The sequence below is a fragment of the Triturus cristatus genome, chromosome 11 (genome assembly GCF_964204655.1).
Source record: "Triturus cristatus chromosome 11, aTriCri1.1, whole genome shotgun sequence".
Classification (NCBI taxonomy): domain Eukaryota; kingdom Metazoa; phylum Chordata; class Amphibia; order Caudata; family Salamandridae; genus Triturus; species Triturus cristatus.
The window spans coordinates 288755964-288828052 of NC_140594.1; the positions used below are offsets into that span (position 1 = coordinate 288755964).

Below are 72089 nucleotides of genomic sequence, written 5' to 3' on the forward strand. Positions count from 1 at the left end.
TAGGGCCCCCGAGAGCATTGCTGGAGCTGCGTCGCGCTTGCGACGCAACTCCAGCAATGCGCCACTTTTACGGCACAGATGTGTCACGCATCTGTGCCGTTTTTGCCCCATGGTGCCCCGCATTGTAAATGCGGCGCATCAATGGTGGCGGAACTGTGGCGCACAATAACTGGCGCATCCCTGCTGATATGCAGGGATGCGCCAGTTTTTGTAAATATGCCCCTTAGTTTGCTTCAATTGAACCAAATGAAATTGCGGACCTAAACCGAAAATATATATAGGGAGCGTTGCCCTGGTCACCAAGGTGCCCCTTCACCGGGTGTGCCAGGCACAGGCCAGGTCAGTAAGCCCTATCACCAGGGCACAAGTCCTAGCAAGCATTGGCATAGCCAATAGGTCTCGCCTTTGGGACCTTATAAGTGTTTAGCCACGCAACAGTTGCATAACTAAATACTTATATGGTTCCAAAAGCGAGACCTATTGGCTATGCAAAGCGGCCTTGTGGCCGCGAAAGTGATCGCGATCAAACGTCAAAAAGGCCATGCGGCCGCGAAAGTGAAAGCAATCGCGGTAAAGTGCGGCGCGCACGCCCGCTCACATGCACTGTAGCTCTAGGCTGGCCTGGTAGCACTTTTTGGAGCCCTCTCAATAAGTCTCGCCAGTCCAGCGCATGCGCTGGGTCAGGCGAGACCTAAAAAACAGAAGTGGGGGGACTAACCAAGTTAGGCAGTATACAAATGACATCTTGGCACGTAACATCACAGCATGTGACTTCACAACCTATGACCTCACAGGATTGACATCGCAACAAGTGACTTCAGATCTTAACACCTCACACACATGTTTAGCAGGTCTATCATCAGTACATTTGAGTGCATTACGAAATTTAACAAATGAGATTATCCATCAAGGTTTTACCTTGTCCCCTCAGGATGGCACATCAAGTGCTGTAGGCCCTGGGGCACACTCTAACGTACAAGCCCTGGGTACCCCTGGAAACATATATTAAGGACTCACAAGTAAGTTAGACTATGTCTATTGGAAACAACCAATTAAACATACACCATTATAAGGGTCAGAGCACTTCCACTGAGTCCAGTACAGTTCAGTATACAGAGCCACTGGAATTAAGCAGCCAGAGAGGGCCATATTATGCGGCAGGGTTGATCAAATCATGCTGCAAGAAAAGGCAAATTATGTGGCATAATGTGCCACATTTTTAAATAGTATTACTTCATTATTTTGCAATTTTTAAACTTGGCAACACTCTCTGACCATTGGATGCACTTCATAAATGTCAGTTTACTACCCAAATATAGCAATAAACAACAGAAAGGTGGCCATTCCAGCTTAGCAAAGGGCCTTCCACTGCAGAGAAACAGGTCTCGCTGCATTTTTAGTAACGTTTGAACGGTTTAAGCTAGAAACACATTTTTGGGTTAAAATATGCATATTATGTGGCAGATGAAGGATTATGTGGCAATGGATAATTATGTGAAGATCGCTGTGGCCGCACACTTGCATAATTCCAGTGGCCCTGAGTATACTTTATTCAGCACAGCAGTGGCCATAAAAGACCCATCAAATTAAACATACACAAAGTAAAAGGGCATCCAACTTAGCAGCATAGTAAATAAGCTATATTACAAAGAGCAAAAAACAGTAAAGTGCAGTCAGTGAAGCATCATAATGATAGGACAATCCCATAATAATCGAGCGCTCCTTACATTCACTTAGGTACTGTTAAACCTGGCATCTTTCACGTGGATTCCCCAACATTTTTGCCTTTGCCTCATGTGTTTTTACTGTGTGTTGGACTTCGTTTTTGAGGGTCTAGATGCTTTGGGCACTTTGCCACTGCTGTTCAGTGCCAAAGTGCAAGTGCTTCCGCTGTAAATTGATGTTATGGATTGGTGATTCCATGATTGGCAGATCTGATTTACTGGTAAGTCCCTAGTACAGTGCACTGTGTGTGCCCAGGGCCTGTAAATTGCTGCTTGTGGGCCTGCAGCACTGATCGTGCCACCCACATGAGCAGCCTGTAAATGTAACTCAGACCTGCCACTGCAATGCCTGTGCTCAGTCTGGTACTGCCATGTCTACCTGGCAAGTGCACCCACTTGCCAGCACTAAACCTTCCTTTTTTGTACATGTAAGTTACCCCTAAGGTAGATCCAAGGTACCCCTGTGTGCAGGGTGCAGTGTATGTGAAAGGTAGGGCATGTCCTGGTTTGTGGCAGCATGTCCTGATGGTGAAATACTGCCAATTTTGTTTTTCACTATTGAAAGGCTATCTGTCCTTTAGGCTAGAATGGGAGTTCATTTATAACATCTTATAAATATAACTCCACACTGGGACAAGATGGGAAAGCAACGTTTATTTAGTATGCCTGAACTCAGAATCTAAAAATGCATCTTTTAGTAAGGACATTTTTATACCACTTTTAGAAAGTAGGCATTTTCTTGCTTAACCATCCAGTGTGCCTCTGCTAGGATTGTGTATTGACTGTCTGTCTTTGAAGTGACTGGAGCAGGGGATGTGCATTCTGTTCAGACAGCCACTTAGGGGGGCGAGGTGTGTCCTGCCTTTCAAGGGTGGGTCAGACCTGGTCTGCATTCAGAGTAGGGGGAGGAGATTTCTTTCACACCTGAATGGGCCTGGTCTGCTTGCACAATGCTGTCTCCACCTCCTGCCGGGCAGCTGCACCAGAAAGGACAGAACTGATTTTGGCTATGCAAAGACCTTCTCTGCCAACAGATAACATAGGAATGTGTGGGTGGCCCAGACCCCTAAACTTTGCGTTACTTCTGGAATTCAGGAGGAACCTCTGCCATGGAGAAGAACTGGGAAAAGCTGAAGAAGTACTGCCCATTTGCTGTGTGCTGTCTGGGGTTGGCCTGCAGTGGCTGTTTTCTGCCAAGGAGAGGGCTGTGTGTTTATCCTGCTTGTAAAGTGTCTCCAAGGGCTTAAAATGAAGCAAGAGGTCTTAGAAACAGCAAAGACCTAACCATCCTTCTGGGCACCATCTCTGGAACCGCTGGTTTCAGTCGCTGCAGAAGAAAGGAACAGCTGTCTCGGTCATCGAGTCCGTTGCAGATTCCGTATTGTGAAGGCACCGCAGAAGGCCCCACCGCACTTCAAACAGAATCCTAGGTCTCACCGATGCCGTCTGGACGATCGTCACAGAGCCTTTGCTTGCACCGCGGCCTGTGGGCACCGCACTCTGCACCGCCTCGCCACACCCTGCCTGGATGTCACCGACACCGCCGCTGCACTACCCGAACATCAACCGGCTCCATCGCCTGCACCGCAACCTACCAGCACCACATCAAGCACTGCCTCACCCCGCACCGCAAGCCTGGGTCTCACCGACGCCGTGTGGACGAACGTCATTGAGCCACTGCCTGCACCTCATCGTGAGGGCACCGCACCCTGCACCGCTTCCATTTTACAACACAGCCGTAATGGTTGCCCCGACTGACTTGCTCCAACGAGTCGGCCGCAACGAGAAAGGTACTGTTCACAAGTCTGTCAACGCTTTTGCTGGCCCCTACCAATGCGGTCAGCTGGAACTGTTAGACTCTGCTGTTTTCAGCATTGCGGTAGCCCTGGACAGAGCTGGGTTTTGTGGATATTTCTACAAGTTTAAGGTTTTCTTGCCAACTGCATATTTTTCAGAACTGTATTGTGGATTTTTGTTGTTTTTAGTCTTGTTTGGTTTAGATAAAGATTTACTTATTTTTCTAAAATGGTGTGGTGTCCATCTGTAGTGTTTTCACTGCATTATTGTATGCATGGACAAATGCTTTACACACTGCCTCTGAGATAAGCCTGTCTGCTCAGGCCGAGCTACCAAGTGGGTGAGCAGGGGTTATTTTAGAAGTGTATCCCCCTTACCCTGACTAGGAAGACAGGCCCCTACTTGGGTGAAAACCAATGGCAACTAGAGACCCCCATTTTTTACAGGTACCTTATGCGTCCCTGACCATTAGTCATATAAAAACCACATGTGGTCTAACGACTACTGCGATCGACCTCAAAGCAGGGGAACCACATTCGAATCTCGGCAGTGATGCTCAACATCCTCTCATTCTGGGCAGATCACATAATCTCCCTGTGCCTAACAAAAATGAATGTGTCTGTAACATAACTGGTGCTCGTGTAAAGCGCTCTGATACCTTTGGGTCGAGTTTGTGCTATATAAAACTCCCCATCCCCTTAAAAAATCCTTCAAAACATTTGCTGAGGCAAGGTATACTCTACTGTTCCCACGGGTAAAATATCTAAGAAGATCCAACTTGTCTTGCGATCTGAAAGCTTCTATGGGTACAGATAGACATGTACTTGGGGCTAGGAACATAACTTTCACCTGGGCTTAACCCTCCATCGATTTCTTGCACCTCACTGCCGCTTTAAGAAAGGAGCAAACTCTATAGCAGATATCACCACTGCCTAAAAGCTGAAGATAACATAGTGCAACCCTACACTTATGGAACCCTAAAAACCTTAAGACAGACATTAGAAAGGACTGGCAAAAAAAGTCTGCAGAATTAACAAAAGAACAAAAAATGCAACAGTGATTGAACTGACAGCCCATCATAAGGGCAGACCACTTCGTAGCTTCCCAAGGAACCATAGGTCTTCGAGAAACACAAAAGATGCCACACCATACCAGCACTGAAATGAAAACGAGATCTCTCCCAGTGTGTGAATTCCAAAGTTAAATACATAACTGGATCAACAGGAGCCAGGTACGTAAAGTAGTCTCTAATAGAGCTTCTGGCGAGTTCAATGCGCAGTCTTTCAGATTGACAAAACTTGAAGAAACTGGATTTAACTTTCTGTTTGACATTCTTGATTAAAGTGGTAGGCGCATTAAACATGTCAGACATTAGAGCTTAGAGTTAGACATTGCATATTGATGCTTCGATTAAGGACCCTGCCGCTAAAAGTCTTCACTAAAAACTGGGGGAGACACAATTAATAAATCAGGTTCTTGTTATCTGTGTAGAGGGGGTGATCGAGACATTGCACAGGTTTTATATGTCTGCCCAAATAAACTCCTGGTTGAAGCTCGCTGCCATTTTATAAAACCTGAATGTTTTAGATTCAATATCTCTAGAATTAATGATCTGACTGACCTAAAAATAATTCCACCAAATGAATTTATATGCTATAATCTGTTTACATTTGTTGAAACTTGTTTACCACTGTTTTAAAGACCTCAAATTTATGAATAATTTTATCAGTTGCATATACTGTTATTGTTACATTGTTGATCTCTGAGGAGGCCTAAAGCAATAACATATATTTGATTTGATTTGTTGTCAGACAAGCTCAAATCAGTAAAAGTTTTGTTAAATGTAGCCCAGCAAGGGGATTGAAGAGCCCTTCTCTAATTTGAGACAATCTGAAATGATTTCCCTGTTTAAGCTAGCCTCCCAGTTGGCCCAGACCCTGACCTAAGCAAAAGTAGGGCCAGCCTAGCTTTGTTATGTTATTTTATTTATAGAGCGCACGATTACCCTGAGCTGTGCTGGCGCTAGCTCAACTCTACTGAGAGACGTGGTGGCACGGAGAGAAAGTGTGGCTGTAGGGAGTTATTAGTTAAAAAGCCAGGTTTTGGGTTGCTTCCTGAAAGCTAGAAGGTTTGTAGAGTTCCTCAGACACCAAGGGAGGGCATTTCAAGCCTTGGCCGCACCTGTAATAAAACTTCTCCCTCCCCACGAAGCTTTCTTCGTGGGCGGTATGCTCACAAATTTGGCTCCTAATGAGCGAAGGGTTCTTTTGGGGGTGTACCATCGAAATTGGTGGGTCAAAAACTCAGGACCCTGACCATGAAGTGCTTTAAAGACAGTGCACAGTGATTTGAATTTCACCCTTTTCCTGATGGGCAGCCAATGTAGTCTTTTAATTTCTTTGGCTACCGATACAAATTTGGGGGTGCCTGTCACCAGCCTTGCTGCTGCATTTGCAAGGTCTGTAGTTTATTCAGATGTCGCTCTAGGGTGTTTAAATAAAGCCCATTGCAGTAGTCCAGTCGGGATAAGATAATGGATAAGACGACTGTTCGTAAGCTTTCTTCTGGCAATAATGGTTTGACCTTTTTTAGCAGTTTGAGGGAGTGAACGGTAGCAGAGGTAGTCGCCTTTATCTGGTGCTCAAAATTCAGTTTGTCGTCCACTAGGATACCTAGATTGTTTGCCATCTCTGTGGGTTTGGGGAGGATGCCCAGATCTGCTGGCCACCAGTTTGGGGTCCAGAAGTTGGCATTTTTTCCAAACGTTATTACCTCGGTTTTGACTGAGTAAAGTTTTAGGCAATTTTGAGACATCCACAAATTAACTGCTCCCATACAGTCATGGAAGTTCTTGCTAATGCCTGCTTCAAGACCTGGTAAGAGAGATACAACAATGTGCGTGTCGTCTGCATAGGACGTAAGGCTAAAACCATAAGATCTTATTAAGGGAGCCAGGGATGCCACGTACACATTTAAAAGGGTCGGGCTATGGGACGATCCTTGTGGAACCCCACACGGTAGCGAGAAAGGTTTAGATTCGAAATTCCCTAAGGAGACTGTTTGTTTCCTGTCCGTTAGAAATGCTTTTAGCAGCCTCCATGCCCTACCTTTGACTCCAATGTCAGACAAACGGTCCATCAAAAGATCGTGACGGACCGTATCAAAGGCCGCGGACAAATCCAGCATGATGAGGGCTGCCTTACCACCTTGGTCTAGGGCTTTCCTGATTTCTTCAGTTGATTTTATCAGGGCGGTCTCCATACTATGCCCTGCTCTGAAGCCATATTGCGTGGGATCCAGTAACCTGTTCTCATATAGAAATGCACTCAACTGAGCATTTGTTTCCTTTTCCTCTATTTTAGCTGGTAGTGGGAGGCGGGAGATAGGTCTATAGTTGTTTGGATCTTTTGGGTCCGAATTTGTTTTTTCAACAGTGGGAGGATGGAGGCCCGCTTCCAGCAACTAGAGAAGTCTCCTGTTTCGAACATGGCATTGAATACTGATGTCAGGGTTGTGACAATTTGTTCCAGGGCTAGTTTGGCCACTGTCACTGGACAGGGGTCATAGGGGGATCCAGACTTAACTGAGGCCAAAAGCAGCTTAGTGTCCTCAATACTGAGTGGGGTGAATTTTTCGAGTGACGGGCAAGCTCCTACGACTTGCTTTGGGCCCGTAAACCTATTTTCCGTAGCTCCCTGCGGGAGTTGGTTAAAGGCTGAAAAAATAGTTTCTACCTTTTTTTGAAAGAACTTCGCGATTTCCTCGCTCATTTCATGACTTGATTCGACCTTAGGTGGACTTGGGGACGCTAGCCTGGCTATGGTTTTGTACAATTCCTTGGTGGAATTTTTTGCTAAGTTGATATGGTTTATAAAGAAGAGCTTTTTTGCATTGAACACTGCTTGTTTATAAACAGAGAGACCTTGTTTATAAACATCCTTATCTGCTATGTTATATTTTTTTGCCAAGTAAGTTCTAGTCGTTTACAAGTTAGTTTCTGACTTTTGAGCTCTTCCGAGAACCATGGAGAGGTTGGGGTAGTGCGTTTAGGGTAAAGGAGTCTTTCCGGGGCCAGTTTTTTGCAGGCTGTGTCGACCCATGTAGTGTATGATCTGGCAGCGTCTTCCACAGTTGTTGGCTGTGGCCACAGGGTGGTGGTAAGTAATTCTTGTAAAACGGGTCCCAAAATGTTTGTCCAAGCCCTTGTTTTGATCCGATTTAAGCCACCCCACGTTTTATGACTGTGAGCTTGGGTAGTTAATTCAAATAAGATTTCTGCTTGATCTGTCCATACCAATGGTAGTATACCTGTGTAGGTTAGATGTGGATGGTTGGAGAAGACCCCATCCAGCGTATGTCCTGCCTTATGGGTAGGCGCGCTTACCAATTGGTTCAGATCAGCGCTGCTCATCAGATCTAGGAGCGTTTTAGTATCTGGATCCATAGGGGTTTCCAGGTGGAAATTAAAATCTCCCAGAATGGTATATGAGTTGGAACAGAGCCCTTCTTCAAGTAGGGTCCCAAGCGAAGCTAAGAAGGGTGTTCTTGACCCTGGTGGTCTGTATATGAGGATACCCTTTATGGAGTGGTGGGGTGATAAGCAAACGTTGAATGATAGTGCTTCATAGACTGTGCTGTTTATGGGCTGAGACACTATTTTTAGAGTTTATGATAGATTATTGCTAGCCTTCCTCCTCTCCCCATAGGTCTGTTTAAGGTAGAGCATAGGAAGCCGGGTGGAGTGGCCGTCGCTAGGTCTAGCCCAGAGGCCTCCTCCTTCCAGGTTTCAGTAATAAATGCCAATTTTATACCTTGCTCTTCCGGCAATCTGGAGCACTCAAAGCTATGTTTTACTAAGGATCTTGCATTCACCAGTAGACATTGTGTCGCACCGTCCTTGGGTTTGGATTTGGCCTTCCCAGGTGAGATCTCACTAGGGCTACTGGGATTAATTCCCTGATAGAGGCTCCTGGGGAGTGTTATATGGCAGTTGGGGCATGTGTCTAAAATGGAGGAACCTTTAGGTTGCAAAGGAATACTCTTGCAGTTTGGTTTGTCTCTACCCCCATTCAGACACAACAATTGATCTCTAGAGTATCTTAAGATTGTTCCGCGTACCTGCAGGAAACTGGCAGCGTGGCTGGCGCTGTGCGCGGTTCGTGCGCGGACGGGCGCAGACGGGCTTGCCTGAGGCGCGCCCCTGGCGCACCGGCAGCGCGCCCGCTGCGCGCGTCCGCTGCGCGTCCGCGCGCACATTAAGTAGAGTTTCAGGTGTAGAGACTAGACTGCTAACCTGAAAATTGCGGTCCCCCGGAGTCTCGCAGGAACCGCTGGCTCTGAAGATATGCCTCGCCCTCCCACAGAGTGCACCAAGCCTAAAACAAAAATGATAACACCGAAACACGGGTGATAACAGAGAAGTCGGTCCGGCAGGGGACCGTTCGAGGAAGTGGCACAGTAGCAGCAAGGTAATAAAAAGCATGAACTGTAACAATAGCAGCAAACGTTTTAAAAGCACGATTTAAAACTGCATGTAAAGAATTTGGTACAGAAAGGTTCAATTCAATTCATCAGCAAGGCTAGCTTGAATCCAGTGGCAAAGTGAGCAAGGGACCCACGTCTGGGCATACCCTGCCAACTTAGGGTGAACAAAGCAAACACAAAGATATCATGAACAGAACGCTGAAACTTTTCAGACACTCACCCCCAGCCACAGATCTGGGTTGAATCCATCATCGTTCTTTAGATCACTTCTTGGGACCGGTGTCAGGGTAACACCCCTCATTAGCAAGGCTAGCTTGAATCCAGTGGCAAAGTGAGCAAGGGACCGGGGACGACACAGCTGAGCATGGAGACAGTGGCCGGGATGGACAGGGCTGATAACTCAAAGCCGGCCTGACTTGATTTGACCATATTTGTAGATTGGAATAGAGTGCAGTAACTGTGGAGGGTTGCGGGAGGACGAGGGGTGCTCTTTTCCTCCCTTGGGGTACTTTTTGTAGATTTTTGTTTTTGTAGGGCGACAGGCACACTGCAAGTTGGGGGGGCTTTTTAAGCTGCAGCAGGGGTGCAGGGTGGGGGGAGTTATGGGGAGTTTGAGTTTGTTGTTGGGGGGTTTATATCTGCAAGGCATGATGATTATCCTCAGGGCTGTTCCATGGTGGCGCCTCGGGTGTGGGGTGGGCCTCTTTCCGTTTGAGGATGGGGGGTAGAGGCCTAAGTGTTATAAGCTGGAATGTTAATGGTTTGGGGGATCGCATTAAGAGGGGGATTGTTTTGCAATTTCTGAAACGCTCAATGTCAGACGTTGTACTGCTGCAGGAGACGCACCTCATAGGCAATACGTGCTATGCCCTGAATAGGAAGGGGTATAAATTCATTGCACACTCGGGATTCTCTTCTGGGTCCAGGGGGGTGGGCATCCTCGTTAGAGCATCGCTGCCTTTTGAGGTGGACTCCACCATTGTTGACGATAGGGGGAGGTTTGTGGCGGTGGCGGGGCGGTGGGAAGGAAGGACTTTGGTTTTGGTTTCGGTTTATGTCCCGCCGGCCCTGCAGGCCGCCACATTTGCTGAGTTGGGCAGGGCTTTGCTGACTCTCCCGGGGGGCATGCTGGTAGTGGGAGGGGATTTCAACGCTGTGGGTTCCGGCCTGCTGGATAGATACCCGCCCAGGGACACAGGGGGGGCTCAGAAATGGCTTCCAGACCTCCTAGACACGTTTGGCCTGATAGACTGCTGGAGGCTCCGGCACCCCACACAGAGTCAATACACGTTTCACTCCGGGGCGCATGGTAGCCTCTCCAGGATTGACTACCTGCTCACTTTGGCCGCACATGCCTCGTTGATATCCGAGGCGAGGCACATGGCACGTGGTATCTCTGATCACTCGCCAGTGTGGATCCGGCTGGATCTCGGTCGGGAGGGAGGAGGGAGGGTGGCCCCCATTAACCCTTGGTATTTCCGAGACCCCAAGATGCGCAGTGCCCTGGTAAAGAAGGTAGATAATTACTTTAAGGACAATCTGGGATCCGTGGACTCGGCGATCTCGCTGTGGGAAGCTTTTAAGACCGTGCTTCGGGGGGAGGCCCTCTCCCTGGTGGTGACTGCCAAGAATCGGAGGGATTGCGAAGTGCGGCAAGTAGAGGAGGAGATTGCGGCCCTTGAAGGGGATATGGAGGAGGAGGTCACGGAGTCCTCATTGCATGGGCTTTGCTTGAAGCAGGCGGAGTATAGGGACCTGGTGACGGACGCCGCCAAGACCCTCAGCAGGGAGCAACAGGGCCGTCTGTATGATGTTGGAGATAAGGCAGGGAAACTCCTGGCGTGGCTGGACAGGAAGGAACGGGTCAATAGAGTGGTGCCAGAGTTGATTGGAGAGGGGGGAGAGGTGATTGTGGAACCTGAAGGGATTGTGGAGTGTTTCGCGGAGTATTTTCATGGGGTTTATTCCTCTGTGTCGGACAGGCCGCCCGAGGACTCGTCTGATCTCCTTCGTGATATCGAGTTGCCCTGCCTCTCTGACATAGATAGGGACGATTTGGATGGCGACATCACGGTTGACGAGGTGGCGGGGGCGATTCGCGCGTTGAATTCGGGTAAGGCCTCTGGACCGAACGGACTGCCGATCGATCTGTACAAACTGTTCCCGGATAGGGTCGCCCCTCACCTGCGCGCCATGTTCTTGGAGGCGCGGGGAGATGGGATCCTTCCGTTGGATCAGCGGCTGGCGTCGATCGTGGTCATACACAAAGAGGGTAAGCCCCGAGATAGATGCGCCTCCTATCGGCCCATTTCACTCCTCAACGCTGAGCCGAAAATTCTGGCCAAACTCCTGGCAACCCGTCTGATTAGAGTACTTGGCGATCTGGTCCACCCGGATCAATCTGGCTTTATCCCGCACCGAAACACAGCATTGAACCTTAGGCGTCTTCATGGCATCATCGCCAGGGCGGGCACGCTGCGTGAACCGGCTGTTGTGGCATCTCTCGATGCCACGATGGCCTTTGACACGGTGGAGTGGGCATACTTATGGGCCGTGCTGGCCAAGTTTGGTTTCGGTCGCGGGTTTGTGAGTTGGGTCCGGTTGCTGTACGAGGGGCCACTTGCGAAGGTCGTGGTGAATGGTCGGGCATCTGCTCCGTTTCAGCTTGGAAGGGGTACTCGGCAGGGCTGCCCCCTGTCGCCTCTGTTGTTCGCCCTCGCCCTTGAACCGTTGGCTGCGTGGATACGTTGGCACCCGGATATACGGGGCCTTCGGTGGTCGCCTGATCACGAGGACCGTATTTCACTTTATGCCGATGATATCCTGCTGTATCTTGCCTCACCTAAGAAGTCACTTATAGTGGTCTGTGACGTACTCGCATCGTTCGGTAGGAACTCGGGGCTTGTGATTAATTGGGGCAAATCGTACTTGTACGTTCTTAGTGGCGAGGTCCCACCGATCCCCAGAACATGTTCGATACAGGTTGCCCAGCAAGGTTTTGTGTATTTGGGGATTTTTATATCCATGGATCCTGCTGTGCGCTATGAGAGGAACCTGCTCCCCCCCTTGGCACGCTTGAGGCGAGATGTTGAGGGTTGGCGGAGGCTGCCGCTTTCCCTTGTTGGGCGTGCGGCCCTGTTCAAAATGATGTCTCTTCCCCGCTTCCTCTACGCCCTCCAGAACACCTTGGACTGGGTACCGGCTAAATACTTTCGGGAGGTCGAAGGCCTCCAAAGGACGTTGCTGTGGGATGGGCGGCCGCGAATAGCTATTTCAAAGTTGACGCTCCCATGGTACGATGGGGGCATTGCGCTCCCAGACATCCGACGGTACTACTGGGCCACGCAGTTGAGCGCGATCAACCATGGGTTTTACGGCCCTGCCCTCAGCCCTGGGTATGCCATGGATAGGTGGCTGCTGCGCGGCGGCAACTACTACAGGGCGTTGTATTCGCGGTCCCTAGACTCGTCCCTCACGGGGCCCACAGGTGTGGCGGTGCGCGTATGGAAGATGGCGACCGACTCGCTGGGCTGGAAGGACAGGCTAACCCTCGCTACCCCATTGTTTGAATCGGAACGGTTGGGAAGACTCTGGCATACGAAGGGCTTTGATAAGTGGGATCTGATAGGGATATCCAAGGTGGGGGATGTGCTGCATAAGGGGAGGGTGAAGTCTTTCGAGGAGTTGCAGACTGAGTTTGAGCTAGGGCCTTCAGAGTATTTTAGGTATATCCAGCTGCGTCACGCCCTCCGATCAGTCCTAGTGGAGGGTGAGAAGGTGCCGGAGTCCTCTCCCCTTGAGGACCGAGTCCTTGATGGTCATATGCCCGAGAGCACGATTTCGCTCATATATAAGAAGTTGATAAACGTCCGGGCAGACTTGCTATTGGGGTTGAGAGAACAGTGGACCAGGGATGGCCTCGAGTTGGATAATGAGGACTGGCAGTCAGCGGTTTCTTCGCCTAAGGAGGTTGCGATCCCGTCGCGTTTGAGGCTGGTGCAGCTCAAAATACTGCACCGGGTGTATGTTACGGGGCCACGGCTGGTCCACATGGGATTCTCGGAGGATGGCCTGTGCAGAAGGGGATGTGGTATGGTGGGTACTTTCCTGCACATCATTTGGGAATGTGGGGTCATTGTGGAGTTCTGGAGGAGAGTCCATGCAGTTATGGGGGAGGTGACGGGCATTGTGGTACAGCCGGAGGCGCGGTGTTGCCTCCTGAACGTTTGGGGGCCCACTGATCTCGATGAGGCACAGACCCAATGGGTGACTCTGGGTAACATGGTGGCTAAGAGGGATATCGCGCGATTATGGGGCTCCTCGGGTCCCCCTACACTGACCCCGTGGAAGGAGAACATGGATTGGAGCATGTTTAGGGAGAAGACGGTCTACTGCTCTAGAGGTCGCCCCCGGAAGTGGCACGCCATCTGGGGGCGGTGGAACCAATATAGGGGGGGAATATGTCTTGCCCCGGATCTGGAACCTCCCGAGGAACAGCTTTCCCCCTGACCTACCTTCCAGCACAGTTTGGTTTAGGTACCCGTTCTGGGCCTCTGCTGTTCCCCTTCTTCCTCCGCACACAGTCTTATAATTAGTAGATGAGTGGGGTCCTGCCTCCCCTGGGGGCTTTCGCCATGGGATTTCAATGTTCTGCCTTGCTGGGGTTTGTTGTGTGTTTTTTCTGTGTTTATTTAAAATTGGACCTTTGCATTACACTTCGTACTGTATCCGGGACGCATTACTGTATCTAACTTGCAATGCTGCCGAACCTTCGGGCTGTCGGCTGAATAGCTGTGTCCTGAATTTCGAAATAAAGGTTTTCAAAAAAAAAAAAAAAAAAAATAAAATAAAATCAGATCGGAATGTTAAATATTTGTTCAATGCCTGTGTCTGCACTTATATGTTCTCTTCCTCTGTGAGACTCAATGAAACCTAGCCTGTCAGCACTGCCAATTTGGGCCTCGATATAGCTTTGTTCGGTTTTAAGCTGATATTTAAGTGAATCTTGTGGCATTGGGAGAGACTTTTTAGGTTTCGCCTGCACAGCGCTTGTGAAATCTCTTGTATTTAATATATCTTAAACGGGGGCTTTTATCAGTTCCTTTTTGTTTTGATGTGTTCTTTTTGCTGAGCAGCCAATTGTTTCCTTTACTAAAATGAAAATAGTTGGGTGTAAATAGAGCAGTGTCTAAGCATGGCTTAAAAACCTCCATAATTCAGTGTACAAAATCGAAAACCTATATTGCATTCCCACAGCAAACACAGAAATTAAAATAAAACCCAGATGTTAACATTTATCTTAAGTAAGTAAGTAATGATAGCTTTATTCGATTTATCTAAAAATCATAAAAGCATACAGATACAATTTATGCAGACAGTTAAAAAACATTTTCCATATAAACAAATTACCAAAATGGATAAAAAACATTTCTCGCAAGAGTTAAAAAAAGTACAACAGTCATTTGAATTAATCAATCAAGGTTGACATGTGTTAGTTAACTCATAGAGTTTCTAAATTTCATCACAGACATTAAAAAGCGAGAAACAACCCAAATAACATCCACATCTTCTAAAAGCAAAATTTTTAGGTATGCCGATTTACATGTTCTTATCCCCCAGCGTTTGAGAAGGGGTAAGAGGAATAATTTCCTCGGACTGGTATACAAATTACAAAAGAACATGATGTGAATGTTACTTTGTGTGGAATGGTCATCGCATGGACATATTAATTTCAATGAGGCCCAGTCATTCTGTTTCGGGAAAGCAACCAAGCGGAAGAAATTCCCTAGGCGCAGCCTAGTTAGGAGCATGCGAGCATAGGGTGCCTTTTCAGTTCCAAGATAAAATTGTAGGCCTTCAGTAGGGGTGATTTGCTGATAGTTCAGGGTTGTGCCTTTGAGTTTCTCGGTATCCCATCTAGCGCTCTCTAGGTGTGTAGATAATAGCTTTTTGAGGGCCGGTCTAGTCAAGGTTTGTAGGGTCTCTGGCTCGTTGTAAAATTCAGGGTGTCCAATGTTAGTAAACATCGCTTGTACGTGTCGCAGCCACTTAAGTTTTGCAACACCGTCCAAACCCATGCAGTCTTCTATGAGATTTCTATTCAAATAGCACTCCTCTGTGGTCCAGATCTTATACCAAAGCAGACAAGGTGATATTTTTATGATGTCGCTGAGGTATTTGACGCCGGTCTCAATGTGAGTCATAAAAGTCGACGTGGTTTTGGGCACACCTAGTAAGTAACAAATGAAGATGTTCTCACAGGTTTGTAATGCGGACACATTCTCAAAACCCCAGAGACCTGCGCCATATGTGGCCGTTGCTATACACTTTGCGCGGTAGACCTGTAGCATTTCTTGAATGGGTTTACCCCCAATTTTAGCTGCAAAGGTTCTTAAAGCACCTATGGCACGGCTAAAGGCGAGTTTCCTAGCTGACACTGCGTGTTTCCACCTTCCCCACCTGTCAAACACAATGCCCAAATAGCAAAAGGTGTCTGTAATAGCAATCTTTTGCTGATCTAAGTATATTGAGCATGATGGTCTATTGTTCTTTTGAGAGCAGGGCATGGAGAAAGTTTTGGAAATATTCACCTTTAAATTTCTTTTATGCATGTAGGATGAAAATTCATTTACTGCTCTCTGCAAACCTATTTTTGTCCTAGACATGATTGCCGCGTCGTCAGCATATAAAAGAATAGGTACAGGGCTACCCTTAACAGCCGGATAATCGCTTGCCAATGTTATTAAGCTTTCAGCGATAGAATTTATGTAAAATGAGAAGAGCAAGGGTGCAAGTATGCATCCTTGCCTCACCCCTCTGTTTATAGCAAATTTTTGTGAGCATTGCCCCTGGGTCCCAAATCTTACTCTGGCCCCCGCTTCTCTATATAATTCTTTAATAAATATAAGGATAGCTGTGTCCACCCCGATATCTTCCAGTGTCGACCAGAGCATCGCATGATCCACACAATCAAATGCGGAGCTGAGGTCGACAAAGGTGACAAATAGATCCCCTTTTTTGGCCTGTGTATATTTGGAGACTAATAGGGACAAATTTAAAGATTGTTCCAATGTCCCTAGTCTCTTTCGAAACCCATATTGGAACTCCGAGATAACCTTCTTCTCTTTTTCCCAGTATTGTATCCTCTTGAGGACGATCCTGCCAGCGACTTTCATGAGACCGTCCAATAACGATATAGGACGGTAACAAGCAGGGTCGTCCCTATTTCCTTTTTTAAAAATGGGGACTACAATTGCATCCGACCAGGTGGTGATAAAACCGCATTTATTTCCCATGTTAAGTACGTTGGTTAACAAGGGAACCCAGAAGTCCGGTTCTGATTTATAGAGATCCACTGGGGTGTGGTCAGGGCCGGGAGCTTTGCCTAAGGGACTTTCTCTAAGGGCATCTTCCACTTCTAGTGTGGTGAATACCAGTTCAATAGGGTAGGGAGGTGCTGGGGAAACAGTAAGATTGCTATCCTGAGTAATGCCATCTGGTGGTAAATTCACATTGCCTGGGTTCGAGGCATTACCCTGTATGTTGCTGGAATAGAGGTTACCAAAATGTTCTGCCCAGAGCTCAGCCGTTATGGCCACTTCTACAGAGTTATCTCTGTCTTTTAAGTTATAAACAGACCTTATAACTTTCCAAAAGGCATTACTGTCCTTATTCCCAGCAGCTTCCCCCAGGGCTTCCCAGGCCTCTTGCTTCAATTTCGCCCTCCGCTGTTTAATCGCCAGCTTATAATCATATCTCGCTCGACGAATTTGAACTCTATCTTTGGGGTCGGCAGACAAAGCTTTCTTTAAAGTTTTCAATGTTGATGTACATCTAGAGTCAAACCAGCCCCGAGTATGCCTCCCCTGGTCTTTGGAATTCCTAGTCAGTGCATTTTTTATGTGGCACTGAATATTGGAAAAAGCTACCATGATGCTCTTTGGATCAGTATCTTCCTCTAAGCAGGCAAGTATATCCGTGGAGCAGGAGGATAAAAAGTTTTGAAAAAAAGATGTTGAATTTATTTTCTCCCATTTAATTACATACCCGTTGGTCTTAGATAGGGTAACCTCAAATGGATATAAAGCCCTACTAGGTTCCTTTACTTTGCCCTCCATGAGATTTACCCCGAAGGTAATAGGATAATGATCGCTCGTGGGGTCATCACCCGTTTCCCAGAATGTTATAAAATCAGGATAGGTGGGTGATATCAAGGCGAAATCAATTGTAGATTTACAACCTCTTCCATGGTACGTTGGGGCAAAGGGAACCGGGGGCGAGCATACCTGGTTAATAAAGGTGAGGTCAAAGGTAAATATAACATTGTTAAGGAGAGACCCCATATTGGTGTGGGAAAAGTGCAGGGGCCCGTCCTCCCCGGGATCTGCAAGGCCGCACAAACCTAACTCAGAAGACGGACAGACGGGGCAATTGAAGTCACCCACCCACAGCACTATGAGATCCCCCGAGGCTTGATCTCTCAACTTGTGAATGTGATGGATCATAACGTTCAAAGTTGGTTCCACCTCACCAATTAGTAAATTATTATAAAAATTCACAAGAATCACCTTTTGCGAGGTGCCCCATTTAAATGATATAATTTGGAAGTACTGATTAGATTGAAAGTCGTAAACTTTTACGTCCCCTACATTGGATATATATGTACACAAACCCCCCTTGTTGCGACCCTTGGCTGATGGCGCCGCTGGGGTATGCAAAGTTCGATAGCCCAACATATGCACTTCCTCTATAAGCCAAGTTTCTTGTAGGCATAGGATGCCATACTTCTGCACAATCTCCAACCAAGGCTTGTGGGTGATCTTACTATCGAGGCCTGCGACATTCCAAGAAAGGAGAGAATGCATTGAGTTACTGATTTCCTGTGGATAACGGCCCGCGTTCCCAGTAATGCCTATCCGAGCTTGCAGATGTACAGAGTCTGCCGGTAGTTTGCCCTGTGGTACAAGAGGGCGCTGTACAGGGGGGTTTAGATCTATCCCAATATGAGTTGGGACTAGGGGTATGGGCATTGATTTTTCTCTCGGAACGGTTTCCGTTAGGGGATTTTTAGGGTTGGTAGGGATCATAGCAGCACTAATTCCCAGTCAATCCACCTGATCCAGACATTCGAACCTGTTCATGGTGGATGCTCCTTCCCACCAGTTATTAAAAGGTTGCCAACCATCCCCATGTCCTTTCCGTCTGCGATTATGGACTATTGACCAGGCCCCAGGTAACTCAACCGTCTGTTTTGGGGGATAGAAAAAGGTAAGGGGTCTGGTGACAATAGATTGGTCAGTGTCCTGTAAATCCCAGGTAGTGATATACTGGGCTGTATGAGGGTCTGCAAATGAGACCACTATGCAGTCACCTGGGATAGATTTATGGGTACGACCCACCCAAGGCACTCTCCTGACCATTAGAACCCTCGTCCTAACGGTATTGGGGAGCTGCCTATTGGTATTAAGCCAGTGGATCACCTTGTTCTTTAGGGACCACTGGGTCTCCCTAGAAGGTGGGTCAAGTGGTGGTACACCAGCCAGTATAACGACGTAAGGCCCGGCATCAGGAGGAAGATCAATGTAACCCCCACGAAAATTCTGGCGGCCATGGTACTGGTTAGTTATGCACGCAGTAGGGGGAACATTAGTCTTGTTGGACTTATATACGGCCTTAGGGATAGGGTTGGATAAGGGCTGGTTCTCGGAGCCTGTTACCACTGATATTGGGGTTTTTGGTAATGGGGGAAAGGGAACAGTTGTCTTAAAACAGGGTTTGGATGTTGTGATTGGCTTTGGTAGGGGTGGGGACAAGGCCGAAGCTGGAATTTCAGGAGCAAGGGAACTAGCATTAGCATTAGTTTCTGGTACCGGGTGAATGGCATCGTCATTCTCCTGAGAAGTACTCTCAGCAATATGAGGATAAATTGCTTCCAGTTGTTTTAGGCTAAGAGTGGCCAGGGAGACTAAGGTCTTGTCCATCTCGAGGAGATTGTTCTCTATACGAGAAAGCCTAAGTTCCAGAGGTGACAGTAGTTGTTTTAATGTACCCCAGACTATCTTAAGAAAGTCTTCGTCGTCACCCCCCTTGTCTCTGTCCCTCCCTAACTCACTTTGCCCTCCCTGAATAGGATTCTCACCATATGTGGGGAAAGGCCCTTGGATAGGGTCAAGGACTGCGTTAAGGTTGCTATGGTCGCTATCCACCCCTGTTAATTGATTAACCAAATTTGGGGCTTGTGTGATCCCCCCAGTGGTGGGTAGTGTACGCCTATTATTAAAAAACTGTGACCTTGCAATTTTTTGTTTTTTGCGGGCATAGGCAGATCTTGCATTATTTTTCTTTTTAAGAGTTGAACCAACTTTGTTTTTGTTTTGTGCTGCTGGGGGAGAGGGGTCAGGGTGGTCAGGACTATCCGCCAAAACGATGACGGTTCCAGGTCCAGTGGAAGTGACTCCCTCGAGAGTTTTTGGGAGGCCAGTTGTTGATGTTGTAGATATTGCGTCCAATGGAAGGGAAGATGGTGGGGAAGCATGATGAACATCTGCCAAAATTATCAATGGGGAAGGACAAGAAGCATGTTGTGGAGATGCAGCAAACGCTATTTTCCCTAGGGAAGATTTTTTAGAGTTAGCAAAAGTCTGGGAAAGCCTACGTGCCGCATCAAGCTCGTCTGACACCCTCTTTTGCATTTTGGTGATTTCAGCATCAATTGCTAAGTTAGTCTTAACAAGGAAATCATCTAGTGTCCCGGTGGGCTTGCTCAGCCCCATTGCAGTTTTACTGCGACTGCCCCGTGTGCTCATAATATATCAATTACAGTGCCCACAATGTACTTACTGATGGAGAAGGGACGAAACAAATAACAGGAACCAAAAGGGGGGTTGGCCAGGCCAGTCCTCTAAGGCCTCAAACGGCCCGCTCTTTGTCCGGTCTTCGTCCCGGACTGCGCCCCGCACGCGTCCCGCGATACGCGTTACAGGGATTGCCTTTATGCTGTGGTTTGTAAATAGGGGCGTGGCACTGGGAGGGGGCGCGGCTCGCACGGGAAGAGGACCAGCTGGAGCTGTTGTGTGCTGGTCCTCGCAGTCCCGGGGCCAGCGCCTCTCCCTCCTCTGCGGCTGCGGGATGTGCTGGGGCTTCCTAGCCGGGCAGCGGTGCTAATTAGCCTTGAGAGGCTGCTCCTGTAATTGAAGACTGCTCCGTGTGCTCGGAATGAGCTGAGGCTGAGGCTCTTGGCGAGTGGCCTATGTACAGAGGGCAGGGTCTGATAGGAGCCTGTTTTTCGATAATCCGGGACAGGAATGAAGAAAGATATAAATGCACAAAGCGAGCACCACAGTCATGTGCACATCATCCAGAAAGGAACAAACTTACTGTCTCTCTTGCGTTGAAGATCACAGAACTTAAAAGTGTGGTCTTACTTTAGATGTATCACACTCCAGGAGGCAAAGAAGAAAGTCGGAGCGAAGTGGTAGATGTCAGCAACCGCAGTGATTCGTGGAGCCGCTCTTGCCAGTGTCGTAGTGAAGCTTGTTCGTGATCTTCCAAAATAATAAAAAATTTAAAAAAAAAAAAAAAAAAAAAAAAAAAAATTTTTTTTTCTTCCGGCACGTCTTTCGTGCTCTTAAAGGTACAGCGCACCTTTGCGTAGTTAGCGCTCTCCCAGCGCCGATACCCGCAAATACTAAGGAAGCTGTGCCACCGTTTTGCGGGGGGGGGGAGTTGTTGAAGAGATGGTGTGACGGGTCTTTTAGCAACGCTATGCTGCGTTGCTGTAGGCAGATATGTCCAGGGTAATCTGCAGCGCGACCTCGCGCGTATACAATAGGAAGGTGATGGGGAGAAGTACGAACCAGCGTGTCCTCACGCGTTGACCTCCGGAGATGGAAATAAATTCAGGAAAGCCCAAATAGTCCTTAATTTATCTTAATTCTTAGAGGTCAGGAGTTTATCGTGTCTAGGAAAAAATTACTATGTTTAATTTTCTCATGGTTAAAACAAAAATACGTTATTCCTGTGTTGTCGGTAGATATATTATATTTAGTAGAAAAATGTGATCCATCAGGGTTTGGAGATGGGGGGATTATTATGACCAATCAAATCCGAACTCATCAGTTAAACGATATTTGATGAGAACACTTGAATGCTACCATGGGTTGACTAGGTATCGCTATGCAAGCATACTGTTGTATAATAGGGTCGAGTTTACATAATCTTACATTACAAATTAGCAACGCTCGAGTCTGTGCTCTTGGATTCCATGTTCAGGTTCCCGACTCTCAATGGAGGATCTGCAAACTGTGCGCGCCTGCGATAGAAGTTATGAACTGGGAGCTGCAGCACTTTAACTATTCAGCTTCAGTGCCGGCTCTGTGGCGTGGGTCGAGACATTCCGAGTTTGTACCTTTTATATATCACTTACTACACTTATATGGGGCGCTGAAGCGCCTGTTTACTTGGGTACAATGCTACACCGTGCGGGGTGGGTGGTTAGTTAGTGTATTTTGTTTCTTTTACAACCTATGTGGGAAACATTTTTGTCGAGTGCCTGAGAGGTCCTATTAACATGTCCTGCACGTGATGGTGGGAAAAAGTGTGAGAGATAAAGCATGCACAGTATACAATGACTACCGGATGTGCGTAGGGCTTGTGCAAGTCCACCTGTGAGTTTAGGTTCCTGCATAAAGGTGAGCGGGAAGCAGAGAGTGAACATTTGGAAAATGAAACAATTAGGCCATTTGTAAAAATTAAAAGCAATGTATACGGAGGTTATGCCAAAGATGGGCACACTCTACCAACAAAGGTTTCCAGTCTGTTGAACCCTGAAACTCCACATGCATGGATATCTAGGTTCTCCTCCATATCTTGCTGTAAGGACTCCTTTCTGATCTGGGGACGCACCGTCAGTAACAGGCGTCACTGGCAGGTCCTCTTGCACCCGAGGTCACTTGTTGTGTTTAGTTCTAGTTCTTAAACTCGTGATGTCACTCTTTGGAGGGATGGGATCATTGTCATACTGAGACGGTGGGGGAGAGGCAGAATATTACATACGGATGAGGGGGGGATGAATGGGACGTCACCTCGCTGCACACATTTTATAACCTCCACAAAGAGGAAGTAGCACGGACAGGCATGATGTCGATAAGCTAGCTTAGTGGACTTAGCTTTAGCTGTGGGGATCTGTTTGTAAAGTGCCGGTCAGAGGTGCAGATCCCAACAAAGCAAACTCCGACTTTTTGTTCTGCCGAAGATGAACAAACAGTACCACTTACTTACCTGCATGATAATTTACATTTTTTAACATTTCTTTCGTTGGCAGTCACAGTTTATTAGGTCTCGCCTGAGACAGCGCTTTAGCGCTGCACTGGCGAGACTTATAGTAAGCACTTTTGGAAGTGCAAACGAGTGCTTTCAGGCCGCCAACTACTGTGCATGTGTGCCGGGCGCGCGCACCATTTGGCAGCCTGAAAGCACTCGTCTTTCACTTTCGCCTGTCACACAGCCGATCACTTACATTTCGAGGGCGCTTTGATGTTTTCAGTGAGCCGCGCGGCCACTGAGGACATCAAAGCGCCCGTGAACACCATTTGCCACCCCCACCTCTTCAGCCAACTTACTCGCCATGTCTGCTCTGGATTCTTGTGCCTCTTTTTGTAACTCAGGAGCAGTAACATTGTCGTGGTGTCACTAGGGCTTCAAGTGGATGCTTTTTCAATATTATATACAAGCCACAGTTACTGCTAATTTATCTTATGCAACTAACAACGATTGACAAAGCCAATAGTCCTAACTTGTTGTAGGTATCATGTTACTTGTTGTGTGTAGCTGTAAACACGTAGCTACAGCCGCCCACCTAGTGCTTAATTTGTAACAAATAAGTGCTGGTGTTTTAATGAGGCAGAAGCTTTACACTTTATACTTTTTTTTTATTTTGCGTAACACAGAGGACATCAACTGAAATTTAATAGTGGCTTGGCTACAGCCACTTTCCCAGTGCTTAATTTGTAACAGAAGAGGTGCCGGGGCTCTGATTAGGTGGCAACTTTACACAGCATGTTGTTTTGTTTAGCCTGCCTAACACAGAGCACACAAACCGGAAAAATGGGGAGGGGATGTTCTTTAAAGGCCACTACTGCTAACTTACGAGTTTTGAAACCAGGTTTTAATGTCTGAATATGCTTAATAGCCTGTGATTGTGGACAAATTAGTTGATATTTCTATAGACACAAACATAAATATGACCTAAAGTGGAGCTACGTTATTATTTTATTTGTGTGTAGCTGCAAACACGTAGCTACAGCCACCCTCCTAGTGCTTAATTTGTAACAAAGGAAGTGCCGGTGTTTTGATGAGGCAGCAGCTTTACACTGTATATGTCTTTATTTAGTTTGCGTAACACAGAGCATATAAACTAAAATTCAATAGTGTCTTGGCTACAGCCACTTTCCTAGTGCTTAATTTGTAACCAAAGAGGTGCCGGGGCTTTTATCATGTTGAAGCTTTACAGAGCATGTTTGAATGGTTAGCCTGCCTAACACAGAGCACAGAAACCCTACAAATGGGGAGGACATGTTGTTTAAAGGCCAAAACTGCTACATGCCACACACTGATGCACGCCACACACTGCTGCACGCCACACACTGTTGCATGCCGCTGCACACCACACACTGCTGCACGCCACACACTGCTGCACGCGTAACACTGCTACACGCCACACACTGCTGCACGACACACACTGCTGCACGCCACACACTACTGCATGCCACACACTGCTGCACGCCACACACTGCTGCACGCCACACACTGCTGCACGCCACACACTGCTGCACGCCACACACTGCTGCATGCCGCCACACACTGCTGCACGCCACACACTGCTGCACGCCACACACTGCTGCACACCGCACACTGCTGCAACCGTGACACTGCTGCACGCCACACACTGCTGCACGCCACACACTGCTGCACGCCACACACTGCTGCACGCCACACACTACTGCATGCCACACACTGCTGCACGCCACACACTGCTGCACGCCACACACTGCTGCACGCCACACACTGCTGCATGCCTCCACACACTGCTGCACGCCACACACTGCTGCACGCCACACACTGCTGCACACCGCACACTGCTGCAACCGTGACACTGCTACATGCCACACACTGATGCACGCCACACACTGCTGCACGCCATACTTTTTTTTTATTGTGCGTAACACAGAGGACATAAACTGTAATTTAATAGTGGCTTGGCTACAGCCACTTTCCCAGTGCTTAATTTGTAACAGAGGAGGTGCCGGGGCTCTGATTAGGTGGCAACTTTACACAGCATGTTGTTTTGTTTAGCCTGCCTTACACAGAGCACACAAACCGGAAAAATGGGGAGGGGATGTTCTTTAAAGTCCACTACTGCTAACCTACGAGTTTTGAAACCAGGTTTTAATGTCTGAATATGCTTAATAGCCTGTGATTGTGGACAAATTCGTTGATATTTCTATAGACACAAACATAAATATGACCTAAAGTGGAGCTACGTTATTATTTTTATTTGTGTGTAGCTGCAAACACGTAGCTACAGCCACCCTCCTAGTGCTTAATTTGTAACAAAGGAAGTGCCGGTGTTTTGATGAGGCAGCAGCTTTACACTGTATATGTCTTTATTTAGTTTGCGTAACACAGAGCATATAAAACTAAAATTCAATAGTGTCTTGGCTACAGCCACTTTCCTAGTGCTTAATTTGTAACCAAAGAGGTGCCGGGGCTTTTATCATGTTGAAGCTTTACAGAGCAGGTTTAATAATAATAATAATAATAATGGGTCTTGTAGAGCGCAATGGTGACGCACAACGGCGTGTCCCCGCGCTGAGAGTGTGAGCGTGTTCAGAGGGAGTCCTGCGGGGAGGGCCACTATCTGGTGTACAGATATGTTTTCAGCTTGGCTCTGAAGATAAGCTCTGATGGTTCCAGACGCAGTGCTACTGGAAGTTTATTCCAGCATGATGCGGCGAGGTACCTGAAGGACCTGCCACCCATCCTTGCTCTGGACACCTTTGGGATAGTTAGGCGCCCTGAACCAGAGGATCTCAGCGCGCGGGATGGCTCGTATTGTGTCAGGAGACCCTGAAGAGGAGGGGGTGCCCTGCCATTAATGATCCGGTGACAGGTGCAGAGGGCCTTGAATTCTACCCTGCTCCTGACCGGAAGCCAGTGCAAGGCTTGGAGCGCGGCTTTGGAGGCTGATCTTCTAGGAAGTTTGAGAACTAGCCGAGCAGCGGCATTTTGCAGGACCTGTAGGCGGCTCAGATTCTTCTCGGGGATACCTAGATAGAGAAGGTTGCCATAGTCCATCTTGGACGTGACTAAAGCATGCACTAATGTTCGGCGGGCTCTAACGGGAAGGAGCTCCAAAACCTTCCTGAGAGTCTTAAGGATCCCGAAACAGGTGCCGACCACCCGGTTGACCTGGGGGCCAAAGGTAAGATCGGAGTCGAACCAGACACCTAAATTCCTCGCCTCCAGGCAGGGGGTAGGTGTTGGTCCCAAGCAAGGAGGCCACCACGCCGACGTCCACGCCGCCCGGTCTCCCCCTACCACCAGCACCTCAGTCTTGTTGCCGTTAAGTTTAAGGCAGTTGGCAGACATCCAGGCAGCAAGATCTTGCATGCATGCTCTGAAGATGTCCGCCGCAAGGCCGGGAGTACGCGATAGGGAGATGACCAGCTGCGTGTCGTCGGCGTATGACACCATGCGCAGACCGTAGCTCTCCACTATGGAGGCGACCGGGGCCACATATAGATTAAAAAGCGTTGGGCTTAGGGACGAGCCCTGTGGAACCCCCTGATCCAGTGCCATTCGCCTGGAGTAGCAGTCACCCTGCCTGACTTGGAAACCACGGCCCGAGAGGAACGACTGAATCCATTTTAGCGCTGCGTCACCCATCCCTGCTTTGTTCAGACACTGTAGCAAGGTGGAATGTGCTACAGTGTCGAACGCAGCGCTGAGGTCCAGCAGGATCAGGGCCATAGTGTGGCCCTCGTCGGCCCCCTGTCTGATGGATTCGGAAGCCATAAGGAGTGCTGACTCAGTCGAGTGTCGAGGTCTGAATCCAAACTGGGTGGCGTGAAGGAGATTAGACTCTTCCACAAACTGCATTAACTGCTGGTTCACCAACTTCTCCGCCACTTTCGAGAAGTAGGGAAGGAGGGAGATGGGACGCAGATTCTCCAGTTTTTCGAAGCTGATATTAGGCTTCTTGCGGAGGGGGAGCACCACTGCTTGTTTCCATTCCCAAGGCACAGTGCTGGACCTGAAGGAGATATCCAACAGGTGCCTAATGTATGGCTCTAGTGTTGTCAGGCTGTCGGCCAGCCGTTTAGGAGATGCTGGGTCCCGTGGGGAACCTGATTTCACTGATCTACATATGTTGATCAGGTCTTCAGCTTGCGGGGTAGAGAAATTGAGCAGCAACTTGTGACCATCTTCCTCTCTAACTGACGCCTCGAACTTTCCATCTGCCGCTGGTTGGGCAGGGAAGGTGGTATAGATTTTGGACACTTTGTCACTGAAGTAATCAGCAATGCGGTTGCAGGCAGCCACAGAGCAGTCCTCTGATCCCGCTGAGGATTTAGGGACAGCAAGAGATTTGTATACACAGAACAATTCTTTCGCTGAGTTCTCTGCATCCAGAATTCTTTCGGCATAGTGGGCAGTTTTCGTTATCCTGATAAGATTATGATATGCTCGTCTGTGGATGAGGTATCTCTCTCTCTCCTGATTGTCATATGCTTCCCTCCACTGCCTTTCAGCACGCTTACACTCCCTCTTGGCACCCCGCAATTCCTCATTAAACCATGGTGCCGATCTCTGTTTACGACCATCCTTCTTTGGATGGTCTAACGGGGCCGTTTGGTCCAGCGCAGCCGTGATGCGGTCGTTAAGTAGTTTGTTTACCGAATCCGCATCATCGCCTCCAATGGGGCCATTGGCTATCAGAGCCTCATTGAATTTGGGCAGAGAAAACTTCGCCCATTTGCGCCTGGGATGGTTATAGGGAGTGGGAGCAGTGTCCTTGTTCTTAGGGAGAGAGATTTCAAAAGGCACCAAAAAATGGTCAGTCCACGGGAGAGGCACTGGGGGGGCCACCCTAACTTCCTCCCAGTTTGCAAAAACTGGGTCGAGCAGATGACCATGTAGGTGAGTAGGAAGGTGGCCCTTTAGCTCTAACTGTAGTGCTTGAAGATCCTGCCGGAACTCCATCGCTCCCTTGTCTAGTGGATCTTCGAGGTGCATGTTAAAGTCTCCGAGAAGAAGAAACTTATCTCTCCGCAGCACCATCTCTGTGGCACATTCTATGAGAGTGCCCTTAAACCTAGCCAAAGGGCCAGGTGGTCGGTAGACTAAATAGCCCTTAACAGTTGTACCCCCATTGATTTTTATTGTGAACATCCCCACCTCACTTGCCGCCAGGTGGACGGATTCAATTTGACAGGCAAGGTAGTGTTTAAATACAAGTGCAATACCTCCTCCTCTGCCCTCAGGTCTGTCCAGTCTTACCATCAGATAGTCATCCGGCAGTGCCTGAATGATATCAGGGTCGGAGTGTGTATCCAGCCAAGTTTCTGTAAGAAATAACAGGTCCAATTGTCTGTCCACGAGCAGGTCGTGGATGTCAAACTTATTGCAGCGCAGCGACCTCACATTAAGCAAGCCGCACGAAAGGGTGGGGCTGTCCCGGGTATCAACCATTGCGGTGCAGAATCGGAATTGGCAGGATCTGCAACCTGTGTCCACCCCTGTGTGCATGCTGTGGAGCCCGTCACTACATGTGACGGCGGACAGATTCAACAGCTCGTCCCTACTCCACCGAGTCCGGTTAACAGGACCAGGGGCTATGGCCCTGGGCCGTGTCCGGTCGCGGACGGGCGCAGACGGGCGCAGACGGGCGCAGACGGGCGCAGACGGGCGCAGACGGGCTTGGCTTTGGCGCGGCTTCGGCGCGCGCCCAGCGTGCCCGCTGCGCTCGTCCGCTGCGCTTCCTTGGCCAGGGTACCATTTTGTAGAATCAAGGGCGGGCGGGTCTGAGCACTAGAGTGCTCGCCCAGCTCGTCCCCCTCACCCAAGATGGCGGGAGCGATGAGGAGGGAACGGGGGTTCGCGCCCTGCTTCTGCAAGTCCGTATAAAAACACAATGGAGCAGTTTTAACAAGCACTCAGTGTAAAATCAAATAGCAGCAATTTTAAAAAGATAGCAGCAATTTGTGGGCATAAAACAGTCCCGGCTTTCCGCCTCAGGACAGCACTCTTACCATGCTAACAATCAGCGGGGGCACGGGTGCAAGGAGCTTTTGTAGAGTCAAGGGCGGGCGGGTCTGAGCACTAGAGTGCTCGCCCAGCTCGTCCCCCTCACCCAAGATGGCGGGAGCGATGAGGAGGGAACGGGGGTTCGCGCCCTGCTTCTGCAAGTCCGTATAAAAACACAATGGAGCAGTTTTAACAAGCACTCAGTGTAAAATCAAATAGCAGCAATTTTAAAAAGATAGCAGCAATTTGTGGGCATAAAACAGTCCCGGCTTTCCGCCTCAGGACAGCACTCTTACCATGCTAACAATCGTACAATAACAATAGTTTGAATGGTTAGCCTGCCTAACACAGAGCACAGAAACCCTACAAATGGGGAGGACATGTTGTTTAAAGGCCAAAACTGCTACATGCCACACACTGATGCACGCCACACACTGCTGCATGCCGCTGCACACCACACACTGCTGCACGCCACACACTGATGCACGCGTAACACTGTTACACGCCACACACTGCTGCACGCCACACACTGCTGCACGCCACACACTGCTGCACGCCACACACTGCTGCACGCCACACACTGCTGCACGCCACACACTGCTGCACGCCACACACTGCTGCATGCCACACACTGCTGCATGCCGCCACACACTGCTGCATGCCACACACTGCTGCATGCCGCCACACACTGCTGCATGCCGCCACACACTGCTGCATGCCGCCACACACTGCTGCATGCCACCACACACTGCTGCACGCCACACACTGCTGCACGCCACACACTGCTGCACGCCACACACTGCTGCATGCCACATACTGCTGCACGCCGCACACTGCTGCAACCGTGACACTGCTACATGCCACACACTGATGCACGCCACACACTGCTGCATGCCACACACTGCTGCACGCCACACACTGCTGCATGCCGCTGCACGCCACACACTGCTGCACGCCACACACTGCTGCACGCCACACACTGATGCACGCCACACACTGATGCACGCCACACACTTCTGCACGCCACACACTGCTGCATGCCGCTGCACACCACACACTGCTGCACGCCACACACTGCTGCACGCCGCACACTGCTGCATGCCGCACAATGCTGCACACCGCACACTGCTACACGAAACACTGCTGCAGGCCACACACTGCAGCACGCCACACACTGCTGCACGCCACACACTGCTGCATGCCGCTGCACGTCTCACACTGCTGCACGTCTCACACTGCTGCACGCCGCACACTGCTGCACGCCGCACACTGCTGCACGCCGCACACTACTGCACGCCGCACACTGCTGCACGCCACACACTGCAGCACGCCACACACTGCAGCACGCCACACACTGCTGCAAGCCACACACTGCTGCATGACGCTGCACGCCACACACTGCTGCCCGCCGCACACTGCTGCCCGCCGCACACTGCTGCACGCCGCACACTGCCCACATCTGCTGCACGCCGCACAATGCTGCACGCCGCACACTGCTGCACTCCCCACACTGCTTTTATGCGAGTTTATGCTACTGACATTGTAAATGACAATGCCTTTTGTTTGTTTTAAGACCAAAACATAAATAAAAGGAATTGTAATTTTACAATGCCAATAGCTCAAACTCTTATAATTGCGAGACCTATTGCATTGCAAATGCTTGTTTAGGTGGCAACATAAAGAGTAAATGAAAACACGTTACTACTAAGTGTTGGGCTTGTGGACTGCGCACGCCTCTTGTCAGATCCCCAGCAGTGGAAGCGATCAGCTGGGCCCTGCTCGAGCAACGCGTGCTTTGACAACGGGTTACTGCGAAGGGGGCCATTAGAGACCTCTGGACCCTGTAATGAACACGTACACATTTCTGCACACTTCTTCATGAGAATTGGAGGCCGGGTGGGCTGTGCACACATTTCACACTTTCTATCAATACCGCTCAGCGGGCCTCTCTGAGAACTCTTCTTTAGCATCACTGAAAGAGTGGACATCAGCAGCGCTTCTTCTCTTACGGCCACCAGAGGAGACACACTGAGGAAAGCTTCGCACACCAGCTCGTTATAGGAAACAAAAATGCAGAGAGGCCGCAGGAGGCACGAGTTAAAAAAAAAAAATTGCAGACATAGAAAATAAAACAGATTTAACTCAGTGCTGCAAAGTTCTCACTTCTATGAATAAAAGCTAGAGCACCAAGACATTTTTGGTGGTGGCGTGCTTTATGAAGCTCCATTATCATAACATAACATGGATCTTTATGTATCGTGTTGAAGCTTTTATGAAGCGCTTCCTTATCCCAGGTGGGGTGTCAAAACGCTCCAATTTGCATTTGGTGTACTTCTCGAGTGGGTGATTGAAATGAGTGATAGCTGCATTTTGGCCTATGTAGGGGTGTTGTCGAGGGGTGCACGGCTTAATTTGTACGGGTGATTGCAGTTGGTGGACACTGAAACCAAGACATATTTTATCATTAAACTCTGAGCAAGAGAGAGAACAGCAAAAAGTGTGAAAAAAGTGAGAGAACGATAGGAGCATATTGTGACACAGGGAGCAGGCAGAAACGGTAAAGCATCTGCAAGGGGGAGCTAAAGAGGCAGGAAATGTAGGGTGGGGGGAGAGGCAGAAGGTAGAATCAAGACTAGACAGCCTCGGTGTTCGGCTGCTCCGGCAGCAGGCTCTAAAGAAAAGCTTTCTCCTGTGTGCGCACGTGTTTGTGAGTGTGGCGTGTTTCTGCGCATCTTTATCGGTTGCTGTACATTGAGCAGTCTGTGCCTGGGTGGGTATGCACATTTGGAAAACTGTGTGTTGGACCTTTGTGTGCACCACTGTGTGTCTGTTTGCCTGCCTGTACTTCAGTCTGTGTCTGTATGCGAGCTAGCTAGTGTTTGTCAGTGTGTATTAATGAAAGCATGATGTATTTGCTGTGGTACATATGTGCATCACTGTGCATTGTGAAAAACAAGCACAAATGGGCGTTACTACAGCACTGAATAAGTAGGACACATAAGTTCGCTACTGCATAATTGTGTTGATCGGGAAGCGTACGGTGGCATTGAGGCAAAGGGCAGATATTTCCGTTAGTCCAGCACTGTAGAATTTGGAGCACCATGTGGATCAGTGTAGCGTTGTCATAATCGCATAATATAGATTGCAGAAATATTGTGAAAATTGTCCTAATGTGTGCCTTATTGCATTTTTATGCAGTTGCAAAGCATCTGAAGCATTACAGAACTTGGACATATGTGCATTAATGTGCGGCTAGGGTGACTAATCACAAATGAGCAAACTGCAGCACTGTGGAGATTAGGCAAACGCGCATTACTGCAGTTGTAATGAAAATGTGCAATGCGCCTTACTTCAGGAGCCTAAAAACTGGGCGCATTCTTTCATCACTATCAAACTGGGTAAAACGTGCAAAAGTGCAGCACTGTGGAGACTGCGTGAATATGTGCATTATTCTAGGATTCTGAAAACGGACTAACTGCATTGCTGCATCTCAGTGTGCAGACTGTACAAAATATGCTTTAGTGCAGCTCATTTTTGGAAACGGACATTTGTGCTCAACTATACAGTGTGAAAAATAATGTGTAGTTCTGTAGTGCGGCCGCTAAAGTTAAAGCGGCCCACGCTGGTAATTAAGTAAGCACGGCCGCTAAAGTGAAAGCGGGCCGCACTGTAAATTAATTAATTAAGTAAGTACAGCTGCTATAGTTAAAGGGGACCGCACTGTAATTTAAATAAATACATTATGAATGCGAGTGGTGTTCTGCGATGGCGTGGGTGGAAGAGGAGAACATCATTAAAGAAAATAGTGGTTACCGACTTATCAAACAGACTGTGTAATGACACAGGTAAAAAGTCCAGTCATTATGGGAGGTTACAAATGCAGAGAAGGCGGTACCAAGGAGGGACTAGTAAGCCTATTAAAAAAATTAAAAGCAACAATTTAGCAAAGACAGTAACAGGAGCCAACTGAAGAGATGGGCGTGAAATGGGCGGAGCTTCTATGCCTAACCTTAACACAACATGCCTCGCAGAGCTGTGCATGCGCTGCCCAGGCTCAACCTGAAAGGCAGTTCTGCAAAAATGTATGTAAATACGTCATAGTTGACAAGTTTCCCATGTCGATGCATGACACGTTAGGACAGTCCCTTTTTTTCATATAAATCTGGAATTTGTAGTCTTATTTAACCCAATATAAAACCAGGACTCAAGTCCCAGAATTCTAAGAATAACATGAGACTGGAGTAACTAGTGTAACAGGGACCTGGGAAACTGGCAGCTATGATGCTTGCAACAAAGATTACATGGACATGCTGAGACCCAAACCTGGTACATTGTTGCCATCCTGACTTATTACATAAGAGTCACCATTAAAGTAGTCAATACCACTAGGCATTCTGGAACTTGTAGTTTCAATTGTATAATTTTCCTGCTCAATGTTTTGGACGACAAATCAAAGACGGGCTGAAACTTAACCTAGTGGGATAGGGTCAGTTGAGAACTTTGCTTGTGCAGCTGCATATTTCATCGCAGTGGCCCATCTCATATTTGATCACTGCAGTCACTTTTGGCTTTTGTGTCTTACATTTTTCTCCAATTGCCATCTGCACTAGAAGTATAATCATTCTCAAAACATCAGGAGCAATTTCATAATGTTAAAAAGAAATGATGCTTGTGGAGATTTGGATGTTTATTTTCAAATCATCAAGCACAATTGGATCTTATGTAGTAATCACATACTCATTCTTAAATCCTCCTGAAGTCATCAGGAATAGTCACACCTTGTGAAGTCATCACATACTCATTTGTGAATCCTCCTGAAGTCATCAGAAATAGTCACACCTTGTGAAGTCATCAGATGCTCATTTTCAAGTCATCCACAAGTCATCAAGCACAAGTTTCCTAAGTCTGCTGATAACTTCAAGCGCTTGATGATGTCTGATGATGTGAAAATGACTTCTAGAGTAGTTGGATGATCATCCAATAACTCTGGGATGGCTTCTAAAGTAATCCTGATTGACCTGGGCTGGCTGCTCCTGCTGCTATCAATGACCATGGGTGCCAGATAATTATCTGCCCACCGGTGACGGGAACTGGGTTTATAAAAATAACCTAACAGAACCAAGGTTATGTTGTCCTTCTCACCAGCCATGGCAATGAGTCGAAACAGCATACTTTGCACCAGGAGAGGCGATCTGAAATTCACTATGATGCAATCCCCACTTTCATCAGGTGGATTCGACCCAGTCCATCCAACCTGAGAGGCAGCAAGATTTCATTAGCCAAAGAAGAAGGAAAGCCTATATGCATGCCAGTCCAAGATTTTATTACGTAATTTCAAGTGGGGCTTCCCCAGGTCTGTATGTAGCATAGGAACACCCATGAGAATCACCATGTAGGGACAGGCAGCTGGGCAGAGATTAATGGAGATTCGATTGGAATTAAAACGTGTCATTTGACATGTGCCCTGCTTTGTGCAGACTGGCAGGTGGGCAAATGCCCCCCTGACTGGGCCTGTTGTAGCTAGCAGATGACAGATGTGTCCCAGAAGGTAGAGTGGGCGCAGACACCGTGTCATAGGGGCGTGCCCAGTGCTTGCCAGATGTAGAGCCTCCGGGTATTCCAGATGTAGAAAGGCTGCAGAGAGAAGGCTGGGAGGTAAATGTGGGGTGGTTATCCATGATTGCGACTTGCAAGGTAGTAGCAGTTTGAGGGAGCAGGCGTGAGAGTCGCTAATTGTGTCTCTATGGATTTGAGTCGGTCCTTGAAAAGGGAGTTCAGCCTAGGAGAGCCTTGAATTGGATGCAACTGTCCTACTTAAGTCGCTCAATACGAGACAGACTGGAAACTAAACTCCAAAGACTCCCACCAGAAGAGAGAAATGAGTGGGAAAATAAGGATAGGCTGGGGTGTAAGAAGCTGAGCTTGTAGCCGCAGTTTGGCTGGCCTGATTAACGTGGCTGGAAATCTCTCTTTGCCTATTGCGTGTTCCCTGTATTGTACAATGTCGTACCCTGTTACATAAAGGGGATCTGTGACATCGGTGGCATCAACTGTTAACGTGTGAGAGAGTGAAGGCAGACTTGGCGTCAGGTCAAGGGGCAGGTCTGTGACAGCCTCATTGGTGGTAGAAGCTGAGGCTGAGCCCACGTCCAAAGAGAGCAGTCTTTCAGTCAAAGCAATCTCAGTGCTGCTAACCCCCATAGCCCTCTCCAGCATTCTGTCAATTAAGGTATTTTTCATGGGGGGTAGAGACGGATTTATCTCTAAAGGCTTTCTTCTTTCCCATGTTATAAACAGGAAGGTGACCACAACCAGGCAGAACAAGGGGAACAAAGCTCACCATTACAAAAGATACAGACCCCGAACACGTAAACGAGGACAGGACAAAAGTACCTTTTAAAGGTGAATCGAAAGGGCTGGCCAGCCGCCCCAGCTGGATTTCTTTCTCTACATTTTCCCGGGCACTGCCTGGGTTTTCCCTCACTGATTTCAGGTTCATGCTCTCCCGTGCTCCTTCTGGACCCTTGCACGGCATTTGGAAACCTTGCGTAAAACCCTCTGGCAACTTTTGTCTGTCCGTTGCCTTGGGATATTGGCCTAACAGATGCACCAACCTGCTGGTTTTAATTGGGGTTGGTAGCAGCTGCCCTCTGCTCTTATCCCCATGCTCCCCCAACACGGGGAGCCCTTCTGTTGGAAGGTGGGTTATTGGTAGGGGCAAATGTCGGTCTGCCACTAGCAATAAGGCCACCAACACATAATAGGACCCAGCATAGGTCTTAGAAAATTATTCCCATGCTCAACCCTTGGTAACGTGGCTGCGAGCAGACAGGCTTAACTTCAAAGACAGGTATGTAAAGCATTCAAAAACACCATTTCAGTGAATAATGAAGACACAACACAAAATAAAAATCCAACACCAATTTATGAAAATATGTAATATTTTTATCTTTTAAATGACACCAAAACGAAAAAAATCCACTGTAGGGAACCAGAGTTATGAATTTTTAAAGATTAGTCACTTTCTAGTGCTTAGAAACCAACAGTGCCCCTTTTAGTCATTTTGTTTTCTCTGACAGGGACACACCTTTAGAAGCGGTTCTGAAGAATATCTCACCACTGTGTAGCCTTCTCCAGCAGGCTAGGTCCAGTTAGAACTCCTTCCTGAAGTTCTGCTTGCGGGTTCCAAAGTATCCAACACACAGTCCAAGGTTCTGGAATCTCCAAGAGGGTCCTTGAAGGTGTGAAACTTCAATCCCGCAATCCACTTGAACAAAACCCTTTCAAATCCACTGGTACTCCAGGCTGGGGATTCTTTGTGGGGATGTCCAGTTGAGCTCTGTTAACCTGTAGCTTGCAGGGAGTCTACTTCTTAGTCCTTTTGTAGCAAGGTAATCCACAGGGCTGCAGTTTTCAGATGGCGCAGTTTTCAGAGGTCAGGCCTTAGAAGTCTTTGCACAGCAGAACTTCGCAGCAAGGCACGTCTTGCTTCAGTAGTTTCAAGCAGCAGATCTGGAGGGCTCTGCCCCTCTCAGATACTTATTCAAAATTCTCTGGGTCAAGCCACAGGTCACTTCTGACCAATGAAAGCAGGGTAACTCCTCATAGTTATGACCACATCCGGCAGAGTGTGGCATTATGTTGTCCCAGAGTGCATCTTTCTTCCAAATCCATAATGGCTGATTTTCCAGCAAGGAGGTAAGAGCTGGCTAAACACACCCCCTGGGATGGCTTATTTCCATGGACTCTCCCCCTACCATCTGCACATACCTTCCTTAAGCCTAGCCCTGACTCTGGGTCAAGAGTGTCAAAATGAAACTGAAAGACAGGCCTCCCCTCTGCCTTTGAAGAGCATAGTTTACGACTCCACCCCTGGCCTGGCATACCTTATAAACTAGCACACTGCCCTCCCAGCAGAGTGGCCCTTTATCACCTCTTCAAAGCAGCCTGGCTAATCCACTTATCTCTGACCAATCAGGGCAGACCACTGGAAGGCTGAATTTGGACTTACAAACAAGAAAGTCTTATAACTTCTTGTATGTACCCTTTAGGAGAAATTCAACAATATAATATTGTTGGATTTACTACTACCATTCTGGGAAGTCTTTGAATGGTCCGGTTAGTCCTCTCCTATCAATATTTATTCATCTTTAACTTCCTACCATGTTAACCTATGGGCCATGTGGTTTGCAATGGGGAAATGACTTGGGCCAGTCTTCTAGCACCAGGGCTTATAAAAACATATTTTATAAGTATTTCCCTAATTTCTACAGGACCCCCCACCCCCTGTGCAACTAGGGGAGACTTTAGGGGTTCTGAATCTGTAGAAATATTGGAGATTCTCCTTTTACTGTATTCCTAGCACCAAAGTCGAATTTGGACAGCAATTTACTGTTTCAAAGCAGTCCTGGCACCCAGTGCTGCTTTTAAACTGACCTCAGGCTTCAGCACTGCACACATGCTAGTGCAGAAAAAGCTGCTGGCCTCTATACTACCATACCCCAGGGTACTGGGAACCTCTAGGTAGTTTCAATCCCCTGCCCTATTATATACATCTAATGTGTTCCTTTCAGCTTGGCACTGGCCCTGGGCCTGGTTAGGCAGAGCCCAGGGTCAGTCAGAGTCAGTTACCACCAGTTCCAGTCAGCAAAAAGTTGGGGGGTGCCCAGGGCACAGGGTGACTTTGCAACACCTTCCCTAATTCTTTGAGTTGTTTTTGGCTTTGCCTGCTCGTGCTCCCTGGCCTTGTCTGCAGCAGGTTGTTGGGTGGCATCCTCCGCATGCCCCACAAGCGTGTTTGAATCTGCACCCTGCCCCCCATTTACAATCGCCCTTGTTGAATCGCCAGCACGTTTTCCTGGCTGTTAAGGCACCGTTGCTCTTCTCCTTGGAGCCCTGCCCTTCGTATTTGTCCTTACTCCCATGGGAGCAAAAATTGTTTTCCCTGGAGCTGACATTCTCCCTGGCGGCCCCCATGTGTGTGGGGAAGCCCTCCATGTCCTGCCAGTCCCATTTGATCACTGGCCAAGTTTGCATTCATTCCCTGAAACCCTCATCGTATTACAACCAAGCGTCCCCTTGATACTTCAAGTGCGCCTCATGCACTTTCTCCTCGTACAGAATGAGTGCCGCCACGCTCTGTGGGAACTTTTCTACAAATACGCAGGCAAGGGTCCTAAATGCCTTGAGTCAGTTCTCAATTGATCTCTCTACCCTGGGCTTGCGCCTCTCTCTCCGGTCGTCGTCCTTCTTGTCCTGCACTGTTAGGTCTAGGCCTGCCTGGCGTACCTCTAGCAGGGAGAAGATATCCACAAATTCTTTCCTCCATTTCCTTTCTTTCTCGGTTAGCGGGATGAGATTGGCCAACCCCAGGTGTTTGTTGGTTGTGAGCGGATCACTCGAGGAGGGGCGCAGGTATGAGCTGGCTGGTTTCCCTTTAGGCTCTGCGCCTTCCCCGGGCTCCCCCCCCCTTCTCCCGCCTTGCTGGCCCCAAGGGCTGCAGGGGCCATTGACCTCCTCTGTACCACCCCCTCCGGTGACCCCACTTCACCATCCCTTGCTGGTTGGGAGTCCTGCGGGCCCGTACTCACCGCCCTGCTTTTTCCTTCCCATATGAGGGGTCCTTGTTTGCACCCTGGCTTCTCGCGGCCCATGCTGGGCCTACCGGAATGGAGGGTCCTGCCCCCGGCTATTGTCAACAAGGCATTGAGGCCCCCAAGCCTCCCCTTGAAAGCCTTACTGGTTTCCTCCTTGCCCTGGTGGTCATGGGGGCTGATTAGGCCAATGCCCTTGCATCGCCCAGTTATTCACTCCCTGCTACGTGCCCATGTTTACTATTTGCCCGTGGCTTCCCCCTGCGGGGTAACTGCGCTGCGCTTGCTCATGCACTCCCCTGCGGCCACTTTTCCCATGCTTACCATTGCCCGGGCAGCTCCGTTGGCTGCGGGATTTCTGAGGGTCCGCCGTGCCGGCTACAGACCCCTCGTCCTAGCTTCTCTCCTCCGCATCGGAGCTGAACACCAGTTTGGGGGAAGGTGCTCTCCTGTTCTTGCCTCCTGCGCCCCTGTGCCCAACTTTCGCCGCCTTTGCTGCTACCGTGCCCTTGGCCCTTGCATCTGGCTTCTTCACGGGGCCGCCATTTTGGCTACATGCCCCTGGTGCTGGGCTATTGGTGGGTTGCCTGGCACTGTTTCTTTCCCCTCCCATGGGCTCTTTCCTTGATGTGCTCGTCCACCCATGACTGCCCTTTTAAACCCACCAATTCCCTAGCTTTATCCAGCATTGCCTGGAGATCGTCGTCCAGCTGCGGTCCGTTGTATCCCCTCTGCCTTTTTTGCCCCTTCTCCTCAGTGTCCCTGTAGCGAACGGGAGGTCACATCGCCCTCCCAGCTGCACGTTTGTTGGCCATCCAGCAGTGCTATGCTATGAGGAAACCTTCGTCGCTACCACAAAATCCAAACCAGTCACACTTGTCCTTGCAAAGAAATTGCCCCCCAGTGCTTGTAGAGTAGTTTTTTTTATCACAGTTTGTACCAATTTAAAATTACTGCCAGGTTCCTTTACTGTGCTCAGTTCTGCTTAAACATATCGCCCGGTTCCTTTACTGAGCCCAGTCCTGTCAGCCCGTGCCACTTGTAGCTCAAAGACCCAGCACGGTGTTTGCTTTGCAGTTAAACGTTATTTATGGCCAAAGAGACATAAATGGACGTTCGATGCTTCAAGATAAAAAATAAAATCTACCTTTAAGGAGCCCGGTCATGCTTGCCTTACTTGTTGCTCCGTGGGTGTCGTCCACGCCAGGCGGGAGGAAAGCGGCGGCAGCAAAAGCCCAACTCTGCTTTCCTGATCAACCCAAAGCCGTGACTAGGTTCTTGAGCTTGCAAGAGCTCGGGGGAGGGTTCCGAGCGTCTGCCCGGTCACGGAGCCAAATCCGGTCGAAGCTCCAAGTTGGGGCTCTCGGTCGATCAAGCCGCGCCCAGCTCCCCTCAAATCGCTGCGGGGTGACGAAAGGAAGCTCCCAGTGAGCCACGATGTCCTGATGGCGGGAAACCAGCCATGCACGCCAACGATCACGGCGCTGAATCCCCTAGGCGGCAGTCTGATGCCCTGATGGGCGGAAAATGACCCTGCACGCCGGGAGTCAAGGCGCCAGCGGGACCCGGTGTTTCGGTTGCTCCTCGATCCTGCAGGGTCCCATCGCCAAAAACCGCTTCTTGTTCGACAGCTGGTCAGGTGATGGTATCGTAGTCCTCAGTTGCTCCTGTTGCCGGCGATTCTTCTTCTCCAGCTAAAGTGGAGGGGGTTGAACGCCAAAGGGGGCTGCTTGTCCCCTTCTTAACCCCCTTCGTGGCTAGCGGCCTCTTCCCCTGATTGGGGGAGGCCGCGTCCGCTTCGGGGCGATCAATCGCCGTCGCCCCTGGGGGAGGGGGGAGGCTTCCCGCCTCAGGACAGCGGTTGGCCCGGGTCCCCATTGGGTTCGGCGTCGCCTTCCCCGGCAATGGCTCCAATATATGATTATAGTCGACTGCCGAAGGCTATAATGATTGTTAGAGGCTCTCTTCTCAAGTTATAGACTTGAGCAACAGTTTCATTTTAGGCAGCCTTCTAATGTTAATCAATAAAGTCTTTGTTGAGATTTCTCGGTGGTGGTTTTTCTGTAACAATAACATTCCTCTGTAGTGGTTTCTCTGTAAATGTGCTCTTTTTAATGACACAAATCTGCTGCAGTTATCCTGCAGTAGCTGGATGAAGCACCATGTATGAAAGCAGACAAGACTTTTCTCTACAAAGGCAATTTAACTTACAGAGGTTCCTGACTCCCAGGGGAAATGAGGGTTTCATCAGCAACTCTCTCTTGGAATCATCCAAAAGACTTACAGTGCAGAAGTCCATCCTAGTTAATAGATCTCTTTAACTAATGTAAATGTCTCCAAGTCATCTATACTCTAATGTGTGTAGAGAATAAAATCAATTACTTAATTCATTGACTGAACTTTGTTACTCTTTATTTAGGGCTTAGAGCTACAACCCTGAATGTAAAATAGAGCTTTAGATGTGATTATTTGACACCCCTTTCCACTTGGCAGTTTGTTATATTAAAAATGCCATACGTGGAGGTCTTTAGTCGATCTAGAATTGCAGTCTGAACACCTTTGTGCTGACCCCAATTTTACAAAAAATTATGCATAGTTCAAGCATGCTTCTATGGTAAACTCCCAAAGCCAAACTCCACTTTGATCACCTTCAGTTGGCCTGTCTGCCTTTGGTCCACATTCAGCATGTCATTATCTTTCTCAGAACTCGTGAAAGTGTCAATTCATCTAAACAATTGTTGTTTTTTTGGGATGCGGGGGGTTTATATACCGCGAACTAGACTCAAAGATATCAGCGTGCTTAACATGAGCTCCAGTTGTGTTACAGATGGACACATTCATTTTGTTCGGCATGGGGAGATTAAGTGATTTGCCCAGAATCACAGGATGTTGAGCGTCCCTGCTGAGACTCAAACCCGCGTCCCCAGCTCCGAGGTCCACCGCTCTAGCGGTTGGTCCACATCCTCTTAGATGACTGTGCTAACACATTATGCGACACATTTCTGCTACAGGCTACCTGATATCCATATTTCAAGATCGGACAGTGGATGTGTAAAATAAATATGTAGCCCAAGTTGATCTATTTTCATCATGTTGGTCCATAACGGTTATGTCTAAGATTAATGGAGGGTCCTCTAAAGAGGTATAAAGTCAGTAGTCAACCCTATAGAAAGCCCATGAACTGACCACTTAAGGAGAGAGGTCTTTGCCCTGGGTTATCACGAGAGGTTCTGCCGGACTGTTGAAGTATCCATTTCTATGCTGAGAGTCAATACAGAGAGGAGAGGAACTGAGCCAAGCTGATAAATGTTTTCCTTTCCTGGCTGGAGTCTGATAGTCACAGCTGATACACTATGAGGAGTTATGTAGTGTTGTGAGCCCCAAGAAACTCTAGAGACAAGTTAGCTACTCCACACTCTCATAGTGTAGCACATAGAAGTAGTCTGTATGCTGTTAGGATGCTAGGAACATTCTAATCATGTTAGACCTGTTCATATGATTGATTCTCATTGCTATCAACATGCATTAGTGCTGTTAGAATTATATTCTGTTTAGTTATCACTCATGTACTAAGCAACAGAAAGAGACAGGTGAAATAAAACACTTTTAAAGATATATAGCGCCTAATTATGACAACGGTGGCCCATAGGACCGCCATAGTCGCGGTCTGACAACTGCCACTCTGCAGGACGACCTGCAGTATTACAACTGCGGCAGTGAGACTGCCGCAACTGCCAGGGAACCATGTTCCCTGGCAGTCCCTTGGCAGTCTGAGAGACACAATATGCTTGGTGGTGCCTTGAGGCACCGCCAAGCATATTATGACTTTCCTCACAGCCAGTGGTGTCATGGGGGTTCTTGATCCATGTTACTGCTGGCGGTGAGGACAGAAAGTGGGCCCCGCAGGGCCCCCCATACCCCTGTGCATGGCAGTGCATGCAGGGGGGAACATGGTGTGTCCCCCTGTCTTTCTGCACCCCCAGTCCCAGGACGCCATGGACTTTGCAGTCCATGACGTTCTGGAACATGCTGTGGCTGGCCCATGGCGCAGCCTTTCTAAGGCTCTCCTATGAGCTTTGAAAGGCAGTGCCGTTGACCAGCCGCCATAGGACCGCCTGCCAGACATTAACTCGTAATCCCGCAGGCGGTGTGCGGACCGCTTTGGCGGTCCTAGAGCGGGTGGTGGCATGGCGCCCCGTCCAGGACTTCCAAAGTTGTAATCAGGCCCTTAGTGTCTTTTCTCACTGCAGTACTTGTGTGTGCCCCCCGGGGGGGGGCGGGGGAGGGGGGGGGAGCGACCCTTGACCTTCTGGTAGGCCGCTCCCCCCCGCTGCAGCTCCGCCTGAACCCCCGCTGTTGCCGGAGAAGTCGAGGCCCTCCACCACCCGCAGGCTTCCACCTGTGCCTCATACCTGGTGGCCAGTGGTGGCCTTAGGTTTGTGTCATTTCCCTTGTGCTGTCTCTTTGCCTTTTTGCCTCTGTGACCCTGATTTGTGCCTGTAACTGCCCGTACCCCCTGCCCCCCACTCGCCGCTCTGCTCTGTGCCATTTCCCTTGTGCTGTTCCTCTGCTTTTTGCCGCTGTGACCCTGATTTTGTGCCTGTGACTGTCTGTGCCCCCTGCCCCTCGCTCGCCGCTCCGCTTCTGTGCCCCCTTTTTATTTCTGTACCACCTCGCCGTCCGCGTCCTTAATTTGTGCCTGTGACCCTGTTTTGTGCCCCGTTTATCTTCTGCACCACCTCGCCGGTCTCCTGTGCCCCGTCCCTGCCGCTGCCTCCCCTGCGGCCCCGCCCCCTCCACACCCATTCACCACTCCCGTCCCTCGCCTCCCGCCTCCCAGTTGCTCCTCCCTCCCCACCTCCCCATATATGGCGGCCGCTGCGCGGCCGCGCCGCTGGCGCGCCTAAGGCAAGCTCGTCTGCGCCCGTCCGCTCCTGGACCGCGCCCAGTGCCAGAACCCCTGGCCCCCGCACCAGCCACGAGGAGCACCGCCTCCGCTACAACGCCAAGACCCTCATCGCTCTCAACCCAGGAAGAACCCACACCTGCTGCAAGGTCGCCCCGAGGCGTACCCACGGCCCCTTCACCTGCCGGAACTGCAACTTCTCCTGCAACGAAAGCGCCAAGACACCGACCACAACGGAAACCAACCAGCTCAGATGCATCCTGATCAACACTCGCTCCGCACACAAACACGCCGTCGAACTCTGGGACCTACTCAACACTACATCTCCGGACGTCGCCTTCCTGACCGAAACTTGGATGAACGAAACCTCTGCGCCTGACATCGCCATAGCCATCTCCGACGGGTACACGATCACCCGCAGAGACCGCGTAAAGAGAGCCGGAGGAGGCATCGCCATCGTTCACAAAAACACCATCAAGATCTCTACAAACACCAACGACACCCTCAGCACCGCCGAACACATGCACTTTCTAGATCCACACGGACCCCAAGACCACCCTAAGAGGCACCCTCGTCTACCCACCACCAGGACCACGGGCTCAATTCTGCGACTCCATCACCGACCTCATCAGCTCACACGCACTGACCTCCACCAACCACATCCTCCTCGGAGGCCTGAACTATCACCTGGAAAACAACAAAGACAGCAACTCCTCCACCCTGATCGACAATCTCGCCAACCTCGGACTCAAACAGCTCGTCACAACGCCGACCCACACCGCCGGCCACACACTTGACGCAATCTTCAACTCAAGCCCCCACGTCACCTTCAGCCACGTCTCCGAACTCACCTGGACCGACCACCACTCCATCCATTTCTCCTTCCGAAAACCACTCACACCCCACCGCACCCTACAGACCCCCCACCGCCGCTGGGGCAAAATCACTGAAGAACAACTCCAGACAAGCCTCGCACTCAACCCTCTGACGAACCCCACCAACCCGGATGATGGTGCACACTCCCTCGAACGCTGGATGAACGACTGCGCCAACACCATCGCGCCGCTGAAAAACCCCACCAACAGAGGCACCAGCAGAAGAGTCAGCTGGTTCACCCCGGAACTCCTTGACTCCAAACGCACCTGTCGGAAACTGGAAAACACACAGAACAGGAACAAGACGCCAAACAGCCACACTGCCTACAAAGACGCCATCCGCAACCACCACCACCTCATCAGGACCGCCAAAAGAACCTCCTTCACAGACTGCCTTGACAACAACGTGCACAACAGCAAGGAGCTCTTCACCATCGTGAAGGAACTCTCCAATCCCAGCTCCAACGCCAACGACATCCCACCATCACAAGGCCTGTGCGACTCACTCGCCACCTTCTTTCACTGGAAAATCACCGACATCCACAACAGCTTCAGACCCCGGATGACCCCTGCCGACCACACCGCACCTAACCCACCGCACCCCACCACCCACGAAACCCTGACAACCTGGGCTAACGTGAGCATCGAGGACACAATCAAGACCATGGGATCTATCCACTCCGGTTCCCCTTCAGACCCCCTCCCACACCACATCTTCAACAAAGCCAGCAAGTCCATCACACCCCACCTGCACAAAATCATCAACCTCTCCTTCGAGACCGCCACCTTCCCTGAGAACTGGAAGCACGCAGAGATCAACGCCCTACTGAAGAAACCCAAAGCAGACCCGAGCGACCTCAAAAACTTCCGGCCCTTCTCCTTGCTCCCGTTCCCAGATAAGGTCATCGAGAAGATAGTAAACACCCAGCTCACGCGACACCTCGAAGACAGCAACATCCTAGACCCATCACAATCAGGATTCCGCAGCAACCACAGCACCGAGACCGCCCTCATCGCCGCCACAGACGACATCAGGATCCTGCTAGACAACGGCGAGACGGCGGCCCTCATCCTCCTAGACCTCTCCGCCGCTTTCGACACCGTCTGCCACCGCACACTACGCACGCGCCTCCACGACGCAGGGATCCGAAACAAACCCCTGGACTGGACCACCTCTTTCCTCCCGGCAGAACTCAGAGAGTCCGCCTCCCCCCGTTCCGCTCCGAGGCCTTCAAGATCATCTGCGGCGTCCCACAGGGATCCTCCCTCAGCCCCACACTGTTCAACATCTACATGGCGCCACTAGCATGCATCGCCCGACAACACGACCTCAACATAATCTCCTATGCCGACGACACTCAGCTGATCCTCTCCCTCACCAAGGACAACCTCACCGCCAAATCCAACCTCCACCAGGGAATGAAGGCCGTCACTGACTGGATGGAGGACAGCTGCCTCAAACTGAACACAGACAAGACAGAAATCCTCATTCTCGGGTCCAACCCCTCCGCATGGGGTGACTGTGACTCTTGGTGGCCCACGTCACTGGGGTCCCCCCCGGCCCTCACCGACCACGCACGCAACCTGGGAGTCATCCTCGACTCGAAACTCTCCATGACCAAACAAGTCAACGCAGCCTCCTCCACCTGTTTCAACACCCTCTGCATGCTCCGCAAGATCTTCAGATGGATCCCGACAAACACGAGGAAAACTGTCACCCAGGCCCTGGTCAGCAGCAGGCTCGACTACGGAAACGCCCTCAACGTCGGAACCTCGTCCAAGCTCATCAGCAGACTACAGAGAATCCAGAATGCCTCTGTACGCCTGATCCTCGACGTCCCACGCCACGACCACATCACCCCCCACCTGAGGAACCTGTACTGGCTTCCCATCGACAAAAGAATCTCCTTCAAGCTCCTGATCCACGCACACAAAGCACTCCACAAAACCGGCCCAGCCTATCTCAACAGTCGACTCTCCTTCTACGTACCCAACAGGAAACTCCGCTCCGCTGACCACGCCCTGGCCACGGTCCCACGCATCCGGAGAACTACTTCCGGAGGCAGATCCTTCTCCCATCGCGCCGCCAAGACCTGGAACACCCTCCCCCTCCACCTACGTCAAACCGAAGACCTGCTAACCTTCAGGAGACAACTCAAGACCTGGCTCTTCGACCAGTAACATCTTCCCCTCCCCTTCCCCTCCCCCCCCCCCAGTGCCTTGAAACCCACCCGGGTATGTAGTGCGCTTTACAAGTTACATGATTGATTGATTGATCGATATTCTAAAGATTGAATCGGGTATGAATTACCACTGCATCTTTGACCCCTTTATGGGACTGTTTGGAACCCAGAAAGCAGAGACACCATACCAGCAGGTATATTCAGTGGGGTGAGTGAGGCTACAGTAACTTGGACTTCCCAGCTCAAGTGATGGTGCACTGGATGTAGTCCAGTCATCCGTGGGTGGGAAAGCCAAACCTTGTAGACCAAAGTCAGTGCTCTAGGTTATGGAACAATTCACGAGCATTACGCCACAGCTCCTCTCTGCATGGAGAGCAAAAGAATGCTTGCGGTCTCAAAACCCCCTGGGATTGGCACTATAATGTCCTATTTCGCTGTTGCTATTCCCTGCGAAGATCTTGGAAGCATATGTGGCACATCTGCTGTGCAGCCATGTACAATCATCAGATGGAATCTATCATGCTTTCAGGGATGGATTATTTAAGACTAGATGACGATAAAGGCAGAGTGAGAGCACTGGTCCTTTTGGATCTGTCAGCTGCTTTTGATGCTGTCAACCATGCAGTTTTAGTGGAACGATACAGAGCAGCAAACTTAAGGGACTATGCCCTGAGTTGGATTGGATTGTTTGTTCATATCTACACCAAGGGGTGCAATTGCACCCTTTCAGCACAAATACATAATAGCTAGTATATGGAGTACCTCAGAGGTTTTCACTGTCGCCACATCTGTCCAATATATATATATATATATATATCAGGCCCCTTGTTAGGGAGTTGTCCACAGAGGGCTATTAACTTTACAAGTGCGCAGATGACTCTCAACTCTTTCCATCCGTATGGTTCGCAGACTTGCCATGAAGAGTTACAGAATACTATGAAATTCACATGGAACTGGATGAATAGAAAATAAAATGCAGGCAAGACAAAAATCATTATCCTAGACAATTGGGTGAATCTCTGGTCTACTCTCTCATGGCCCTCTGAGTTGGGTAATCCGCCTATCCAGAAATCTACAGTGACCAGTCTGGGGATCGTGGTAGATAAACTTCTAGCCTTGGCTGCCCAGATAGGACCAGTTCCGTCTAGAGGTGCCTTCCTTCTAAAATCTGTTAGTAGATTGGCACAACTGTTGCCACTAGAAGCCCTTAAATATATGATAGTGGCCTCCATCTTGAATAGAGTATAAACTATGCTAACTTTATTTACTTAGGACTTCCTGCCAAGACCAGCAGTAGGCTTGCTTCAAGTGATTCAAAATGAGTCAGCATGCCTCATTTTCAAACTGCCAAGGAGGTATCATGCATTCCCTGCCTTAAAACAATTACATTGGCCCCCTAAAGGGCATACAGGGAAGTTCAAGTCGTTTTGTATAGTGTTCAAAGCCCTACATAACCAGGCACTTTACCTTAGGCTCACAGCAAGTTCCTGGTGGATGTCACAATTGCTGCCAGGCAGAATGTTTTTCAGATCTCCTGAACTGTGCTGCCCTGGCACCTCAGCAATCGAAAATACACCCCCAGTTTGAGAGACATCAGTGCTGTGGCCCAGTTCGGATGAAAATAAGTTTAACCTCAACCCTTCGCACTGGCCTTTACTGACCTGTAGACGGGCACTTTTCACCAGTCACATGGCGCTGTTAACATCCCGCAACAGATTCTCTGCTCCAGGTAGACGGACTTGCAACAGGCAGCATACTGGGCCCAGAGAGTGCCTCTGACATCCCAAGAGTCATTGCAAAGTCACCAGCACACCACAGCATCAGCACCACAGGCCGCAGTTTGAAAGCACCTCAACTGAGTATTATGCCAGCACTCACTCGGCTAGGATGCCGGTCGTCGACCACTTGCTGTGCAGCAGCACTGAGTGAGCCCCTAAGAGAGAGCCTGCCTCTACCTGCCTACATCCAACAGGACAACAACTGTAGCAAGGCAAAATGTTGCAGACCTGGCTGAGCACAGCAGTGGTAAGTGGCCAGTCCAGTCCATGATAAGGTAGCTGTGTGAAGCGGTACAGCAAGGCTATAATCCAAAAGTGGTCAGTCCAACCGTGGCTTCACTGAGCTTCGTATTATCGTGGGGGTGCAGGGAGTGGAGTGTGATATGTGGAGACTGAGCAGCCTTACTGCAGTGCTTGGCTAGCAGTCGCCCAGTTGCTGGCCAGTCCAAGGCTGGTCTGGAGTTTCTATTATATTAATTATGGTGAGGAGGAGAAGTTGTTATTACTGCAGAGCAGCACTTCTGGCTAGACCAATAAATATAGTGTGGCCAGTCCAGCCATCGTGGAACTTGTTATCATTGTAGTGGGACTGCCTCTTGTTGTTCATGAGTTGACATCTGTGACAGAGGATGGCTCTGAGTGTCACCAAGGACTGTAATGTGGGTGATCACAACTGATGCTTGATGTGTGCTTCATGTGATTTGTAACACTCAAGGCCTGACTTTTTAAACCTAAGAACTTTGCTTGCGGGGACTTATAGTTTTCTATTTTCCTATGGTGGATATGGACATACAAATTCAAGCATGCAAATTACACCTAGTTAAAAAACAGGACTTGTGATCATGCCCAGGCACATTCATTTTTGAAGAAGTTAGTGGATTGTTTCCTCACTCTACTACTAGAAACCAAATTGGTTAATTCAGTCACAGCAGATGTATGTGTGTGTGTAATCTGAGGGAAAAAGGAACAGAATCTTGGTTGTCAAGGGGAATAGTAACTTTGGTATTTTAATTTATAGTGATAAGAGGAAACAGCACTGTTAGTATCCTGGTTAAAAGTTTCACAACATGAGGTGTCAAGCTAGTCACCCTGATGTGTGCAGACTCTCTTTAACTAGCTGCATTCTTACCTGGTAACATTATCAGAAACTGAGCACTATGCATATGATGTCACTTCTCTGTCCTAGGCAGTGTTTAAGATTCTACAACCAGTGACACAATGAGCTTCCGTCTACATGCATTTCCATTGCTGCTGTGCCTGTCCCCAGGGTGTTTAACCTGCAAGCAAGTCAAACTAAACAGCCATCATTGTCAGTGGCTGTGTCCTGAGACTGTGGTTATAGTTACAAGCTACCGTCACATTGCAACCTATAAATTGTCCTTATTAAAGATCTCTAGGCTCTGATTTTGTGCTGAAATAATACATTTTTTATGAATTGTTTTTTAGATAAAAGTACATTAGAATGCTTAATTGTGAGATAACCACGCCTGCCTGAGTAATAAATGCTACTTTGAGTGGTGATCTAGATGTTTCCATAGTTTGAGTAGCCGCCTGCCATACCTTATCCCAGCTGCTTTTATCTTTAATATTACTTGTTTGTATATGTCGCAAGAAAACTACAAGCCCCAGAATTCAATGTGCTGTTCACTAAACAGAAGCAGTACTAGGTGAAGACATCTCACATGATGGTGAGCCTGCTTTCGCCATACTCAACATTTTAATAACACAGAAAATCCTGCAGGGACATTCTTAAGCATATTGTGTGCAAAAGTAAAGGTAAAACTGGCTAGCTGAATCATTATATTGTGGTGTTTTCCTCTCAGTGTGGCATTCTATCTGGCGCCATTCTTCTTTGCCCTTAAGCAACATCCTCCAGCTGTGGCACAATGGTAGCTGAGAAGTGCAGGAACAGTGGCTGGGGACCATGTACAGTCTTAGCAATATAGCTCAGACTTTCTTTCTGACTCGGCAACGCGGGGAGCGCAAGGTAAGTGGTTGTATAAATTTTTTTATTCCATTTTACCTAGCCCGTCGTCTGTCGACTTCCCCCCTCCGCCCGCCCCACTGCTCTTACCTGTGCCGGCCGTGCCTGCAGAGTAATGTTTGATACTGATGTCAGTGAGCCCTGCACTTTAGCTATGAGTTCCAAAAAAGAAAAGGCTGGCAATAGTTAAATGAAACCTAGCGATAAGAAACTGGGGCTCGGTACTATCAGAGTACCTTCAACCTGTCCTGGATGCAAGCAGAGCAATAGAGAGGTAGTTCCACCAGGTTACACGCTTTCAAGTGTGTTGACAATTAGTATATCCATTCCATTGTATGTTCTTCTTCTTACTCTCTCTATGCTACCACCTAGATTTGATGTCTTCAGTTTTGAGTTGAGTTATATGTTTTAGAAGTGAATGCCCAATTCCAACTGTGTTTACAGATGGCTGTTTCCCACGTTGTATAGGGAGAGGTGTGGCATATTTTCTGCTACATACATTGTGGATATAGGAGATGAGCATTCCAGTAAGGGTCCCAAATCCTGACAACATTGTGTGTTCCTGAGCATTTCAGTTTCTTCCTGCGAACCGTTCGCAATTCAGTGCTGTTTGTTACTAAATATAGTGTCTAGTCCAGCCCTCAACGATGTTAAGATGCATAGAGTTTCTGTCTTGTACTATAAAAGCCTGCATTATGAGTGCCCAGCAGGTACTTATATACAGACACTGTATGCACTAGTGTTTCAATTTAAAATCTTACCAAAACTCGCAGGGGACTATTATAATTTGGGAAATTCTTTTTTAACTCAAGGAATTTTTCTTCCTGTGAAAACCAACCCATATGCCATTCACTGTTGATTTAAAAGAAAAATATCAGTTGTGGGCATCAAGGAGAGTTTGATCTGAAGCGCCATATTATTGGTAAAGTACATACATCTCTTCAGGGCACAAAGATGAAAATGAAGCCCATCTCAGGCTACATGAAAAAGAAAGATTCCAGTGGAACTTTCTTGCAAGAAAAGCATAAATACATTTCACGTGATTTTTAGTTGAGCACAATTAGCCCTTCACTGCTGCAGATTATTTGGGGAACCTCATACGGACATGTTCCCCAGACTATAAAATTGCACAGGTTTATGTCAGAACAAAAGCAACCTTTGTATTAAATGATGCCGTTGAACCAGAGTTGTTGACTGACTTAGTGGCTGATATGACAGTCTTAGCTTTCAGTTTGTGTATTGACGGTAGCAACAATAAAGACACTGGAAAAATGAATTCCATAACTGTACAAATCTTTTATTTGAAGCAGGGTTTGGTATTCTTCAATTTTTTTTACATGTTTGTGCAAGGAAAGTACAGCTGAAGGTATATTCTTTGCGTTCTCTAATGTTATAGAAAAGCATTCCATTTCATGGAATTGTGTTGGCTTTGTTGTAGATAGTGGCTCAGTGAACGGGGCAAGGCATAAGCCCTTCAAAAGTAGAGTATTGTCTCTGAATCCTAAAGTCTATTTTATGGCTTGTCCGTGCCACATGGCACACAGTGTGGCATCCCATGATGTTTCTTCTTTCGGTTCCAGCTGTAAAGAAATTGCTTTAGAAGAATTTCTTGGAGATGTTTACTTCTGGTTTGGCTATTATTCAAAACGTAATAATGTATATGCTGAACTCTATCAATCTGTCGATTCTAATTACCACTTATGCTGAAGTTCATTTCTGTGCGGAGGCTAGGAATGTTCACATGTTTGGATAGACTGATTCTTTAGTTTGACGCTCTGCCTGCATTTGACCTGTCAACACCTGAAGGTGGCAGAAGTAGCAAGACCAGGTTAGGGAGACATGTGCAGTGCTATGAGAACCCTGTGACTGAGATGTAATGCCTATTTGTGCAGGTTGTGTCCCCTGCTTTTGTTACATTTAACCTTTTGCTGCAGCAGGAAGACCCAGTCATTCACCTCCTGTGTTACGATACCACGATTGAACTTATTGTTTTGGTTTTGAATAGAGTGTTTCATATTTATGTCATACAGTGATTCAAGAGTAATCCAGATGCCTGTTTACCTGCTCTTATGTCAGAAAAATGCTGGATCACAGATTCAATCTGTATGTTGGCATCATTGTGCGTGGCAAGTTGAGAAACATGCTTGAACTTATGGATGTTGATCCAGGAATCCAGAAAGCATTCTATGAAGTAGTTCGCAGCTTTTACAAGAATGCAGTAAAGTATTTGTTGAAAGTCCATTCAGTTCATGACAATGTGCTCAAGCATGTAAGGATGTTCGACTTTTTTGAGGATCAAAAACATGGTTTTGATAGTGTGCTGTTCTTGGTGGGACAGTTTGCAACCTAACTCAAGTTTACGAACCGTGATCTAGTTTGCTTAGGACAAGAATTGGCACAATACCAAGTCACCGATTTTGATGACATATCCAGAAACACATGGTAAAGTGCTGCTAATAAAATAAACTGTGATACTGACAAAGTTGTGTCTTAAAGGATGGATGTAATTTGCAGTAGCAACCCTACTGCTTCTGCTGCAAGCTAAATGCAAAAAAAAAAATTGATAATAACGTTCATTATTATCATTTTGATTTTTGCATTCCCCCCCCCCCCCCCTTCTCTCCCTCCATCCCTCGGCCTGGCCTACCCACCCCCCCCTTCACCATCCCTGGTTGGGAGCAGGCGCTACTGGTAATTTGGCATTCCCTTGAGACAGACGTCACTGTTGTTGCCATTCAGAGAAGCAAGTTCATCTTTCTTTCAAAAGTAGCCAAGCTTCTCTTTATGTTGCCCAACAGCAATGCTGATGAAGGAAGGATGCCCTCACGAATATCAAAGAATAAAACCACATTTTGCCCCTGTTTATCACTGGATAGAAACTTGTATTCTATGTTAATGTTTCAAATGAACTGGCCTCAGGTGAAGCATGTTTTAGATATTCTCAGTCAAAAGGAAGGCAAGAACTGTGACTTGGGACTACAACAAGTTACATGAAAGCACAAAATAAAATGTTAGCCTGCGTGTTATTTTGTTTTAAATTTGGTCTCAAATTAGAAATGGCCAAAACCCTTACACAGGGTTGAGTAAGGACCATTGCACTGTCAGCCTTTGGTACTTTCCCCTCAACACTGTGAATGATCTAACTGGGCTGTTACCCCACGGTCTTTTGTGCTTTTTCTTCAGTTGGGCATTAGTTGTACTCCGTCTGGACTAAATTTATTAAATGCACATATGGACTTTAATTTTACACTGCTTAATTTATAATGCTAGTGACATCTGACAGTGGCATCCAGTAAACCATTTTTTGTATTTAACTCCATGTGTTTGCATATGTCCACAGAACATTAATAAAGTACTGCCTCTGAAAGACTTGTTTATTGTTTAATATCATGATTACACAATTGTTTTACAATACAATCAGCTTACAAAGGGGCAGTAGGTTAGTGACCTTCGATTTCATGTGCTTTGCAGCAGTTGCAAGATCTTTTTAGAGCTTCTTGATGCTGAAAAGTATAGAATTTCTGATATTTATCCATTCCCATTGCTTAGTTTTACTCGCGAGAAAGTGTCACTCTGAGTGTCACACATTTGGCCATTGAATGTCAGTGATAAGTACACTGAAACCATGAAAATGTCACACATAAGCCGTCTCAAAACTTGGCAGCTATGAAAGCCAGAGTCCATCATGGGCCAGAATATTACCATTGCTCCCTTGACAACAGACTTCAGGTGGTCTGACTCCCGAAGGCCCGTCACATGTATTGGCTCTACAGCCAACGCCCCTGAACCAGTCCCCTTCAACACCTCAAAGTCAAAGCTCTCACACCATCCTGGGCAGCGCTCTCAAAATCCAAAACTCAAGCACCATTTCCGACAGCCAGCTATTAGTAGAGCAACCTCACGCCGGTGCTCCTCCTTCACAGGGACATCTTAAGGATTTGGGGGGCTCTGGGGCCAAGCGTTTGTTGGGGGCCCTATATGGAAAAGATTTGAATTACTGATCCAGTTTCTGGTTATTCATGCCCTCTTTGGCCAGGCCACTGACAGTGCACAGACACAAATTCTAGCTGTGTTTACATCTAATATTAAGGGTTAGTGTCCCGTGTTTTCAATATTATAACACAGAAGCAGCTCATTAACATTTCTGCAAATAATCTCTGTGGCACCCTCCAATTTTTCATATGTGAGGCCCTGTTTTTATCTAAAAGAATCTTTTTTATGGCTGTTGCTTGAAACATAAACACATCTCTGCAAAATGTCTGTAATAGACTCTCACACATCACCTATAAGATAAAATTAAAGGAAAACATATTTGAAACAATCTGTTTAAGAATTGTTCAAGGTCATCAGGGCAAGACTCTGCAGCACAGAGCGGGCTCTATCAGGGGCCCTGAAAGGCTGGGACCTTGGGCCAGAGCCCACTTTCCCTGTGCCTTAAAACGTCTCTGCGCCTTCATTCCTTGCAGGAAGCTCACAGCAAGCACTCCTGTGCGGTAACCCATCTCCACCATCCTGTGTGTTCCTGCATTATCCCTTGCATCACCACCAGACCAGCACTCCTGTGCTAATCTCAAAAGCTCCATTATTGAAGCCAACACACCTACAGCCAGATCTCCAACACTTGCACCGTAGGTACACTCCCACAAAATACTTGACTATTTGTAAAAAATAAACAATAAATGTTCAAGGGTGCAGGAGCCGAAAGTTCGCCTTCCACAGGGCCGAAAGCCGGGGTTGTCGAATACCAAGACGACCTCATGTTGATTCCACCTTATGCCTCGTTCTATCCCGTCCCGGCCCACCCCATCCTACCTTCCTGTCTCTTTTTCTTACTCTTTCAAGTTATTTTTCATCCTTGCTTTGCACATTGCACTTTTTTCTCCATTGTCTGCCTCTCTCTTGCTCTCGGTCGAAATTTGACTTTAATAAATGAGCCTGGGGCCCCAAAATGACTGGAGTTCGCCATCTGTAGCTACATAGAATAAGCATTGCCTGGGAAGCCTGCAGGAGTCCCTGCGGGCCGTCGGAAGCTCGCGCACTGGTGCAGTCCCCCGCTTCATGTCCCCTTTGGTGGATGCGAATAGCTGATGGACTGCAGTATTTTCTTTATGACAGTTACCTGCAGGCTTGACCTTTGTCCTGTGTGGAATCAGCTGTCATCCGGGGTGAGAAGGGGTCAGAGCTCATTAATCTGAGGCAGCTATGAGTTACAGCAGGCATGGCTTTCCCTGCAGGCCCTGACCCCACTACCAGAACACGCCTTAACCCTCACCCTGGCTGTCTGTCACGTGAAAACTGTAGCTAATTCAGCAAAGCAGACGTCTTCCACCTCAGAATAATCCCAGCATAATACAAGTTCATTTAGGAGTTTTCAGTTAATATTTTCCATGGAGTTTCTGAAAGTCCCCACACAACACAGACCTTCCCCCACAGGAAAACAAAATAGAAACTTGCATGCCTCGCGAATAGCCCTGAGGCCTTACACACTAACAGTAAAGATGCATAAATCCGTTTTTCCTCCCCAATACCCCTTACATAGAGTAACAATTTAGGGGCATATTATCAAGACAGGTGATAAAATTATCGCAGCTTTAGCGGCAGAAAACTGCCGCTAAAACGGCGATAATGGGCTTGATAATATGCTCTATGGAATTCCTATTGAAGCCCATGTTAGATGTGAAGGACATCTAACCTGGGCTTCAATTGGAATTCCATAGAGCATATTATCAAGCCCATTATCGCCGTTTTAGTGGCAGTTTTCTGCCGCTAAAGCGGCGATAATTTTATCGCCTATCTTGATAATATGCGCCTTGGGGCATATCAACAAGCAGGCAATAAAAAATTATCGCCACTTTTGCGGCCGTTTTCGGCCGAAAAGCGGCGATAATTTTATTGCCTAATCAGCAAGGTCACGCTAACGCGTGAAACCTTGCTTTAGCGTCAGGATTCATAACGCCCAGCTTTGCATCTCTAATGAGATGCAAAGTGGGCGTTCCTGACCTGGCATGACAGGAGAAATGTCGCTAAGCGACATTTCTCCTATCAGCAAGCCTAACGCTATGAAGCATAGCGTCAGGAAAAGTAGCGATAACCCCTGTTATCGCTACTTTCCTTACGCCTGCTTCAGGACTGACTTAGCCATGATATCCTATGGAAGGTGGATATCATGGCTAAGTTTGTGAGTCCCTATCAACAAGCTAACGTGAGATTATCGCTGGGTTTCCAGCGATAATTTCACGTTAGCCAGTTAGCGCCAGGATTTTATCCCTGATGAGATAAGCGTTGCTAATAGCACGCTATCTCAGCGATAAAAATCGGCACTAGCCGGCGATAATTATCCGAGCGCTAAGTGCGCTCAGCGATAATTATCGCCGGTTGTTGTTGATATGCCCCCTTGTTTCTTATATTTAGCGCTTCATGCAACTGTAAAGTTTCTAATCTCAGTAAATAAAGGGCGTGGGAGACACTACATTTATGGGGAGGACACGGTCAGCTTTGAGAAGAGGCGCGCTAGGGGTGTGATCTTGCTCTAGGAGTCAAAGCACAGCTGAACTATCAAATAATGTACATCTGAAAACCAATGTCTTGAGCGACATTTATTAAAAGTAATATTTTTTTTAAACTCAAAACATTCTAGAATACCCTCATTTCCTAATAACTTTGCCACGAGTTACTCAAAAGGTGTCAGTTTGTCATGTTCTATATTGAAATAGCCAAGGGGGCTCCAACCTTTACTGTAATAATAGTTATGCGGGAAGCCCCGCAGCCGCAGGATTGGATCATTCCCGTAATCCTGATTATGTTCAATGAAAATCCTCCTGCGCTACTAATATTATTAGATTTTTAACAGTGACCACAACAGAAAAAATGACGTTAGTGGCTACCTCATTCAAGATTGTTAGCAGTGCTCACCTACGTTATTCAGGTACCGCTGCCAGCAGTAATGCAAACAAGGCTTTGTCAAGGTAGAATTCCTCTATGTGAGTAAAACATAACAGCCAGAGCTGCAATGCCTCTGTCACCAGGGTAAGATTATTAGTAGTAAATCTCTGTAGCGCCATATGATTTATTACTGATATATCAGCTTTAGATATATTTTCGAAATTCAACCATTTTTCTCTAAACATCAGCTTTGAGTTCTGAAAATACTAGGGCTGGGCAAAAGTTTCGTTCCGCTCGCAGAATTTGCGATATTTTGACATTTTCGCATTCCGCAGAGAGCGCGAAAATGTCAAAACATGCACAATCTGCCGCTAAACAGAAGTATTTTTCTTGCTCGCTCTTTAAAAATGCGTTCTCACACGCGGTAGCACCTTACCGGGTCCCTGCGTTCGTTTACGGGTTTTCCTATCCATTCGCGTGCGCCACGAGATGTTGGATTGTTGGTAGCTGGTCGCGCTATCCCGCGAGAGTTTGCGATCGCGAACACGTCAATCGAACCCGGAACAGGAAATGAGCATCGCAAGCAAGATGGGTGCGCCCATTAGCGACCGCATGGGCAAGTTAGAGATAAATTTCCCCGCGAGCACGCAAAAAACATCGTGAACGGGCGGGAAAAGCAATCTCTACATCTTCGCGAAAGTTCCGCGTGCTCGTGGAGATTTTGAGCAATTTCGCGATAGTTTGCGAAAGTCAATTTCGCAAATTTCGCCCACCCTTAAAAATTACACAAATTTTCGTCTCCATTACATATGTTTCAATTTTGGTATGCATATATTCAAATGGGCAAAAGCTTCTAATTTAGTAGGTTGGACTGCACACAGGAGAACTACTAAAGGTAGGTGGAGAGCTTCCAGTAGCTGACAAGCTACTCAGTGGAGAAGCATGATAAAACTTATATTATTATTAAATGTGAAGCAAGATTATTTTATATTAGCCATAGATAAGTGAGTTTTTTGTAGAGCCCAGTTCCTGTATTGAATTACTTCAATGTGCTCTCAAACTGTATGATTAAGGAAAATTATGCATAGTGAACCAAAGCAATGGACCACTCATCACACAGTTTGGTAAAGTGGGGAACCCGGGATTTGAATTTAGGATTGGCTATTGTGCGGTTCAGAGGCAATAGGCTTACAATCTTCTCTCTACCATTTAACACCTGATGGCACAAAAACCACAGTTTTCTTACTGTGCAGACCTGATGGATCATGAGCGCTAAATTCCTGATATGGATTTTGATTCTCTCTGCTGAACTTGTTTCAAATAGAGCATTTTAATTGTCAACTTGAAGTGACGATTGCATATAACCCATTTGGCCCTACAAGAATGAGAGACAGGGAAATATTAACCTTAAAGGTTTTATTTTAGAATTTTGACCATACAGGAATGAGTCTCATATAGGCAAAATCAATTAGTCAAATAAATCAGAGTGCAAACCTCAATTAAAGTACAGTGTCAATTAAGAAGTCAGTAAAATCCAAATTCTCAGAATGTTACGCCTCGGATTGTAGTCCAGGGTGCAACACGTCCAGCTACACCACCGCGGGCTGTGGTTCAGCCCGCGCCATATCCCATCACCTCCCACCTCCTCTCGGCACACTGTTTATAGAGTGTCCAGGGTGTGTCCTGCGATGCTCACCTCTGCACCGCCGCGGCCCTAGCTCAGCCTGCGGCCCCTCCCACCGACTCTCAGGTATGCCGCGGATCTATACGGTGGCCCACTATCATCCCTGCAACGTCATGGGTACGTTGCGTTTCCAGTTTCAAACCGCAGATCCCTGCACAACGCTCTATGTTGGCCTAAATCCTCTTACCTCACGCCTGGGGGGAAATATCATTAATATCGAAGTAACCATTCTCCTGCCCGGATGCCATTTCCATACAGATCGTCTTCCCATGATTCTACAGCTTTTCCCAGAATGCCTTGGGCAGGGTTTTCTTACACTTTTCTAAGATGATGACTTTTCTTATCTTTTTCATTACTAATTCCCTATCCAAGATGGTGGTGGTTCATTTTCTGTTGCATCACATCCTGTCTCTCGGTATATAAGGGGCTGGATTTTTCCTCTCCTTGCGTTGCAACACTCCTTACTCCTGCTGGTTTGGCCTCTCTCTTGTTGATGTATCTTCGCTCCTTTTGGCGCTTCTTGTTTCTATTTGGATTTCCATTGGTTCTTTTGTTCCTGCTTGGACTTTCTTGTTTCTGGATCTGATATCTCTTCACTGGTTTATTTCCATTCCTGACTCTGCCTCCTGGTTTTCTTCTGCTGAGTCCTTGTCATTCCTGAAGTCTCAACCTTCTTCCAGAGGTTTTTCCCCTTTGGGGATTTTCCTCTTGGGTACTCCTTCTGGAAGGCACTGTCAGCTCTGGCGTTACTTTATCAACAGCACTGTGGCTACTGGAAAGGGTCGCCCCCTACCTCGGACAAACCAGAACCTTCAAGAACCAGAACCAGGAAACATCTCTGCGCACCAGAGTCGGTAAAGTTACTAACCTGACATAGAATGCAAAGCATAAATAGTGAGATAGCGACCCGGCATGGATTCACCTCATTAGGTAAGTGGGAAAGGATGTCCTGTTACATCAAGAAAACACACTCTTCTGAATAATATATTTCATACATTTACTAATGGTGTACATTTTTATTTGAGTTAAGACATGAAAATACAAGCCTATTCACATGGTATAATGAAACATCACAGACAAGATGGAGTCTAAGGCCTAAATTCTCTAAGTTAGCCAGAGTTCATTAGTGCAAAGCATTACATTTTAGGAAAACAGCTATATCACACCGCAGGTTAATGCTTTGTGCTCAGTTATTCAATTAGTGTTAGTATATGGACTTCAATAAATACAGTTATCATCCCCTAAATCAAAGTGACACTTCTAAATCAAGATGACATTGAAAGCCATAATATTTAAATGTGTGATATTCTGTTTTGTATGGTTCCACAGACACTGAAGATCAAATGCAGCGACAGAATGGGCCGTGGCCAGATCTTGAAGAGCTGTAACCTAAAGAGCGAACTCTGTGAGGGCTCTGAGACCGCTTCAGTTTTTCTATTATTTATTGAGGTCATTTTGGTGCTGAGGCTCTTCTAAAAAACTTTTATTTCTCAAGTCAGCTTAGTCAGCAGTAACATTCACTTAAAAGGGCATCTACTGCCTCCCCTTACATTGCTGGTTCACCAGGGTTGACAAAAAGAACATTTCAAGACCACAATTGAGTAACTTAACAAAACAATGAAGCCATAGAGCTTCCACTGAGTTTGCTTGTCAGGTTATCGTAGTTTAAGGAGCCAGGCGATGTGCAGAGTGGCTTCAGAGAAACATGTCTGCAAGTGTTTATGTTCAGTTGACACTTCAACATCTATAGGGGCATTGTCCTCTGCTTCTCCCCACTTCACAATCTGCTGGTGAAAGGGTTAAATTCACATGTCCCTCATGGGTCCTACTCCAAGATTGTAAATAACAAGTGTTCCAATTTTTTCTATTGCTTTTCTCTTTGTCATCACAGCCAGATAAAATTTCACGAAATAAAAGTCATATTCCACTTCCCAGTAATTGTTTCTCCTATTACATCCAATAAATCCAAAACAGTTAAGGAAAAAAAAATGAAAAGCAGGTGTTACTATTACCCAACTTAATGGTACTCAATTTACCAGCTTCTGAAGGTTGGGTGGCTACGTTAGAGTTGCTGGGATTTAAACTGATGTCCTAGAGATTACAAAATATCTCAGCAATGAGGGTTCAAGTAAATGAGCCCTTTTTTGAAAGATGGAGCTTCTTCTCTTTAAATGGCGGCGTTCTAAGAGATTGTCCAGTATCACAGACATTTACGCATGGAAATTTAAAGGGACCAGTTGCTATGTTCCATATAGGTTCCCCAATATCGGTTTAGGTAATGAATGCACCTTTCGCCTACATTACCCTGATATTACACTAAATGACGGTTCTTAGTACTGACCTTTTACCTATTTACTGTAACGTCCAAAGATGACATGGGGTTTTCTCCTTAAAGCTTAAGCCTCATTCATTATGCATGAGGATTCTTGGAATCACAGCAAGACAGCAGGCCTACCATCTCCTGCATAATAACCATGGTAAAGGGTCATTCCTTCCGTCATCCCAGTCCGACATGACACAGCAAGGTATGTCCCCAGGGAGTACCACTTTGGGTATATATACACCATATCTTGCTGAGGTAGAAAGGAGGAGAAGAGGAGAAAAGGACTTCCATGCCGACACACTGACGCAAGACCCTGAGGTTCCTGCAAGCAGACACTCCAGCTCGCAGTGGTCTGACATCCGTTGAGGAGGTGTCTATCTCGAGACCAGGACAGGGTCCCACAGTCTCTCACTTCAGGCAATGGGGTTGACTTTATCCTAGAAGGATTCTTGGCTTTTACACCTACATACATGCTGGGTACACTTAGGTACATCTAGCTAGGGTTGCATCGTAGGAGTAAGCTTTCTACTGCCATGTATTTTATATACTTGCGTATATTAATTGTTTTAGCACAGTGGTAGAAATCTACCATCCTATTACTCTGTTAGTACTTATACCCATTTATATCTGTTACTATCTAGTGGTTGTTTCAGCACACTTATTTTACACTAGAATGACGCTGGTTCAATAAATACTTATTGAAAAACATCCTCACGGTTATTCTGTGTATCTCTCTGAGATAAAGTGAGCATGAGTGACTGAGTGAAAAGTGGTACACTGTTTCCATGATCCCTGATGGGACAGGGTTGTCATGTTCGATAGTTACCAAGAACTATTCTGTCCTTGGTAAGAGGGGTTTCTAGTGGCACTGTGAGCTAGCTGGTACACAGGCGAACATACCCGGTGGGGGTGTCCGGAATCAGTCTGACACCAATCCTACAGTGTATGTTGTCTAAACGCGCAGATCCTATATAGGTTTATAGGAACTACACAACACTATAGATTACATTTTCATTCAGGCGTGGCACTTTCTTCTAGTTTTGAACTTCCAATCACTTGATTTGCCAGGAAGTGATCACAAAAAACGAATAGCACTCGTTACAACGCATGTTTTTACAACGCATGCCATTACAACCTGAGTCATTACAATGACGTGTTGTTACATTGCATGCCATTACAATGCAGGTCGTTACAATGACTTGCTGTGGGGGGGGGAGTTGGAGTTTGGAATAGTATAATTTACTATTCCAACTCCAGTGTGTGCAACAGTAGGGAAGGTGTTGGATTGAAAATCCAACAAATCCAACACCTTCTGCCCCCTAGAGCAAGTCCTTGTGACGACTAGCGTTGTAATGGCATGTGATGTAACAACGCGTCGTTGTAACGGCTTGCCTTGTAATGCTTTGTAAACGATACGTTGTAAATGTTGTTTACCACAAAAAACATATTACATCTAAGAACATTGTCCAGAGACACAATCATGTCAGTTGATATTAAACTCCCCTAATTAATTTCTACAAAAATCTGTCCTCACTATATCTAGTTATTGACTGACCTATAATAAAGTATTTGGCTTCTTTCAATACGAACCCGATGGCCAATTGTGTAGTCACGATAAATTATATAGTTAGCTGCTTGGAAGTGGTAAAAATTAACCTTGTATGTAAATGTTCTCCGGGTGTCAGGAAAAGTGATGGTTCCATGGTTTGATTCCAAATGCCTGGAACTGAAAAGGAAACTAAGAAAATTTAAACTGCCAAAATGTTCAAGTAGGAACAGCAACTTTTATCAAGAAGTTGATCATCTTTATAAAGATGCAAGATTAAGAAGAAGCAAAGCATATTATTAGAAGAACAAATGGGAGATAATGCTGGATGTAATCACTACCAAGAAAGTCCAGAAAGTCTAGAAACCAGCAAGACTAGGAGTTCACAGCAGGGAGACAAGTGGCAGAAGTATGATTACAGAAGAGGCATGGGCAAAGCATTTGTCATTAATGTATAAGGAGGAAGGCGGGTTCGCCTAGTCATCAAACCTTTGGCTGATAACAATCTGCTTTCCCTTTTTTCTATATCTGCAGTGAAACATACCATTGTATCAATTAAGCTAACAAGAGGTAACAAGAGCCACCAAGCTAAACCGGATGGCCATCCAGCTATCATAATAAAATCAAACGTGAATTGGTGGGCAAAATCTTTCTCCGTAGCATTTAAGTGTTCTTTAATTCTGTTAACCACAAAATCACTGTTACTCATTTAATTGATACTGATAATAAACATTGGTAAAGTCAATAGGTCTGCTTGTTTTATGCCTAAGCTCACTGTGTTATATGTCTGGATCATGGATGCAATAACTGAAAACTCAGAGTGACACCCCATTAATGATGAGGGGGCACTGTGTGAAACAGAAGATTTTCGTTTTCATGTTTTAAGCCACACCCTTAATTACATAGGCCATGCCTTTTGGAAAGAATTCCTAGATAGGATTATTCGTCTGTGCCCCTTTTAGAGACTTTTTTCATTTCACACAAACCACTGGTCATGAAGGAGGTTCCACACAGCTGGATGTGGACCCTACTTCCACAATATTGTACACATTTTCTACTCACCCATGAGTTTACTTTATGTATTCAGTAATCACTAACATTATTGTAAAAAAAAAAGGCTCATGAAAATGGCAGTTGTAACTAGTAAGTCGTTCACTACCAAAAGGGTGCATATTTCTTGAAATTTCCAGGAAGTATTTTGCTGCATTCGTTTTCTGTTGACTTAGGTGTCATACTGTGTATCCTTATGTTAAATATTACGGATCTGCTATGTACATCGAAGGTTCTTTCAAAGCACTGCATGAGAACAGAAACCTAAAATGTATATAACACCACCCCATAAAGTGGGCAAGTTATATTCTATAGTAGTTGTAGTGGAATCCGTGTAGAAAGAAGGATGTGCTGTCATTTGATTAAGTTCAGAAAATGTATATTGGCACCATGTTTTGCAATAATTATACTTTTCGGTGGAATAGAAAAACAGCTGGAAGATTGACAGCCAGTTGACCAGCTAACAAGTTGTGTGAGTGGTGGTTGGGTGCAAGAGATGAATTTGTTGGCCACGGACCACCGGAAGTTGAAATGCTCCATTCTCTCAACTTTATGCATACAAGTAGTTTTGCTAAGCAGTTAGTGAATGATAGGAGCCAAACCTTGCTTAATATAATGGATGCATGCAACCTATGAATGGGAAAGCATAAGTTGATTTCCTGGTCTTCATTTGTTTGTGTGGACTCACGTTACCCCTCTGGAACATGTGTCCAGGTGTCGCTATTTTTCAAGGTTGAGAGATTGTAAAGTGACATAAGGCCTCAGTGTCTTTTTTAACTGGTAGTATGGGCAAACGTTTGTGATAAAAAGATTCATGCATGTCTTTCAATTGACCCATGCATTGAGAGTGACTTTCAGCCAGTGCTGGTTTTTAACGCCATAGTGCCAAGCATGCTGGGACTTGCTTGAAAGTCACTTTCATGACTTCGGACAATTTGACAGCTGTTGTAGAGCTATAGAGTTTATCTTAAAGCAGAAATAGTTGGGCTTTCTTTGGGGCTATTATTATGAGCTTCAATCGAATCAGTGGCCGAGAGTTGTAAAATCTTGCGCAGCTATGACCCAACATAGGTCAGAAAAAAATGGGACCCTTACAGATTTTCCAGATAAGCACGGACAAGGTACATTAGTTTAATTTAGCATTACTGTGTGTACATTGATCTCATTTGGATACCCTGAAAATTTGACCTCAATGTGAATCTCTTGGACCTATGCTAGATGACACTCCTAACAAGACAATCAGGACCTATACATGTTGACTAGGCCATCTGACACATTGTGCCAGGTGTTAGATTTTTGGCATAGGTGCGCACAAAGTACAAGCTGCTGATGTGACCATTTTGCTTTGCAATACAAATACATTAAATCTGTTGCCTCAAAAATGGCGATTGCATATTGATATAGTGAATCAAAATAAAGCATTTAGCATTTATTTTCACACAAAACAGTCATTGGAGTAAACACCACTAATTTTAGAAGCTCGCACATTGTGCTTCCTTGCTTACTGAATTTTCAACAGTCTTTAGTGCATATAACCTTGGCTGCTGTGCACAGAGGTCCTTCAAAGCTGCACACAGAGGAACAAAATTAGAGGGAACATTGGCTATGTAGTGTGTTTATGCCTAGGACAATGTAAATGATGTGACAAATTAAAAGCACAGTATTTGTTTTGTGCTTAAATTCTATGGCCTGGACAAGTTGTGTCCCATAGGAGAAGGTAAGGCTTAAATAGTTGCTATGACAAATACTAGATATTAGCTACAAATGAACAATGCGGGATGAAGTCTGTTCTATTGGCTGCCTCCACCCAGAACTGTCAGAAAGCTAACCTCCTCGATGATTGATGTTACTCCTCTAAATAATACAGTCATAGGTACTTAAATACATAAAAATAGTCAGTCCTAATTTCGTTAAAAACATTAGAGATTAACTAGCACAGCTCAAAGTTTTTCTTAGGAGATCTCTGCTGGTGTGGAAGCTGCTTTCAGGGACAGAGACTCATGTGTAAAGAGGATAGCTGCTCTTGGGTATAAGCCACTTCCAATTCCATAGGGCAGAGATAACCACTCCTGGTTATAAAGGGGCTACTCTCCATCAGACAGTGGCTGCTAGTGAGTTGGGGCAAGCATAGCAAATATTTTAACTCACTGACAGACACTGCGAGAAACCAACAATGCTTTTGGGTCAATGCCAAAGCTCTCAATCGTGGCACATTATATATAGTTTAGATAAACAGGCACGATCAAGAGCTCTGGGGTTGAGGCTAAAGGCATGCGAGACTCTCACAGTGCCTGTCAGTGGGTCAAAAAGTGAAAAATAAAATGTAGACTTATCCAATTGACTGCTCGACCTCCGGTCCTCAGGGTTCTTCTTCTTCAGTCCCTCCGAAACATGGAGTCCCACAGCCAACTCCCCAAACCAATCCAGACGCGACTCTCATGGTGTTAATAATAATAATAACCAGCATGGGGGAAGCACCAGGATTGGTTGAAGTGGGCTGGTTCGATGCTCCTCTAGACACTGGGTGCCTGTGTCTGCTCTTCACCCGACTATCAACCACAGCTCAGGTTGGAGAGGTTTATAGTGCGCAATTGTTGCGCTGGCCATCATAAGACAGCCAGCCAAACCGACATGTGCACTTTAAACTGGAGTGGCCGTCACTCCTCCCTGCTGCCAGTCAGCAGCAGCAGTGGCACTTCCACACTTACATTTGGCTTGGACTGGCAGCTCAGCAGTAAAAAATCAAATGATGATAAAGTCATTTGTTCAATCAAAAGCACAGCACTTTCACCTCGAGGGGTATCTGGGCGCGCAGTGTCTCCATAGAAAAGCCAGGTCTTGACTTTCTTTCAGAAATCCACCAGGGAGGGTGCTGTTCGGAGATGGAGGCAGATCGTTCCAGGTCTTAGCAGTGATGTAGGAGAATGAGGGGTCCCAACTGTGGCTGCGATGGATGCGGGTGTGTGTGTGTGCATGGGTGAGTGAGGTGGAGCTCAGGTGTCTTGTGGCACGTGGAAGTTCAGTCGATGGTTGATGTAGGATGGTCCATGCTTGTGTAGAGCTTTGTATGTGTTTGTGAGGACCTTGAGCTGGCATCTCTTCTGGGTGGGGAGCCAGAGGAGCTTTCTGAGGTAAGGGGGGATGTTGGTCCATTTGAGGAGGTCCAAGATAAGTCTGGCTGTGGTGCTCTGTATGGTCTGGAGTCTTTTGAGGAATTGGGTGGAAATTCTGGCATTCAGAGCATTGCCATAGTCGAGGCGGCTGGTGACAAGGGCCTGCATAACGGTCTTTGTGGTGTATATTGGGACCCATCTGAAGGTTCTGTGAAGCATGCAAAGGGTGTGGAAGCAGGAGGAGGCAATCAGCATGGTCTCAGTGCTGTGGTAGGCACGGATTCCTTCTTGTGAGGCGTTGAGTAGGTGGTTTAGTTCCAGGTATTCAGTGAGCTGTTGGTTGATGGCTTTCTTGAGTACTTTGGTTGGGTAGGGGAGCAGAGAGATCAGTCGGTAATTTTTTAGGCCGCTGATGTTGGCAGAGGGCTTCTGCCAACCCCAGCCTTTGTTGACCATTTTATGTTTGCTATGCTATGCTCGCAGCAGGGGGGGCGATGCTCTTCTGCCCTAATGCTAGAGCCGCAGCTGCCAACAGGTATAACCCACTTCCACTATTGGGCTGTCATAGTCACCCAGGTAATAACTATCCCCCATCCTAAAATGTTGGTGCCCTGTACACGGATAAATCTGATAAAGTATCTATTTGCACCCCCAGACCTTTGATGCAGAATCCCATGGCTACTTTAAGATAACCCAACGCAATACTTGCGGAAGCCTTAAAGGATGCATTGATGAAGCCTTAGCTAAATCACCTCTACCAACACATTTGGTGGATTGGAATTGGATTTATAGAGCACATTATGCCAAAAGGTGTCAAAGCGCTGAAGTCGGGAAATTAAAATTGCATCCTCTTCACCCAGAGGGCTGCCATCACGGGAAGGAGAAGAGCCAGGGTTTCAGTTGCTTTTGGAAGGCTACAAAGTAGTTCAAGCTCGCAATGTGAGCAGGCAAAGTGTTTCACAGTTTAGATGCTGCTATCAAAGCAGGAGCGGACACTTATTTGGTTCTCTGGAACCTCAGAAAGGTTACCTTCATTAGAGAGAATGATTTAATGGTAACCTTCATTAAAGAGAATGATTTAAGCTGTCTTTTTGGGGTATACCAGTGAAATGCTTTTCTCTGAGACACCGCCCCTTGATGATGAAGAGCCAAATATACCATGCACAGTGCTTTATATGCCACATGCTTCCTCACAGGCAGCCAGTGGAGGGAGTTTGTGCCTTCCCTTACTGAGAGTTGTTTAGGAACAATCAGAACCAGGCAAGCAGCCACATTCTGAATGACCTGCAGTCTGTTAAGAGAAGACTTATTGATGTTTAAGTGAAAACCGTTGCAATAATCCAGGGGCGATGTTGTTAAAGCAATGACTGCTGCTACTCTGAGCTCAGCCCTAAAAAGTTCAAAGACCTTTTTCAGGGGCTTTCAGGGACTTTTCCATCTGGTTTGATAACCAACACCTAACAACTGTATTCATCATATCAAACCTTGAGGCCATCAACCTTTGACAAATTGTAACTGGACATACTGATTGCTCTGGACACACCTTAGATTTCATTTTCTCCCATAGCTAGAGATGCCTTGGTAACCAGCAACTCTTTAGTATGCTGGGGGCATTCATCATATTATTGCCTTCCACGTAAACTAATCACCCCACAAAATTACCACACAGACAGCCCAGAACAGAAACCGCACAAATGGACGAAGATGAAAACGACATCTCCTAGTTCTAATCTCCCACTTCATCAAAACTCAGACTGACAAGCAACTTCAGGATGTATTGACTTTCTATAACTGTCTACCCCCAGGCCTGAAGAACCAGATGCCATTTAAGACGTCTTTCAATCCTAACCTGAAGAAAAGTATTAGATGGCATAATGATAGAAAAAAGTGAGAACAGAACTCTTTGTGATACAACATAAATCAAGGAACTCATAGGATGAAAAAAAGGTAACATTCTTTTATCTCATTATAATAGAACCTACAAAGTGAAGCTGCAAAAAGATAGTGGAACACAACATTTATGATGGATGCAGACTTCTCATTGAAGGGGCTACATAAGATCCTGACAGAATTCCACAACCCAGAGTACTGCAGTTTAAAGACTTCACACTCTCAAGCCTTATGTGATAAAATCTCCAGAGAACTTATCGAAAAAATCAAACAATTAGAGCAGCGCTATGAAAAAAAAGCAGATAGAACTCCTTTTCCTAATGACAAGGCCACCACAAAAATGACAGAATAGGTCAACCATCTCTTAACACCTTTAACGCTCTATCATAAGAATTCTATAGCCTTGTCAATGGAAGCAGGTGATTGGGATCGCCGTTGGACCATCTCCACCTGAAAATCTTTGATAACTTTGTGACAACCTCTGCTGAGAAAGTAGAAAATTGTTAAATAAATACTTACAATAAGTATCTTTCCCACCTATTTTAAAGATCTCCTACATCATACCACTCCTCAAAAGGCAGCATCTTAACCCATCCAAACTCAGCAAACTAGAGACAAATTTCCAATGGCTCATTAGTAAATTGAATGAAAGACCATTCTTTAACCAACTCTCCAACTTAATTGAAGAAGCCTACTCTATTATCGGCTCAGCAGATGTATTTCAGCCCAGGCAGAGGCTCAGACTCAACTATCATATCTGTAGAAACTTCTCTTTTTCACATGGTCCCTGACCTTTTTGTCTGCTGTATACTGTTTTGAATCTGAACATTGAGAAACCACAAACTGATTTCTCGGTGTATGTGTTTCCTTTAAATATTGTTTATCAGCTGCAAGTGCACAACCTGATTGTCCTTTGCACAAGAGAGCTGAAGAAGGGATGACGTCTTTGGTAGGACCTCAGAAGGGTTTTCAGTATTAATCTGAAGAAAGAAGGGGTGAAGACTACCTTCCTAGGAAGCCTGAGAAGAGAGAAGAGAGGAATGTGGATGTGCAGGGCTAGTCATGGCTACAGTGAACCTTTAAAGAACTTGTAAAGCCCAGATCCTAAAATATGGAATATGTTTTCTGTCTGTTCTTTCGTGGATGCCTAAGATCAAGGGTCAGCAAATTAGATTGGGTGAGACTAGCCTTGGGGGTTAGTAAACTAGATTGGGTGAGTCTAGCCTTGGCACTCCATGTAATCGAATCAATGTAAATAGGCTGTTAGGGCAGCCACCACTTTTCTAACATTACTAGTGATCACTGACTTAGCAGGGTATGTGCTGTAAAGGAGAGACGTAGTGAACTGGGGAGTAAATGGGGGTGAAAAAATCAGAATAACCCCCCACACCTCATCTCTGCTAGTTGCTGTATCTGTTGGTGTTTGAGATCAAAGCGTTGGATTTGACCAAGGCGTACTTCTGCTACCTGTGAGAGTGGGGCACAGACCTCTGAAGTGGTTGGAGATAATGTGGATGACTTGTTAGCCACCAGAACTCAGACTTGTGAGTCTCCCAAGAAACAGAGCACAACTGGATGTCATAACGCATAGGAAAGACAACCAGACCCACAAATGTTTGTGGTGTAAGACTTGTAAAAGGATGCGAGATTGCTGAAACTGTATTAATTTGATCCCCCCACAAAGCATTGTGTGCGTTGTTCTATGAAATGATCAGTGTTGGCTGATCTCTGGGTGGCTTTCCTGTCATAAAGGATCACCCAGAAGAGATTGCTTGTGAAGTGGACTTGGTGAAGATTCATTATTGAAATTGGAATGTGAGTGACAGAAGTAACTTACCCTCATTGTGAACTGGTATCTGGAAAGTGTACTCTCTAGAGCAGGGGTACTCATAGCATGGCCTGCGGGCCTTGCAGACATCATATGCCTTTGTGTTTTTTATATCGCCGGTTGCGAGCTATGGGGGCCGGGCAATTCTTTTAAAGTACATTCACTTGTTAATGAGGCTTTGTTGTTCTTCACCTCTTCTTAGCGCCCCTGCATCTCCACTCTGATTGAGTGGAGATGCAGGGGCACTAAGAAGAGGTGAAATACAACAAAGCCTCATTAACAAGTGAATGGTCTTTAAAAGACCTGTGAAGTACTTGGGTGCGGCGGCTGTGTGCGTTCCCGGGAAGCTGTCTCAGCGCGGGGTGAGGTGACTGAGGGTGACGAGGACAGCAGGCTGAGGTGATTGAGGGCAGCAGGGAGTGAGAGCAGGGGGTGAGGTGACAGCGGGAGGAAGACAGAGTGTGACAGAGGGAGGAAGAGGGAGGGAGAGAGAGAGGGAGAGGGGGAAGAGCTTCCCCTGTCATCAGCCTCAAAAACATGGGGAAAAACAGGGCTGCCCATCACCTGCTTCGGTTCAGGGGGGACGCAGGCTTCCCTTCACCATACCCTGCCCCCCGCTACAGTGAGGACCCTGAATCAGTGGGGCGTATTGAGGAGGAAGACACTGAAGACGAGAAAGAAAGTGAAGTCGGGGAGCAGGGTTTGCCCCACGTACACCTAAACATACCCAGACGACTCGAGGCTTCCGAGCAGCAGAAAAAGAGGGAGAGCCCCAAGACATCGCCATTGGTGATTTCAGTGAAGAGGCCATCCAACGAAAGCCTGAACAATGACCCAGCAGCCTGATAACTGTGCTCACAACCTTTGACCCAAACCTTTTGTATTTACCCTTTGTCTTTACCTACATGTGCCACAACAAAGTGATTTTCAACCCTTTTAGTCCATGCCCAGAAACACATCGCAACATTTTAACACAACTTATTTCTGTTCAGATGTACAAATATTTCTTTCCATAGCAATCGGTTCTGTAAGCTTTGAGACATTATGTTTCTTACTATTGTGTTTTTCGGAGGTTCTGTTTTACGTCATCTTTTACTGCATTACACAAGTCTAAAAACGTTACACTAAAAATATAATTTCTTTCCAATACGTCTTTCTTGAAACTTTATTACATTCAACTGCCAAAACACTAAAAAAAAGAGAGGGGGAAGACAGAGAGAGGGAGACATAGAGATGGAGAGACAGAGAGAGAGGGAGGGAGAGGGAGGGAGACAGAGTGAGAGGGAGGGAGGGAGACAGAGGGAGAACAGAGGAGGAGGGAGGGAGACAGAGAGAGGGAGACAAACAGAGTGAGTGAGACAGGGAGAGAGAGAGGGAGACAGAGAGGGAGAGGGAGGGAGACAGCGAGGGACGGAGACAGAGAGAAAGGGAGACAAACAGTGATTGAGAGAGAGAGAGATAGAGGGAGGGAGACGGAGAGCGAGGGAGGGAGAGAGAGAGAGGGAGACAGAGAGAGAGGGAGACAGAGGGAGGGAGACCGACCGAGACAGAAAGAGGAAGGGAGACGGAGTGAGAGGGAGACAGAGTGAGTGAGACGGAGTGAGTGAGACAGAGAGGGAGGGAGACAGAGAGAAAGGGAGACAAACAGAGTGATGGAGACAGAGGGAGAGAGAGAGATAGAAAGAGGGAGGGAGAAGGAGAGAGAGAGAGGGAGAGTGATAGAGAGAGAGAGAGAGGGAGGGAGACAGAGAGAGGGAGGGAGGGAGGGAGACAGAGAGAGGGAGGGATAAAGAGCGAGAGATAGATAGATAGATAGATAGATAGATAGATAGATAGATAGATAGATAGATAGATAGATAGATAGATAGATAGATAGATAGATAGATAGATAGATAGATAGATAGATAGATAGATAGATAGATAGATAGATAGATAGATAGATAGATATGTGTGAAGGCCTGGTCTGGTGGCTCAGTGGACGAAGGCGTCCGCTGCAGGGGCCTGTGTTCAACCTCATGGTCATAGTTTTTTTTTGGGTCTAGCCCCGCCCCCTCCCTCACTGGCCCCGCCCCCACCGGTGCGGCCCTCAGCCGGAAACCACACTGTAAATTTGGCCCCCGAGAGAAAGTTTGGGAGTACCCCTG

General features: G+C 47.2%; 1 pseudogene; it reads left to right on the forward strand.

Annotated features, from left to right (window-relative positions):
- The first annotated feature begins 32075 nt into the window (after positions 1-32075).
- Positions 32076-52174, forward strand: LOC146784055 (uncharacterized; annotated as a pseudogene).
- The last annotated feature ends 19915 nt before the right edge of the window (positions 52175-72089 follow it).